Raw genomic sequence first — 68,108 nt, forward strand, 5'->3', positions numbered from 1 at the left:
CAATAATTAGGTTTTTTTTTTAGTTTTTCTATTAGGGTTAGGAAAATAGTTAGAAGGCCTATATATATGGCTTGGCCAGTCACCCATAATACACATTACAATTACATTGAAAAATTCAGATTTGTTTTGAGTGAAAATTCTCTTTGAGTTCTTCAAGAATTTTCTCTTGAGTTTTCTTTAGAAGTAATTTTAACAATCTTTTTGATTGTGAGAGCCATCTTCAGCCTTCTTCTTGCCATTGTTCTTTATTGGAGGGGAGATTAGAGCCGTTTGAAGGGAGTTGTGAAATCTTTATCGTTTTCAAGGCTTCTTAGGACTTATATTTATTTCTTGTTGTCATTCTTTCTTTTTAAATCCTGCTTGCGTCGACTTTTATTTAATTAATTTGTTTGCTGTTCTTGTTGCGATTCAACCTTTCCAAAACTCCAAGATCTGATTCGGCACTTCCTTGGACATAAAGAAACGTTTTTGATTTCACAAAAACCCCTCTTTTCTTGCCGTCCAATCCCTAGAATTAGTTTCAATTGATTTCGTAATCTTTTTGATTTATTTGCTGTTTTGTGTTCTTTGATAGATTCGGCTGATTATAAGTTAATCTTGGGGCTTAATTTCGTGTTCTTGGCTTCCAAGAACATCTATTCATAAGTGTTTTGATTCTTGGCTGTTCTTTATTGATTTGAGGATTTTTAGTTTCCAGATCGAATTCATTCTAATTAAGCTTTGCGGTTTCGTTTCAGATCCAAACGTTTAGAGTTTTCGTAGGACTTTCTCGTGACTTGACAACTCGATCTTGGTCCGCGCGCAACCCCCTATCAGTTTAGTTTATTTTTTGTGTCACGTTATAGTATCGCTACAGTATTTAATTTCACCGCCACTACTGTTTTTACACTAACTGCAAGTAAACGCACCGCCCATCCAAACTCACCCTAAGTGTCATACGTGATTATAAGTTACTTTCTCTAGAGGTTACACATGTCTTAAATACTCTTCAAAGGATTATGGGTGAGAAGTAGGGGTGTTCAATCAGTTAATTAATCCGGACTATCATTAACCAAATTAATCGACTATTTTAAACCCTTAACCGTTAACAGAACCGAACTTTTTGGTTAATTCGGTCGGTTAACCGAATTAACTAAAATTTATATATATATTTTTTATTTTTGGTTAAAATAAGTATAAAACATATAAAAAATTAATCGAATTAACCAACCGATTAATTTATACTTCCAAAAAAGTAACCGAATCGACAGACCCCCGACCAAATAGTTATATATTATAATATTATTTATTAAGTTCGATTAACCAACCGATTTCGAATCGAATTAATCGTTAACCGAACTTCTAAAAAATTATTAATTGACCCCCACCGAATTAATTCAATTAACCGACCGATTAACCAAATTAATTCGGTTTTACCTAAAATTTGTAGGTGATATCATGTAAGTGGCCGAAACTCATAACAGGGGAACACTTGGGGAGATCGCCAGGTTAATAGTGGATGAGCCTACATGTCAGGTGTTTTATATTACTTATATAACAAAATTGTATATTTGTACTCGCAAATATATAATCTTGTCATTTTAACAGTCTATATCTCTATCATTTTTAAAAAATTAAATCAAATTTTTATCATTTTTAAGGGCCAAAATATAATTTTATTATCACTAATTTAAAATTTTATAAATTATTAAAATAACTAAATAATAATTTTTCAATTTTTTCCTTGGATTCGCTGCCTCCCAATATTATGTCTCTGATTTTCATTACCAAACAACAATAGAGTTGGAGTAGTCGTAGGTTATAATTTGCTTTTTTGAACTTTATGCAGACCTTTTGCTTTCTACGCATGTGCCTTTCGCGAGGACAACAAAATTTGCTACCATGATTTACAGATGCTGACTTGAATGTAAAATTTAATGTCGTTGGATCGCATCGGTTGGATTAAAAATCGATAAATATATTAATATAGATAAAAATATTGAAACAGATTTTGAGTGAATTATTCAAAACCGTCAATGAATCAAGAATAAAAACATGTTGAATTAATAAAAATTTGATTTTTTAAAATTTTTCTTTGGTACAATTTATTAGCCCAAGTTCATAAAATTTAACCTAAACTAATGCTGACTTAAATGTAAAATTCAATGCAGGTGGAATCAGATCGGTTAGATTAGAAATTGATGGATGTATTGATCTAGACAAAAGTATTGAAATAGGTTTTGAGTGAATTATTTAAAATCGTCATTGAATAAAAAATAACAACTTGTTGAAATCAGTTAAAAATCGATATTTTTCTATGGTACAATTTATTAACCCGAGTTCATAAAAGTTAACCCTTAAATCCAATATAAAATAAAAAAATGTGAATACATATATATATATATTAAAATTGTTATTTAAAAAATTTTAAACGGTCGAACCGACTATCCAACGTTAGTAAAATAAAGATTTTAAATACATCAAATTGTGTGCTTAGTAATTGTGACTTGAATTCGAACTTAATTCTATCTGATTTGACCATAAAATCAATAACTCGACTTGAAAATTATTTCACCTCAAAATAATCCAAATTTAAAATGATTTGATCCAAAAAAATAATTGACAAACCCAAACCGTCCAAACCGAAACAATATGAACTCAAATTAACTCGAATTTAAATTAATCCGATCCAAATCTACTTAACCCAAAACTAATCTGAGCCACCTAATTGAGATATTGACTGTCATAGTTTAAATTGCACTCAATAATTAATATGGGTTATGCAGCAAATTTGCAGGTACCACCATTTTTCTTTTCTTAGTTGCCCATTTCAACAATAGTACCTTGCAAATATGTCCCATTTAGCATTACAGTTTTTCTCTGTTTATGCACAAAATCCACTACCTGATAAAAAACATATATACAAGATCATCTCTGTGCCTATTCTAATGTAGCCCTAAATAGCACCTAACATTAAACATCTTGTATATTTCATGTGAAAATCACTACTTTTTTCTTTTGGTTTGCAGCTTATCCAGGCAATGAACATCTTCAACAAGCATTGGCTGCTGTCTAAGTCATTTCGGAACTCTAAGATCATCGTTTCTTCCCCGGAAAGACGTTAAAAACGGCTCAAACCATGAGCTCAATTTTTAAAGATGAATCCAGCAACAAAAGATGTCATTGTCAGTAGAATGATGCAAGTAAAAGGAGGTTGCAAACTGACTGATACGGACATCGATGTGCTGACAGTAGGAGGGATATCGGAACCGAAAACACTGGTGGTAGTCGAGCCTGAGCCAGAGGAGCTTGAGTTCAAAACCGAAGGTGGGACGACCGAGCTGCAAAATAGCATTCAACCTCACTTAACTCCAGTTCAAGCATATATAATACAATAGCAAAAGTAAAACATAAATGAACTCTTTGTACCCTGGTACTCCTCCCCCTGTTGATGTTGATGACGGTGTTACCGGTGTTGTTGTTGGAGTCGATTGCGATGCTGAGGCCGAGGATGGGTAAATGCAGGATCCACTGCCTGTTAATTGTAAGATCATTAGATATGCAAAAGGTAAACATAATTCATTCACTCAATAAATAAGGTCATTACTTGGATTAGTGTTCACAATGGCTGCCGTGCCACCAAAGTCACAACTAGTTGGCAACGGATTCTTCTGATAATAGCTATTGAAAGCATACGATGCATGGTTCTGCAATGTGTTTGGATTATAACAGTTAGCGCCTTGTTGGATCTGCGAGCAATCGGCGATGCCGCAAGCGTAATCCAACGCCGTCTGAAGTGAAGTCTCCGAAGTACCGGTCTTGGCTACACACCAACTCTGCCCTGGAACTGCAGGGGCATTTGTACTAACAGGTGGTGGGAGTGGATTTGTTGTCACCGGTGTGCTCGCCGGGACACCACCCGTCGGGGCCGGATAAGTCGTTACCGGATTCGTCACCGGCTGCTGTGCCCCTGCACCCGGGACCGTGATAGGCGCAGGCGTCGTGACTGGATTCGTGACCGGTACAGTAGTCGGGTTGTTAGGATTCGTAGAGGGTACCGTGACCGGCGTGGTAGCCGGGATCGCCGCCGGTGTTTCCACAGGATTCGTAGCAGGCACGTTGATGATATTCGGTGTCGGAAAGGTCGCCGGTGGAGGGATGATAAGATCATGTTGAGCTGTTTTTTTTACACCAATAAGTTCCCTACGAGAATAAACAAAGCCCTTCTTTTCTTCCCCAATAAGCCGTTTTCCCACAAAATCCGCCATTGTTGATACCTCAACATAAAATGCAGCTATCCTAGTTGAAATCTCAACTATCCCAAAAAAGAAAAAAAAACCCAACAAAGAATCAGTTAATCAATGTAAGCATAAGAACATAGATATGATTATAGGACATGGATTCCCTTATAGTGATTCACTTACCAGGAGAGCAGATAAGAAGAAGAAGAAACAAAGGGCATAAAAAGAGGCAATTAGAAGCCCCTTTAGCCATCATATAGATTGAAGAAAGGTATAATATTTCTGGGTTTTAGCAAAGAGAGAGAGCCAAATGTGCGTTTTATAGTGATTCAAGTAAATAGTGGTGGTGTTGAAGAGACAATGTGCACAAATATATTAGGAATATTATGTGTATATATATAGAAGCAGTAGCCAGTTGGATAGATGAAAAATAGCGAGATAAAGGTGAGGAGAGAAAAGGAGTATAAAGCAAAAGAAGGATGATGACTATGTTCCATGTTATGAGAAAAAGAGAAGATATTACTTTGTGATGAAGAATGGGGGCTCCCATTGTAAGATTGGAACCATCATCCATGCTTTTGTGCTTCTTTATTTTTTGGGTTAATTTTTGGTTTTAATCCTTTTATTATGCTTGAATTTAGTAATGAGTCTTTGCATTTTAATTTGATATAATTTAACACCCTACTTTTATAATTAATTAATTAATTAATTAGTTTAAATGATTAGCACTGTTAACTGATATTTTTATATTAATTTTATGATTTTTATCAAATTTTTGTTTTTTTTTTAATTTAGTCACTATTAAACTGGCACTGACAATTAATTGTTTAATTGGTTTGATCATTGACTCGATTCTTATAACATTGCCTTAACTACTTCAATTAACTTCCACATGATGAAAAAAAAGTAAAAGCTCTCGAGAAGAAATGATCCTATTCGACCATTGTATGTTGCTAGCATTAATAAATGAAATAATTGTGAATCTCGAGTAACTGGCCAAGCTGCCAAAATCGCTAAAGTGATGATAAATCCTACTAGTAAAATGGGCCCTATAGAAAGCCTATCTATTTCCAATCTCCAATAAAAATAAAAATAAAAATTATCCATCTATAATCTTCCACTATCCGGATTAATGGATCATTCGTTCCAACACATAAAAAAATTCATGTCGCATGATAAGTTAAAATAAATAATATATTTTTAAAAATCACATTAATATTTTAATTTAAATAGTTAACCGCATTAACTATTAGACTAACAAATAACATTATAAAGATAAAATGATCAAATTACGTCAAAATAAAGTAAAAAATTGAATTCCAAATTTAAGAATAATAAAAGGACCAAAACCACAATTTAACCATCTTTTTACAAAGCCGGTTAGTCTCGGAATATATGTATATAAAAATAAAAGCAGTCTGAATCTCGCGATAGGGTAATGACATATGCACATGCTTTTGCAAAACTGCTCCTTCTTCTATTATCATAAAAAGCCCCTATGTCTGCAAAGTAGCACTGCCCATTATCCTTTGACGAAATTAAAGGTGATTTAAAGCTTACAATATCTATATCTAATATTTGATACATTCTCTTTTGTGTATGCATATCTACACCTATTTCAAAGTTCAAACAATATAGAAAAGATGGTGGTTGGCCAGAAAAAAAGATGGCCATTGCTGTAACTAATGCTGCTTATACGAGTATTCCTTCTTGGTTGGTTCTGAATCGGATCAATTTGGATTTTGTCAAATCGTTTTTTAGGATTTTGAGTATAGTTTGTTTCATTCAAGTTATTTTGAGTTCGGACTATTTTTAAGTTGTAAGTATTTTTCTTGATACAAGAAGGATAAAAATCATAACTAGAGGAGACGAGACTAAGCTATTCTAGAACAATCATCATGTAGTAGTTGAAGAACTTCATCCAACAGTTACATGTGGATATACCTACCCAGAGGCCTTGAGAACGCTATTGATGCCAAACTATCGACTGCCCAGTTACTCTCTCTAAATACATGTGTAACCCGAACTATCCAAAATAGTTGGAATAGATCTTTAACAGCTCGTAGCACAACCGAGCGATGTTGTTCTACTGAAGTTTAAGAATTGATTTATAAAAAATATAAAAAAATTAAAAAAAATGCATTTATAATAATATAGTTTGTTTTGTATAAAAAAATAAATTCTTTTAGCTAATTAAGTTTTAGCTCAATTGGCATCGATATTATTACTAATGTAGGAGAACATGAATTCAAGTGCGTTGAAGCGCATTATCCTACTATTAAAGATGCTCATAGGTAATAAAAATAGGGACTAACTTTTTCTTTTTTCTTTTTTTCTTTGAAAAGAAATTAGAAAGAAAATTTATTATCCAACTTTTATTGACAAATGAAATGAGGGCTAAGTATTAGATTTTGATAAGCATGCAAAGCAAACAACAAAAAGACAAATGTAGTAATTAATGTATATGAATTAATTTTCAAGTTTATATTATTATCATTAGCTGTGTGCCACCGATTAGTGATATTAAGTTGGTAAAAATATCTCTCAGGTCCCTCTCAATTTTACTATTAAATAAATTGGTCCCTCTCAAAAATTAATCCTGTCAATTTTGAAAGTAAATAAATAGGGATAACTTGTCACGACGTTAATTGTACATAATTTCGATTGGTATAATAATAAATTTATTCAATATGTAAATATTAACCACGATTTGTTAAACCAATAGCAAACTAACAAAATGGATACATTTTTATAGCTAAATTTATTACCATACCGATAAAAAAATGTGCATAGTTAACGAAAAATATTAATATTGTAATTAACTGTATTTAATTGTTCACTTTCGAAATTAACAGACCTTTTCAAAGGGATCAAAATGTTTAATATCGAAATTGAGAGGGGTGTTTTTACCTATTAAGTAATGTTAATGTGATTTGCTTTAGTGCTGCAAATGGATGTGAAGTGGTGTCATCTCATTTCTAAGATACAAAACTGAATGAGTGGGAATATGAGACAAGGCATGTGGAATAATCCATTCTTATGTATAAAAGCACTTTATCTGACTCAGAAAATTATAAACAAATTAGGTTGGTAGATATTTATATTTATTTAATTTATAGTATAAAATCTTTTAGAAAAAAGTAAGTAGAATGGTTCTTCAATTCTGGATTGTGATAAGAATAAAATAGAAAAAGAGTTTATTTATGGCCACACATAATTAATATTATATAAATAGCTATACCTTAGTTAATTTGTTGCTGATTTCATTTTATCTTTTTTTTAATATATAATTATGATGATTGTAAAATAGAAATATTTCATTACACTGCATGGTCACAATCTAGCATTTAGCATGAATAATGTTATGAAAGAATTCAGGATACAATGGATAATTTACAATTAAGGGGGAGTTATTTATAGTAGAACTCCCAAAAAACTGATGGTATAGATCGAATTACATCGACGAACGAGATGAGGCCTATTACTACAATTAAGGGATTTACAAGATTTACATAATCAATTCAAATCAAATCATATAAGATATAATTCCCCTCAATCTTCTAAGATTAGTTTCCCTATTTACTAAGGTAGCCTAACTTTCCATATTTGTTTCATTGGGCTATCCAAGCTTCAAATGAACAGACTTCTCTATCAGTTTTTTGAATCGAGTCAGTTCTCGTCGGTCAAAAGATCCCTATCTAATCAATAGACCTTCATGGGATGCATTTTGTGTGATGGTCACGGGCTTTGCACCTTGGCCCGTGACAATAGTCATTAGATAATCATCTAACTTATTACTTCCTTCTTTATTAATACATCACATTCTTTGTTAACTTAAAGGTTAAACAATGTCCCAATATATAAGCTCTGATACCCTCTTAATTAACGTTCATATTGCAAAAACTTGTACTTTCAAAGCATGTTATCTTTCTCAAAAGACACATTTAAACCTAGTCCATTGTCAGGAAAAATCAACAATAAGTATTTTAAACTATCTGTTAGTGAAATAATAATTAGTATGCTAGTAGTAATCAACATTGTTGCTTAGGAGGATTTGGGTTTGATCGCGTTAAAGCGCATTTATCCTCCTATTTAAGGGTTAGAAAGGGTTATGGGTAGGCATTGTATCAAAAACAAGAAGGACAACTAAAGGACCAGTGAAATTGATTTGTGAAAAAAAGAGAGTACCTTTTCGAATTGAGAATTGGATAAATATCAAAATTATATATGAACTTAGGTCTAATGTCCAATTTTGTATATGAATTTTATATATAAATTGTAACACCCCAAACCCATATCCGTTGTCAAAACAAGGTTACAGAGCATTACCAAAATTTACAGAATAAATAAACAGATATTTCATATCATATAGTATTCATATCAGAAACCAGTCGTAATCAAGCATAATGTCCTTTATGTGAGCCCTAGATGCCCAAAATACACATTAGAAATAAGTCGGAACTAAATCGGGTACTCAAAATTTTTTTGGAAAACATTAATTTTTTTCAAAGGTGCAGGGGACACACGCCAGTGTGGCCAGCCCGTGTGACTCACACGATCAAGAGACACGCCCGTGTCTCAGGCCGTATGGGCATTCAAAATAGGGACACACGGCCGTGTCCCAGCCCGTGTCCATACCCATGTAACTCTCTGACTTGGGTCACACGGCCAAGTCACATGCTCGTGTGCTAGGCCGTGTTGAGCATACTGACTTGCACAATTTTAAAGATACAGGGGACACACTGCCGTGTCACTTGGCTATGTGTCACACACGGCTGAGACACACGCCCGTGTCTCCGCCCGTATGGACAAAAATAGACCATTTTCCTAGCCATATTTCTCACCCAATTTGTCATCCACCTAAATCAACATTTTAAGACATCATTTAGCCATGACAAGGCATTTAAATCAAGCAAAAACCAATACTTAAACATGTAATACTATCACATACCAACAATATGCCTTTATGCTCTTTAAATGACAACATAACTCATATCAACCAAATAACCAATTTCAACCCAACCATCAATATACCTATAAGATTACCATCATTCAACCATTTCAAACACACATCAAACATGATAAGACCACTCATATACACATCAAAATATGTCTATCACAAGCCATTCAAATGGCTAGTTCCAACCAAACATTTATATGCCATCAATGGCCAAGTTGACCTATACATGCCATTATAACCAAAACTAATTTAATGTTTATACCGAATGAGCCGTTGGATAGTATGAATCTACTATGACCAGCTTCCAACCAAAACGAGCTTCCAAATTACTATAAAACATGGAAAATAAAACAGAGTAAGCATTTAAGCTTAGCAAGTTCGTATAACATGAAATTTAACTTACCATTTATTCACATTTAAGGTAAGTATTCATAACATATCCAAACCAATTTGGCCAAAAGCCTATACACATATCCTCAACATGTTAGCCATGTGAATCTCATGTAATATTCCATAAACATGAGTGGACATAATCACCAAGCAAGTTCCATATACATGTGTCATCCCATTTCATGTTTCAATATATCATGTAAGACCATTTCCATGTATTTCACATAAACTCCAGTAGCAGTTCATGTCATTCTCATATAATCTCGTAACAGAACTATGTCCGTTGAACCATATAAAATATCGTTGGATACACGAAAAGTACACACAAAGTGTTCAAAACTGTAATCCGTCAATTCATATTCAAGAATGCTCATTCGAGCATGTAAACGGGAAGCTCATGTGAGCTGTATAACGAGAAGCTCAACCGAGTTGTACATCAGGAAGCTCATGCGAGCCATAAATCGGGAAGCTCAAGAGAGCCATTAATCGGGAAGCTCGTGAGAGCTAAATATTAGGATGCTCATAAGAGCTGTGGTGTGTCCGCAACACATGCAGGACCACAACCAATCTGAGAACCCTAATGACATGTTATTTGTATCCATCGAATTTCTAAGGTTCAAACGGAACTCCGTACTTGTCGGATATGTGATCAATAATATACATGGAAATTTATACAAATCACACACATAACAATATTAAATTCAAATAATACAAATATACAATTTAGTTACACGAATTTACCTCGATAAGTGTTCGTAGATATAAAGGCCACTAATCTGATACTTTCTCTTTGTCTCGATCTAACTCCGTATTAGGTCTATCCAGATCTATATGAATGAATTTAAATTAATTTAATATAATTCATATTCATTCAATTCACACACATCTTTTGGCAAAATTTCTATTTTGCCCCTATACTTTTAATTAATTATGATTTTGTCCTTAGGCTCGAAAAATGAAATTCATACAATTTTCAAGCCTAGCCAATTTTCATATATATCAATAGCAGCCCATGAATTTCATAAAATTTAGAATTTTTCCATGAATTTATCATCTTTTCAATTTAGTCCCTAAATCATAATTTCATCAAATTTCTCTTTACGAAAGTTGTTTATCTGGCTACAACCTTTCGTTTTCTACCATAAAACTTCAAAATTCAACTATACTCATCGATGAAAAACCCTAATACTTTAATAGTTTTGCAAATTAATCCCCGAGATAGCTAGATTAAGCTATTACGATCTCGGAAACATAAAAATCATTAAAAACGGGACAAGAATACTCACCTAATTAAGCAAAATAAGCTTGTCTATCTTCAAGCTTCCATGGCTAGGGTTTCCATGTTTTATTTTAGGAAAGATGATGAAAATGATGAAAATTTGTTTTATTCTATTTATTTATCATCATTTTATCATTTACTTTCCAAAATTAACATTAATAATTTACTAAATTCCAATGATGAATAATCATCCTTATCTACTAACTCCTCTAAATGGTTTATTTGTCATGTAAGGACCTCCAATTTTAAATTCCATAGCTATTTGATATAGAGGTGATCATGGGTCAGGTCGGGCCCAACCAAAATTTTAGGCCCATTTTCTAGGCTCGAGCCCAACCCGACCCGAAATATGGGCCTAAAAATTTGTCCAAGCCCGGACCGAGAGAAAATTGCTAAGCCCAAGCCCGACCCGACCCGACCCAACCCATATTAAATATATATTTAATTAAAAATAAAAAATATATATTTGATTAAAAATAAAATATATATTTAATATATAATTCGAGCCGGGCCGGGCTCGGGCCAAAAAAGTTTTACCCGAGGCTCGACCCGTTTTCTAAACGGGCTTTATTTTTTTCCAAACTCATATTTCGGGCCTATATTTTTACCCGAACCCTCCCATTTTTTGGGCGGCCCGACCCATGATCACCTCTAATTTGATATTTTTAGCCACTAGAATTCAACTTTTGCACTTTATGCAATTTGGTCCTTTTTATCAAGCTAGGCATGTAAACGGCAAAATTTCTTAACGAAATTTTTATACGATATTTTAATCATACTGTATACCATAAAAACTATTAAAATAAATTTTCTTTCGACCTCGGATTTGTGGTCCCGAAACCACTGTTCTGATTTCACTAAAATCGGGTTGTTACATGAACTTTGATTTAATACAATAATACACATTCAACATTGATTGTGCTTAATAAATACACACAAAACTTTGATTTTGATTTAATTGTACACATTTAAAGAAACTAGTAATTTACTAAATCACTTGCGTTGCAATTAATTAATTTTATTATTGAATGAAATGTTTTTTTAATTTTATATAATAAATGTAAGTTATCATTGAAACCAATTAAAATATATAATAATAATAATAATAATAATAATAATAATAATAATAATAGTAATAGAAGAATTAATTTCGTAATTAATGTAAAGATAATAATATTAAAATTTATATTTGTACAATGTTTAAAAGATGAAAATGGTGTAGATGAATACTTTCTACTATTTATTAATAAAATATAGCGAAATAGGATAATTTAAGTGACGAGGCATTATGCTTTTTGATTTAGTGCACATGATGAGGTGTACTTTTGCTATGTTCTAACTTATAATTTTATAAAATTCATAGGTCAAATATCTAATTTTTTATTTTAAGGGGTAGGGCCTTGGCTCTGAAAACCCATTTTATCATATGTGCATTCTAAATACATAGAATACACGTATGATGAAGTGTGCTTTTGCCTTATCCGACGCCCCTCCTCACTAAACTCTGATACTTCGCTAAATAATTTAGAAAATGTGTTATTAACTAGTTTTTATTTTAAAGTGTGATGCTCGATTAAAAATCCAACTAAATTAATTATATTTTATTATTTAATAAAACATTTTTAATTCACATAATCAACTTTAATCAAGGTTAAAGATAATTAAAATATATAAAATATCTTAATGATAAAAGAATTCATGTCATAATTAAAGTAATTACATAATATTAAAAGTTATATTTGTAATGGCGGGTGGTCATACAGAAGGTTTCGAGAGATGTCAATGTTACAAGTCATGCCCTAACTGGTGTGATGCAAAATCTCTCGTATGGTACTAATATGTTTAAGGAGGTTCCGACAGAAATCATTGAATAACTTCGGATAGATAGGTAGCTTATTTGTAGCGAATCTAGTTTATCTTTGTGATTGATATTTATATTTCCCTACCAAAAACAAAAAAAAAAAGGTTGTATTTATCCAATGCTTAAAATATAAACATGATACAAATCGATATTTTCTGCTATTTAATCTTATGTTTTTTTATCTCTATAAAATCTATATAAATTCAGTTATATTTTCATATTTAATAAAATGTTTTTTATTTAATTAATGTAAGTAATAATTATTAAATACAATTAAAATATATAAAATATTTCTTAGTATAAGTAATAATTTATTTTGGTGATGTAAATAAATTAATTATATCATGATATGTATTTCTTAGTATGTTAAAATAGACCTTATATGTATATTGAATCTTAACTCGATTGATATCGACATTGTTGCCAACGCAGGAGGACGTGGGTTTGAGTATGCTAAAGCGCATTATCCTTCTATTTAAGGGTTGGGGAGGGGTTATAGGTAGTTATAGGCATTATATAAAAAAAATCTATCGAATAGTAATAAAATTGATTTTTTTTTTGTGTGATGGAAACAAAATCTATAAGATAATACTGAAAGAAATTTTTTTGATAATTCTTTAGATGTTACTTTTAAAATTTTATGGTGTTAAATTTTGATTTTTTTAAATTTGAGCATAATGATTTATTTGACTCTCTTAACTTTACAAAAAAAAAGTCAATTTAGCTTTCCATTTAATTTTTCGTTTCTTTTAACCCTTAAACTTGCGTTGTTTATCAAATCACTCCAAAATAAATAGAAAAATTAATATTTGTTAACTTTATGGTTTGCAAACATTGCTTAGGGAGTGCTTGCCTTGGGTTTGAAGTCTTAAGGGAGGTTGGGCCTTGGTCATTACCCTCTTTCTGGGACTAATCTTTAATAAAATGCCCTAATCCCTTAAGTGAAACCAAAACCAAAACAAGGATCAAGGCTGGCTCATCCCTTAACCCATCTAATAAGTATTGGGTAAACTACATTTAAAGCCAATAGACTATTAGTGTATTTACATTTTGGTTATTCAATTTCAAAAGGTTACAAAATAGTTGTTGAACTATTCAAAAGTTTTCATTTAAGTCATTAGACTATTATAATCGTTGTTGTATGACCTTCTTTATTCACAACTCTTACAACAGTTGAAAGCTCTCATTTCCCTTATCTTTTGCATTTTAGTTTTTTTTTCATGAAACAACTTTGAACATTACGAATTTGCGAACCAAAATCTAAATGACTTTCTTCTCCAATCTCTGACACTGACTGTCAGATAAACTTGGATCTAAGGTATGTTACTCTACTAGTCAATAGGTTCGATTCACTATACTGATCATTGAATTGTCACTAAGAACTCGCTAGCCAAACTTTAAAAAAAAAAAACTCAATGACTTAAATAAAAACTTCCAAATAGTTCAACGACTATTTTGTAACTTTTTGAAGTTGAGTGATCAAAACGTAAACTTTACTAGTAGTTTAGTGACATTGGGCGTAGTTTACCCTAATTAATTATATATGAACTTCATTAGATTAATTGTTAATTAATTAATGGATTAATATACCCTTTGGTACCTAAGTTTGGCTACAATATTCAATTTGATATATGATTAAATAGCATCATGTGGCCCAATGAATATTTGGCATTTGTGCTTTACTAAAAAAAATATAAATACCTAATTGGGTAAAAAAAAACTTAGGTACCAACTTGGGATAAAAAAAAACCTCAAATGTCAAATTGAACATTGAAATCAAACTCAGATACCAAATAGTATATTACAAATAAAGCTTCGACAAGTTTGAGCCTCATTACATGCAAATGTCATCGGTGAGTTTTCCTCTAGATTATTTCGAGTATAAATCCAATAATATATGGGCTATGTTCAAATTTATCCGGTTTAGATCCGAATATATTCTAATTTCAATTGATTGAATTTTATATTAAATTGATCCTAATTCTAATTAATCAGACATGTATCGTTTATAGCACATGTACTTGTAAATTCTTTAAAAAGAAATAAATTAATTTCAATAATTTATCAATTTTTATGGAAAATAAGATGTCAATTCATACAAAATAGAAAATGGCTACAATCATGTCAATGTTATTATTATTATTATTATTATTATTATTATTCAAATCTAAAATTTGTTAAGATAACCTTTTCAAGGATCACAAATTTTCTGGTTCTAATCTGATGTGAAATTGAATAGATCCGATCTCATAGACCCCCATGGGGAAATCCCACCATTTTAGGATGCCAATGAAGTGAGGCAATGTGATTTTATTTTTATTTCCATCTAGATATTTATGCCTCGTCATCTGATTATGTCTAAAATCTAATTTTATTAAATTTTTAGTAGTCGAAATTTGATCTCGAAAAACAATATTACCTAATTTTTAAATCTCAAGTCGTAGTCTATTAATTGGGTGTTCAGTTTCCTTAAGAATAAATCGGGTTCAACTCACAATTGTAAAATAAAGATTTATAATTTTATATTACTTCCATTTTAAATAATTAAATAAAAATTATGAAAATTAAACATCTAATTAAAAATATATAAAATAGTTAAAATATTATAAAAGCATATAAAATTTAATATATATAATAATAGTTATAAAAATAAAAATAAAATATTTTTGATAAAATTTCCTAAACAGTATAGTGAAAGTTTAGTCTAAACATATTTTCATTCGACTTCGTTACCAAATTAAATCGAGTCAAAACTCAATAAATCCAAATTATTTTACTCTCCCTAATCTCTTTTTTCCTTTGAGCCTTAGGCCTTCAACCTCATATCCACTATTCATAATAGTCCCCAGCCAGTAGTACCTACCAACTTTTGTTTGGGCAAGGTACATGCCAACTTTTTAATTACATGACTATGATATTGTTCTAAGTACTAACCGATTTATAAAGATCGGATTATTCGTTAAAATTCGAAAGTTCATTTTTAAGAGTTTAAATAAAAATAATAATTATATTTAAAATTTGGACGAAAGTATTACGCACGTTTAAAATATAAGTTAATATTAGATTGTAATAATTAAAGTTTGAGTTCAACTTAATTTATTTTTTAATTTAGTAATATATTTTTATTTTTCCAAACTATGTAATTTACATCATAAAATAAAAAATAATTTTATAATGTAAATATAAAAAGTGAGCTGGATATTTTAATGTGTAAAAGTTTAATAAAATAAAAATTAGTAATTTACTAAATCTTGAAAAGTAACATTTAAAAGAAAAAAAGTAATATAAGTATATCTAAATAAATTATGCTAATGGCATGTATAAACAGGGTAAAAGTACTATGAAGATCCCTGTACTAGGAGTCAGATTATATTTTGTCTTCTTTACTTAAAAATTAGGTAAATTAATCCCAACAAATTGGTCATTTTCGTTAAAAATTTTATCCATTTTTACTGTTAAAAAATGGTGTAACTAATGGAATAACAAGACACTGGCATGTGACGCACCACATGTATGGTGTATCTTATGTTGACATACAATGACAATTTTTTAACAGTATAAATGGATGAAATTTTTAGGAGGATGATCAATTTACTCTTTAACCTAACGTACATGGATTAATTAATTTGATTTTGAGTAGATCGAGTAAAATGCAATTTAACTCCTGGTATAAGAGTCTCTATGGTACTTTTACCGCTTAAGCTTGATCTGACTCAAACTCAGTCCACAACTCCTCGACACCATATATAATCTATTTGTATCATTTTATTTTATTTTCCATTGCTTCTACATAAACTTGTTCAGTAGTCGAGGTATTTTATTTTATTTTATTTTATCAAAATTTTGTCTAATATTTAAGAGGGCTTGTACAAAAACATTAAGTCTGGAAATTGATTTTAAGTAAAAAAAAATAAATTAAACCATATTTTAAAATATGGATTAACATTGAGCTCCAATATTCAAGGCTCAATCCTATCTCGAGCCGTTTTTAACTTATGTAATATATTGTTTTATATTATTTATATATTTATTGTAATTTATCTCATATAAAATTAAATTTATAATAATATATAATATGTAATATTATAATATAAATATTAAAAATACATTACATTATGTTTAAAATTTTAATAAAAGACAAACATATTAAAATAAAATTAACATAATTTTACATAAAAATAATATAGACAAATTTAAAACGAGCTTAAGTTAACCTTTTAAAATATGATCAAACTAGAGAAAATTAAAAATTCATATTATCGATAAAATCAAACATGAGAAAAGTAAAATAACCTAAACTAAACCCAACCCAATCTTAAAGGCCTTTGCTTCTACACTACTTTATGTATTATTTCATGCCACTGCAATCTTATGCATTATTAGGTGTCACTACAATGCAATAAATTTTATTTCTCTACACAAAAATGAATTGTCAAATTGAAAGAACATGTTCAATCAATTTTAAAAATGAACTCGTTAAAGTATTGCATGGCTACATATACATGAACTATATGTGATCCACACGTGATATTATGTGTCATATATTTGTTTTAGGAGTTTGAAGGCTATATAAGTTACCCCGAATGACTCAAATAAGGGGACTCTTATTTGGAGAAAGGGAGAGCTTCTCTTACCCTTCTCATTTGGTCATAGTTTAGGAATGCTTCTCAAAAGTGTTTTTGGGGAAAAAAAAAACACTTTTAGGAAGCTAAAATTTTAAGCTTCTAAAAAAGTGTTTTTGGGTCAATTTTTTACTTGTGAGAAATAATTTTTCTTTTAAAAAGTAGCTTGTTTAGTAATGTTTTTGTCCCAAGAGTACTTTTTAGAAGCAGTACTAAACACACCCTACATATACATGAACTATATGTGATCCACACGCGATATTATGTGCCCTACACTTATTTTACGGGATTTGAAGGCTATATAAGTCACCTTGAATGACCCAAATAAGGGGACTCTCTCATTTGGAGAAATGGAGAGCTTCTCTTCCCCTTCTTTTAGAAGACCGCATGTGACTCTTGGTCTCTAAGTGAACTGTCATTAACCGCTAAACCTATACTTGTTCATCAACTCTATTAGACAAAAAACCTAGTATGACTATAAGTAAAGAGATACGAAATTCGGTATCCCTTAAGTAAGTTCTCGGATTTGAATTTTTTGAAAGATGAAGGGTTCCCAAGCAAAGCATGAATATAATTTATGAATTATAGGGTGTGGAGGGAGGGGGTCCAAAAAGCAGGTCTGCCCCATAAGAATAAGGCATAGGATCCCTTTGTACACACAAATACAAGGGGAAGGCAGACATAATAGGAATCCCACACCTATTTATATATATATATATATATATATTCTATATTATTGCATTATTGTGATTAACTAAACCCTAAAATTTGCTTCTAATACAAGCCACTTGATTTTTATTTATTTATTTTAAAAATATTATATATTATTATGGATAATGGGTTTGTTAAGAGTTTGTTTGTTTGTCTAATGACACGATTAGGTAAGCAGACAAGCCAACCAGTTGATGGCAGCTTGCCAGATATGTGTTCTTCATTTGCCTTCGTAGCCCCCCTCTCAAGAACTACTGCCCCTTACCACATTAAATACTATTTCAAGTGAACCCAGCAATCAATATTAAAAATTTAAATTTTTTATTTTAGGAGGGTAAAAAGAGAGTAAATTCTGAAAAAATATTGATTTAAAAAATATTTAGGAAAATGTACTGTTTTTTTTCGATATTTTGGTAAGTTATTAATTAAAAATAAAAATTTGAAATTAATGTATTTATTAATTAAAATTAAAAAAGTTCAAACAACGTGAAAAAAATATAAAAGTGCCTAGAAAATGAATCAAACTTGGGATTCAAGAATAAAGTTACTATTATTTAACCATATCACAAGAGGAGCTAATATATTAAAAATAGTTATTAAAAATAAAAACAACCTAAAATAAAAATATAATTGTGAGTAGGAGAGAAAACGAATCCAAGATTTAAAGATAAAACTATCAATATTTAACTATCTGATAAAAAAATAATATGTTAAAAAAGTCAAAAAACACACCCTATAGGACGCCCTTTCAGCTGGGGTGGCTAAAAGCATGCCTGTAGCTCGCATTTTCGTCTTCTCTTTCCATTCCCTAAATATCACAGATATTGGCCCATTTCCCTATTTTTTCTTTAAAATTGGCCTTTTCATCAAATTTGGCCAGGTAAAAAGTGTTAACTTTTTTAATTAACAGTTAAAAAATGGAGTCAAAAGTCGATTAAATTTTAGCCCGATTGGATTGGCATTGTTGTCAATGTAGGAGGGCGTGAGTTCGAGTGAGCTGAACTGCATTTTCCTTCTATTTATGGGTTGAGGGGAGGTTATGAGTAGTTCTAAACATTATACAAAAAAAAAACAGATATGATAATAACGTATACTAAAATTAATATTAAAAAAATAGCAAAAAAAAGGGTTTCGTTTAATCGAGGGTGCAAGGCAATGGTCCCCTATGGCTTTTTTTATTGCCATTAGTGTGTATTGCGTTTACGTGAAAGTTCAAATTGATACGAGATTTGAACTATGAATAATTTGTGCTCCGAAAAGCCTTAAAAGACATTGAAATGAAAGTGAACAACTTTTGGTACATACCTGCATTTTTTTTCCCTTCTCATGTTAGTCCTCAAATTCGTAGTTAAATCGAGTTGGGCTTTTAAATGGTTTACTTTTAAGCATGTTTTGTTTGCCATGCTTTCTTTTTTGGACACATTTGTCATGGTGCTAGAACTCTGTTCACAGATGTTTTTGCTGGTATTGATCCAGATTTGGATTCTCAAGTGGAATTCGGAGAATTCCAAAAACTTGAAGATCCAACTTCAAGAAGATAAGTAGTTCGATACAAGATTGCTTTGTTATTTTTTGCTTCTATTTGTGATTTGCCATATACTGTTGGAAAAATATTGATTTAAATCGCTGGCTTTTCTTAATTATTGTTCTTTATTTATTTTACTCGGGAAATGATTCTAAATAAACAGATACGAAAGCTATAATTATAAACCACGATCAAATTTATGGAAGCATTGATTTATACATTCCACTTAATATCTACTTTAGGGATGCCTAAAATTCCAACTAAAAAATAAATGAGTTTTCATTATTTAGGTAGTGATATATTTATATTTATTTGTGTAGGACAGTTTCATGTACATATAATAGCTAGCAATTAAAAAAAAACTATGTCAACTGAAATTGTCAACATGTTTAATTTGGTAATTTGAGACCACCTGAAAATTTTAAAATATTCTATAAAGTTTAAAAATATAAAATATATATTAAAAATTAAATTTTTTAAGTGTGATATAATTTTAGAATACCACGTTATCACATTTTAAACTAATTAAAGTTTAACAACTAAATTTAAAAAAAAAAGTTTTCAAGTTACATGATTGATGTGGACCAAAAAAAGTTCAAGGGCTAAAATAAAAAATATCAAATTATCTGAATATATCATAAGCATCGATTTCATGGTAACAACTGTGGAAGCCGGGGTGGATCTAGGGGCGGCTGGCAACGATCCCAACTTAAAATGAATTTTTTTTCATCTAAGTCTTTTATAATTTATAAAATTTTAAATTAGTAATGGTAAAGTTATGCTTTGGCCCCCGAAATGATAAAAAATGATTTAATCATCAAAATTATAAACTTTGCTTTTGCCCCTCAAGTCATATTTCTGGATCCGCCACTGTGTAGAAGTATTGTTGTATATAAGACAGAGGCATTGGTAGTACTGGTGCTTGATATGCAACAGTAAATAAGTTAACTACGAGATATGGTGTGAGGTCGGGAAGGTCAATCTCCACCCATAAAAATGGAGCATATTTCATAGTAAACATTTTACCTCTTTTAAAAAATATCTACGATAAAAGGATTAGTCACTATTATTGATGATAAATATTCTAATTTCGCATTCATTAAATATATTTGGTTAGGGGCTAAATGAGAGAAGGTGGCAGCACATGCCGTGCATTTCGGGCATCATGGCGTGTGGACCTTCCTATCTTCTATACTATGCAACATTGTGTTTTGGCTTTTGGCATTATCCCCCCTAAATTTTGAGTTTTGGGGTTAGGATTTCATCTTTCAATTTTTTTTTTAACTTACAATCGTCCGAATAAAATTGATTATTATAAGTTAGGTAAATATACATGAATTTCGTGTTAAAGTTTAATTTAGTATCTAAATTTCATGGGTTCAATTAGATACTTAAACTTGGCTTTATAGTTCATATTGATTTAAATAAGTCATTTATCGTAAGTATTAATTTGGATAAAAGAAGTCAAGTTCAAATACCAATTTGAATCAATAAACTAAGTTTAGGTACCTGATTGAATTAACATAAACTTTAGGTACTAAATTGAACTTTAAAGCTAAGTTCGAGTACCAAAATGCATATTTATCCTTATAATAACTGAATTGAATAAATAACTCAACTAATTAACTAGAATAAATTCAGAGAAGAATTCACATTTGCATAAGTCAAACTCATATTAAATTAGTTTTTTTTAAATAATCTTATTATAAGATCTGATCATATTTGTTTTTTTATACAATGCCTGAAGTTGAACTACCCATAATCCCTCCCAACTCATACATAGAAAGATAATGCGCTTCAACGCATTTGAACCCACGTTTTCCTATATTAATATAATAATATTTATATCAATCGAGTTAAGACTCAATCTACTCGACGTAATCAATCTTTTTAATTTATAGCTACACTCTCCCATAATCTCCTTCATTTGCTTGTTTTATCCTCTACCTGGTATCAACATAATTGGCTTTGCTTATCATCATGTTTTTTTTTTTTCTACAGTTCTAACAAAATTCCAAACAGAAACAAGACATTATGAAAGACAATGTTAAAGTCAAATAATTATTACATTCAATGATAATAGACCTTACACACCATATATATATATATATATATATATATATATATATTACCCACACCATATGTGGATAATAGATGTACTATAATTTTTTTCCATAATGTAATCATTTATGATTTTATCTATTCATAAGTAAATGATGAACCTGTTTCATGTGCTGCTTACCATAAACCCTAAGTACACTAAACTTAAATATTTAGATTTTAATTTAATTACAGTTTTTTTTCAAATTTCTTATATTGATAAATTACATTCAACTTCAAAAGTTTCGTGGTCATTAAATTAAGTCATTAAAATATTATTACATAATTTTCTTTATTTGCATTGTCTCGTATTAATTAAAAGTTTTTTTCAATAGTTTGTATCATCACTCAAAGTTTACTATTCAAACTTTAAAAATATTAATTTAAGAACTTAGTGACTTAAATAAAAAATATTAAGAAGATGAATGAATTAAAGAAAAATTTTTAAATAATTTAATAGTGACTTTGGGTGGAATTTAGCCTTAAAGTTAAAGACTTTTTTTTGCAAAATGCAAGCTTGAAGTTGAATGCTTGTGTTTTACAATAGGGGGTATTAGTGAAGATGTAAAATTTGGTGTTTTTGATATAGAAAACTCATCACCTACCACTGATAATTCAATCCTTCTTCTCTTAATTTATTTTTACTCTTAATTTTATTAAACCCCACACCATTCATTTTCACCTTCACAGCCTTTCTCTCAAAAAACCCACTTCCATGACCAATATCCACTTCATTCAGTTTCAAGCCTTTCATTATCAATTCTGCCTTTGCCTTTACAAGGACCTTCATTTCTGGTGCAAGATAGCTCCATTCCAGCTTAGATTCATATCCACATTTCCCCATAAAACCAATTATCTTCTTTTACTTATTTAAGCTCCTTTATTTTTTTTCTTCTTCTTTTTGTGTTTATCGGACAAGTGGGTGCATTTGAGGGTTTCTTCAATTAGTTCACCTGCTCTTGTTTCTGGGAAATGGCCACATTGGGGGCTTCCTTTTCTAGATCTGAGATTATCTTTTCAAAGATCTGAGCTTTACTGTTGGAAGGTGAAGTTGCCACATTTGTTTAATTCTTAATGTTCTATTTATGTATCAAAATTTTTGCTTTTTTAGCTCGCTGTACATAATTTTTTTTCCTTGTATCTGAATCTTAATTGACTGATCTGTTTATTTACTAAAATCAAGGGTCTGTTTTACATAGCTTGATGCTTTTGCCCCATGGTTGGTTTTCTGCAAATGCTGTACAACAAGTGAAATATGAGATTTGGAATGTAATTTTGAATACTAAGCCTTATTTTTATTGAATTTTGTAAATTATGTAGGTGTTGAATATCTGAAACTAGGGGGGGAAATGGCAAATGATCTCAATGCTGAAATGTCCAAGAAGACAGCCATTTTTGGACTTAAAGTGTGGGAAGTTATTGGGATTGTTGTTGCTTTATTTATCATAATCATCCTTTCTTTGTTGTCATTTTGTTTAACTTCAAGGAAGAAGAAGTCAAGAGCTAGAAATAAGCTTCCCCTTACTCAAATCCCATCTATATCTAAAGAAATCAAGGAAGTTCGAGTCGAACAAGTATCAGCCAACGATTTCGTTCCTCGGGATGGTATTCTTCTCACCATTCATGATAAATCCAGTGACAAAGATTCAGATAGGGTTATGGTTCATCTTGGTATGGGAAAATCAAGGAATGGAGATAATAGTAGTCAGTCAGGTTCATTTCACCATTTAGAAAGAGATGGTGCAGGGTCTCAATCAGGAGAAGAAGGGAGTTCTGGTACCGTGACTGTTTATAGACAGTCTTCTTTGTATCCCGTCACTGCTCCATCTCCTTTAGTTGGCTTGCCTGAATTCTCTCATTTGGGTTGGGGTCACTGGTTTACATTGAGGGATCTTGAACTTGCTACGAACCGGTTTTCAAAGGAAAATGTTCTTGGAGAGGGTGGATATGGCGTTGTTTATCGGGGTCATTTGATCAACGGAACGCCAGTGGCTGTTAAGAAAATACTCAACAACTTGTGAGTATATATATATGTGTGTGTGCAGACTTTAAACATGGTGTTTTTTTCTTGTCCCGAAGTCTTGTTTAGCTAAACGGCCTATCATCTTCTTTGTAGAGGCCAAGCGGAGAAAGAATTTCGAGTCGAAGTGGAAGCCATTGGGCATGTTCGTCACAAGAATTTGGTCCGCCTTTTAGGTTACTGTATTGAAGGAACACACAGGTATAGTCTTCTTTTACTATGTTTTTGCATGGTTAAATTTTTTTGAATAGTTGACTATAAATTGGATCATCATTAGCAGTTATTGCCGTTAACGAAGGACATTGTTTAAAAATACAGGATGTTGGTTTACGAGTATGTCAACAATGGAAACTTAGAACAATGGCTTCACGGAGCTATGCGTCAACATGGATATCTTACCTGGGAAGCTCGCATAAAGGTTCTACTTGGAACAGCTAAGGCGTAAGTCACTATATCTTCATACATTTTCAGGTCCGGTTCTCTTTTGACACATGTTTTCTCATGCAGTCTTGCCTACTTGCATGAGGCCATTGAACCAAAGGTTGTGCACCGAGACATAAAGTCCAGCAATATTCTGATCGACGATGAGTTTAATGCCAAGGTTTCCGATTTTGGTCTGGCGAAGTTGCTAGGTGCTGGGAAAAGTCATGTTACAACCCGAGTTATGGGAACATTTGGGTATTTTATTTTCTCTAGTGCATCTTCATGTTTATATATTTAGGACCTTTAGTCATCTCTTGACAACTTTTTCCTTAAATCACGCAGATACGTGGCTCCTGAATATGCAAATACTGGCCTTTTGAACGAAAAGAGTGATGTCTATAGCTTTGGGGTTGTACTATTGGAAGCCATAACTGGTAGAGATCCCGTGGATTATGGTCGTCCTGCCCATGAGGTACACGAATATGTATTTCTGCAATTGAATCTTCACCCCTTGTGGTTTTGGATGTATTTCTACCTTCCCGAGTTGTAATTGTCGTTCTAAAGCATCCCTATAACACGAATATGTAAAAGTTAACAGCATTCTACACCTATACGATCATAAGACCTTGATGTTTCGTCTTGACAATCATTGTATATCACTGATGGATTTCTTATTTTGTATTCTTTTTTTTAAAGAGGTTTTTATGTTTTATTAAATATAGAATCTTAATGTTTACAGGTTAATCTGGTAGATTGGCTAAAAATGATGGTTGGAAGCAGGAGATCAGAGGAAGTGGTAGATCCAAATATCGAGGTTAGACCGTCGACACGAACTCTAAAACGTGCCCTTCTAACTGCTTTGAGATGTGTTGATCCGGATTCTGAAAAAAGACCCAAGATGGGTCAAGTTGCACGAATGCTCGAGTCTGAGGAGTATCCTATACCAAGAGAGGTTAGTGTTGCATCCATTCCTTAACATGATCAATATGCATACATACATATATATATATATATATAGCTCTGACATTCATGAAGTGCATGGTGGTTTTTTTTTTATCTGCTGTTCTGTTTCGATGAAATCAGGACCGAAGGCACCGTCGGACTCATGGAAACAACTCTGAAATAGACTCACAAAAGGATAATTCCGATACAGATAAGAGTGATTATCCAGCTTCAAGGTCAGAGAGTAAGCGGACACAATCTTGAAGCTCGAGCGCAAAGAGGGTGGCAATGAAAGGTGGGATCCTTAAAAGCTTGTTTTGTGTCGAAAAAGTCATCGGGTTTGTCTCGGTATTAGCAGTTGTTGATAAGTAGGGAATTGTGGTACAGAGTGGGGAAAAGGGGGAAGGACTTTTGCTTTTATCAAATATTATTATTATTATCATCATTTGTTTTGTAATTGAATAGTATTAATTAGTAGATGGTAGGGATGATTTGTTGTGTATGAAATGGGTGTCTTGTGAGACTTTTTAAGTGAGACCAAATATAAGGTTTAGTGATGGGTGTGGTGGGGATTTGTTTCATTGTTTTAGGCGTACGGACTAGGATTAGCACTTTTTGAGATTTGTTTTGCTTTAACCTCAACTGAAATGTTCCCATTTTTCATTGGTTGGAGTTGCTTTGCTTGTATATTAATTTGCTTATTATGAAGAGTACCAAATATGCATACAACAATACTTTGTTATTGCCTTTGCCGTATTTCTTTTGCTCAATAAGCTTCATTGTCCAAGAACAACAAAGAACATGGACAAGTGCATCGAGACAACGACAGGAAGCAATGGGAATGCCCCGAGTTCGATTGCTGACCCCCAGGGTCAGCCAGAACCGATACCGGGTATTCATGTGAATAAAGACCAGGCCGATGTAATGACGATGGTTTGAATCCTAATGTCGCAAGGAGACATGTAATATCAGTTCATTACAGCAACAAAACAGCCTAAGAACTAGACAACACAATGGCAACTTAATCAGACAGCAACAAATTAACGCGGTCTTAGCCAAACACCATCAAAGGAGGCTCCTGTCTGGTGCTGGTTATGTTCTAGAATCATTTACAGTGATTCTGCAGTAGAACCCAAATAGGTCCATTCAATTTCAATACAAATAACAATCGGTCAATCACCCTCTATTTTCCCATTATAATAATGTCATTCACCTTTGTTCAAACAACCCTAAATCTAATATAGTAAGGGACCCATACCATACCATGACAGTACCATAGGCACAAAATGACAAAAAGTGGTGTAGCACAAGCAACATCAACAAAGTGTCTGACTCATTTTGTACCATTACCAACATCCATCTTCAACAAAAGCTCCTGGGAAAGCAATCAGCACTCGGTCATTTCTATAAGAACTATAATATATATAATAAATATCAGTTGCTTGCTACTTTTTGGGTCTTTGCCATGAGTCTCTGCCCACCACCATCTCGCCATACACTGCGAACTGGCAATCTTTCCGGTGGTCCCTTATTTTCGTCTGTTTTTTCTTGAATCTCACACTTTCCACCTTCTTCAAGTTGTGCAGCCGAAGCATCGCCAAGGCGATTTCTAAGGAACTTGGAGACTTTTTTCCGCTGCTTATTTCCCCCTCCTTGAGATGCCAAAATTTTCTTCGAGCCACCAACATCTGGCTCGACCTGAGACTGAGGTGGGACATGTGAGTTAGAGTCTTCACCACCCAAAACCTTTGATTTGCCTTTGGAAGTGTGACTGTGATGCCCATCCTCCAATAATACTTTCACCCCACTATGGATTTTACCTGCCAAAGTATGTTTTGAACCAGTACTGCCATAGTCTTCACACTTCTCCTTTCCTTTCTTTGACCTTTTATCGTTTTTCCATTGACCAGCGTCATCATTGCGAGAATAGCTGTTACTTATGTTAAAACTGTATATCTCCACAAGTTCTCTTTGTTTCTCAACGTTGGGGCATAACCTAGCTAGCTCAAGAACAAGATGTGATAAACCAAACTGGTGCACATAGGCAAGATACTCCTCGGTGCTAATAAAACCCTGCCGATATTCACCGGTTATTCCTTTGAATGCAGAAAATTTGTCCTGATCAAGTTCCAAAGAAACACGGATCTTTTCCACTAGAGCTTTGTTAGCAGATTGAAAATCTTCCACCTTAGGTAAAGATTCCTTAATCCTAGTAGGCTTACTTTTGGAAGAGCCAGATGAGTTATTAGTAGTTGATAGATGCGAAAATTTTGTCACAGGTCTGGACTGGTGCGCACCAGCAGCTGACATGTTAGGTTGAAGACTAACTGCAGGCCAAGTATGAGCAGTATTAGAAATAACATTTGAAGTTCCATTGTGTCGGTGACGTGAGGGAGCAGCCATGCTCCTTCTAGCTGGTCCTTGTAAACCGTTTCTAACTTTTTGTTGATTGCTATTTGATGCTGCTGGAAGGGGAGGAAATGACGAGTCTTCAAGAGGTCCACCCCTAGAGATTCCTAGTGCTCGGCAATTTCTTGAAGATGGCACGGAATCTATTGTAGCTAATGACTCGAAAGGGCCAACGATAGAAGCTACTTCACTCTTTAGAACTGTTTGGTCACTTGTTGAAATAGAATGAAAACTTCCAGCAGTCACGAAACTAGCTTGCATGGTCAACAAAAGTTGACTATCAGATGAATTGGGATGAGAGACATGTCCTCTTACTGGATGATCCTGCTCACAACTCCGCCGGTACCGGAAACTTATCGGTATCTGGATATAATGAAAAGAAAAATTACTAGCAATCTACATCTCCTTATAATATACAGTGGAAGATTACAAGTGACCAAGCAATGAATTGTCTAAAACAAGCATACCAAAATAAATATGTAATAAAATAAGGGACATTGAAGAAACATGATTGTTTTCAATGATCCGAACACACCTGCAATGCAGCATTACGCTTGGAACGAGACATGCGCCCACCGTGTTCAAGAGTATTGTGCCTCTACAGAATTTTGTTTTTCTTAAAAAATGAAAAAAAAGAAAAAAAAAAGATTGTACTTAAAATAAGAGGAAAATGTATGTAAATATAACAACTATGCCGCAGACCTTCAATTCAGATTGAGTCGCAAAAACAACAAACTTTTTGGCACGACAGGCCTCATCCTCGCATAAATGATGCTCCCGACTAAAATGGATCTGTAGCAAAATTTCTGATTCTATGGAGAATCAAAATGAACAATTACAACAAGAACAGGAAAACACGAAATGGATACTGACCTCCATGTCATCATAATTTCTATAGTATTCATATTGTCCGGGATGCCGCCTGCATTGAGCCATGTCAGTTGAATACATGAGAGAACTAGCAATACCTAACATTTGCAATCTCTGAACTATAATTATATCACAATAATAAGGCTTACCTTTGGCATATGTGGCAAGTGAAATGTTCGGTAGACATATGCAAGTAGAGCTCATTCTCGCCATAGAATGGATTTTGACAGAACTCACACATAGGATGTCCCGTAAAACCTCCCCTTTCACTTTCAGTGCCATCAACCACAGAATCACCTGTCTTTATATGCTTATCCAGTTGTTCTCTAGTATATAACTTTTGCTCACACATAAAGACCTGACTCAGATATTAAAGATAATATCAAATACATCATTGTGCCGCCAGCGGTTCTTGCCTCACAGTCTTAGTTAAAACAGGGTGTATATCTAATGAAAATTCCAACAACTGGGTAAAACGAAGCAGCAAAAGAAAAGATCAACAATCACATAAATGGAAGTACTTTAGAGATCAAACTAGATCACTGTCTCCTACTTTGCTCCGACTCTTCATTTTTTTCTTTGGGAATATGTGTCCAACACATATTTGGACATAAGTAAGAGGATGACCTTCCAAAAGTCCTCCAAATGCATGGAAAACTTAGTAAAAATTGAACATATAATGTCTCATACCAGTGTCCGAGCAACATAGGTATTGTCTCATTCCTTAGAATGTATCTAGGAGGGTTATCAATAAGAATGCAAGCCATATTGTTGAATTAGAAGACCACTTGATAACATTTTTCTAGCATAGTTTATAATTTTTATGGCATTCATAACATAATATAACCAACTGTATCTCACCTTCCTACCTTCAAGACACAGACTGCAGTTAAGCAGTCTATGCCGGTTAAACAAGTGACTCTTAAGCTGCTCAATGTTCTTAAACTCTGCTCTCTTCTTTGATCCACCATTTCGCTGTTCATCCTTATTATCGCAAACAGTACAAGATAGCCTGCACATCGCTTTTATCATCTTGTAGTGATCCAGATCATCGAAATATGCTTGTGTCCCTTCATGGTACCAGTAAGAACTAACTTGACCCTCAATTGGATCAACTGGAAAAGCCGAGAAATCATTTATCACCTTCGTATAATCTCCCAAAGCCTGAAAAACTCATTAGATGTAAACTTAACCAGATATTGTTTCCATTATTCAGCATAGACATGGTTCAATATTATCAGATGTCAATCTCGAGAACATAAAAAGAATGACTAACTTTGGTAATAAAGATAGTTTTCAGTTCGGACTTGCAAAGGCAACAACGGTAGTCATCGCAGATGAATCGGAGACGAACGATGCAAGTCGAGCATACTTCTCGATGGCCACACGGCCCATATGCAACCCACTCAAGTGTGTCAGCACATACAGCACAACTATCATCCATTTTTTTTTTTTTTGGCCTCCTCTGAATCTGACCCAACAAAGGAAAAACGAAATCCTGCAAACATAACAAATTTGTGCTAAAGGGGGAACCCATTTCTAATTCATCACCATACACAGAGATCAATTCCTCAAATCTATTTGGCTTTGTAATTTAGTTTGAAATTTCAAATTAATTTACTGCTCTGCACTACGTTTTAAGTATTAGAACAGAAAACAAAGCTGAAACTCGAAACTTGCATGAAACAGCATTCACAATTCACAAACCCTAAAAGTATCAGATCATTTTGGTTGACACTTCGAACAACAAGTATATACATGTATAGGCGAAGTTATACTTATATTCATTGAAGTAAGTACATAAAGCGGGACAATGCAAGTAAATTACAAGTAATTTTAAGGGGGAAAAAGGTCAAAAGGGAAGTACATGCCTGCTTTCTTGAATCTGGATCCTTTGTTTTTGAGTTTATAGCACAAAATAAAAAGTACAAAAGTGACAGGAAACACTAAACCTTTGTTTATATGCACTAATCAAACTCAAAAGACAAAAGGGGGTCAAAGTAATCGGAGTTTTACTATTTAGTCCCTGGATGTAAAAAAGAACCCCCAACAGTTATTTCAACTGATTGAATAAAAAATAATTAGCTCTACAGTTTAATCTCAAAAGTTTATGGGTTGGATTATTCATCCAAATTCGAAAGTTGTACAAAATATGAAAAGGTTTTGATGAAAATGTTAAGCCAAAAACTATATTTGAGTAAAAAAAATCGTTTAAAATATGGGCTGGTCCGAGCTTGAATAATGAATGTTTAATCTCATAAGTTTAACCCTATCAATTATTTCAACTGATTAAATCGAAAATAATTATTTCGAGAGTTTAATCTCATAAGTTAAATAGGAAAATAAGAGAATCCGTTGTGTTTATGAGTTGAGTTATTCATCTAAATTCAAAGGTCAGTATAAAATTTAAGAGGGTTTCGATGAAAATATTAGGCCCAAAAGTGGCTTGGATAAAAAAATAAGTCCGTTTAAAATATTGACTGGGTTCAAGCTTGAATAATTAATGTTTGAGTCCGACCCATTTTTTTAAGTTTGTAATGTTTTGTATTATGTTATTTTTATATATTATGTAATTTATAACACTTAAAAATTAAATTTATAATATTATATGCTATTATTATAATGTAAACATTAAAAAATGTTATGAATATTTATAAATGTTTAATTAAAAATAAAATAATATATTTTTTATTTAAAAATAACAACAACAGCTACACTAGTAGTGCTAGAAACTACTAGAAATGTGTCACATTGATTAACCACTTATAATTGCATCTTATCCTAGCTTTGTCACTAGTAAGCTATGTCGATAATAAACCATTTATAACTCATTCTAACCTTATCATTGTCGAACTGTGCCAACAATAAATCTTGGTCAACCATGATAACATGCATCCTAACCTTACCACTGTCAAACTATGTCGACAATGAAGTCCGATCAACCATGATGACAATGTTAGAAGCCCTCGATGCCTTGCCAAGCTATTAACCATGATGACAATGCTAGAAGTCCCCTAAGACTATTCCACATTCGTTATGTAAAAAACCAATCCCCAAGTGACCTATATATCATTTCGTTTAAATGGCAACTAATATTATTATGGTACTTTTATTTTTTTAATATTTTTATGTAATATTTAAATAAAATAATTAAGAACCATATATTCAATTATCGAGCACATGTTTAATAAGATATATATATATATATTATCACTCTACTTATAATAATTATGTAACATAATCTAATAGTTAATAGTATTGTCACACCCCAAGATGGAGCACGACACAGCAATATTGTCTTAGTACAATACTCAATAATTTAAGTATTATATTAAGATGATATGAAGCCTTCTATAAAAAATAAGTTCTCTCTAAGTAAGGTCTCAAACCCCACAAATTTTTTTAATAAGTAAAAACATCACATCCACATTTGTCATAAAGAAATAAAACATTATTACAAAAGCATGGTAATCTCAAAATTAGTTCGACAGTTTTATCATTTCTGGAGGGTCAAGTGTAATTTTATCATTATTAATTTAAAATTTTATAAATTATAAAGAGGTCTAAAATTTTATTTTAGTGTGGGTCAAGCCCCTACCAATACTAACCCCTGAATTCAACACCGAATAAGAGTCCTATTATTAAAAAAAAGTGGGATCAAAATGTTAAATTAAGCTTCCATGATAAACTTCCCCACTACATATCTAAAAAGTGAAAGAGAATAAAAGAATGAGCGACTAATGCTCGATAAGTATAACCATGACTTGTTAAAAGCATTGTTCTACTATTAACCTATGAAAATGAGGATAGTTGGGAAAGAAAATAAAATAAAACAATAAATTGTAATACCGGTTACGTTACTAATATGCTTGGTTACAATTTTTGTTGAGTATGACTCTTATTTTAGCCAAATTAGAAATAATTTTCTAGTTAAACTCTGTTTATTTGTTTCAATCAAATTCTAATTAGTCTAGATTATTTTATTATTATTTGACCTATGAATTTAGCCTATAAATAGACTCTTTTACAATCTTATAAAACACACCCATAAGACGTTTTGAGAGTTCTTTATTTTTGGATTTTCGAGGTTTAGTTTTTATCTTCATCTTTTGTACTCTTTGTTCTTTTGTCATTATAGTAAAATTATATTTGTCCGTGGTTCTTTATCCTTTTTGAAGGGGGTTTTTCCACGTTAAATTTGTGTGTTTAATTTTTCAATTTCTTCTGCTATTTTTATTTGTTCGTTGCTTAACCGAGTCAATCCCCAACAATTTCGAATTTGTTATTATATGTTTATTCTAGTTTTTGTTGTTTTGGATGTTGAAACAGTTTCTCTTTATCCATGGGCAATGAGTTTCGATGTATTGAGGGTATCCATATCCTAGAAGCTTTCATTTTCGTGCTCATCCTAATTGTTGGTTTAGTTTATGTATGGCGAAAAAGAACATTGGAATGGTTTTAGTTCTTGAATATTCAAATAATGAAAAGAAAGAAAGAAAAAAGTAAAAATAACAATAACATAGAGTATGAACTCTATCGAATTTTCCTTACTTGATCGAACAACCCAAAATTCAGTTAGTTTAACTACATTAAATGGTCTTTCAAATTGATCAAGACACTCCGATTTATGACCATTTCTTTATGGTGTTAGTTGTTGTTTTATTGAATTTGTTTCGGAGATACCCAGTATTACCAATATATTTTTATTAAGAAAATAAATAAAATTCCAACCAAACAGTGAAAATTTGAGCTAACTACTATAACCCGTTAAATGTAATCCTTTAACTAGGTCTAAACAAACTATTATAACCCGTTAATAGAGCCGATGTGAATCAAATATAAGGCATTAAACTCATTTTGGTTTTGGTTCTATGTTGGCCAGAAGATTTTGGTTTAATAACTAATAAGTCCTTCCCCTCTTGAAGTTTTTATATTTTAAGCCCATGATTAAACACTCAATACAAATAAAGCCCAGCCATAATACAATATATAAATTATGGGTTACAAATATCTTTTAACTTAATTGGTTAAGTTTACAATTGGATCAAAATGGAGTGGAAGGGTGGGTTTGATGCTTTACAAGAACAATGTTTCCTAATTTCTCACTTTTCACTTACATATTTTTGACCAGCCTCCTATGTCGATTTAAAAAGTTTTAAAACAATAACAAACTAGAGGCACTTTATTTATGAATAAGTCTAGGTACACCATTAGCTTGTTTTAGTTATATCACACCAAAAACACACACACTTCGCTCATGCAAGATACTGGGAATTGCATTTTCGCATTTTCTCGTTAATTCAAACATTTTTCCAGCTCATCATAAAGCACAATTATGATCAGAAACACCAAAATACCAACAACCAACAAACAAACATGGACCGACGGAAACCATGTTTCGTGTTTATCGCACAGGAACACACACAAAAAAGAGAGGATGAAATACTCTGTAATTTGAGTATTTCGGTCTACAACAACAGTCTTGTCCAGCTTATGACTTGAACAAAGAATACCAAACTGCATTGGCAGAATAACTCGACTTTGGAGAACAAAAATAATACCATACTTATGCTTCGGACATAATGCAATCTATAGCCTGCTTGCATATGCCAGTCATCGTGGCCTCAGGCCCGTAAACCTGTATCAAGACAACAGTAACATAGTCAAGTGGTAATACCAATGTTTCCTTTGCTAATACACCACAACATCAGTAATGCAGCATTTTCAAAGAAGCACACTGTGATTTCATACCTCAAGGGGTACTCCTAGTTCCTCCCCAAGAGCACGCATCCTTGCCAAACCAGTTTGATAGTTTGGACCACCTCTTCGAACATAGATGTGCATTCTTGCTGCTTTTAACTTGGCTTCCTGGAGAGAGGGGGAGGAAAAAGGACCGGAATGTCAAAGGAAAGTCTCAACCATTGAACTAAAGTTTACTTGTTTTCAGCTGAATCGTACCTTTTCTCTCAATGCTCGAATGATTCCGTTGAAAGTAGCAGCTACATCAGTGAAGTTAGCAATGCCACCTCCAATGAGAAGGGCTCTCTTACGACCATCAGGGTTTGCAGTGGCACACTGCAACATCCTAAATCAGTAAAATTTTCCAAAAACTCCAATGGCGAATTTGCTTCTATAAAAATGGCTTAAACCAGTCACCGTTTCTTACATCAATAACGACTCTTGCATATTGCAAGACCTCCTCTTCATTTGGAGCTCCACTATACTCCGCATAGTTTCCCAGTTCTGAAGCATAACCTAAATCTCCTACCTAGTTAAATAAACAGAAATAACTCTAAATCCTTAGAATGGCATCAAATGATATCAAACCTGCGGAAAATAACGATAAGGTCAGTGGAACGTAAAACAAAAAACACAGATCCTTTAGAAGGCCACTTACAGTATCAGCATAAATGACACTAGCACCACCTCCGGCAACCATTGTCCAGATACGCCCTTTTGGATTCAAAACAGTGAATTTCAGAGATGCACTTGTCTGTAATATTAAGCGAAGATTATGATCAACAAATGTCCTTCAACCATGTGAAAAGAAATCTACATTGAAACATGGGCTACAACAAGAACGGCTACCTTTTCATCCAATGAATGAATGAAGCTTTCTGTAGAGCTCAGGACTCTCCCAAAAGGTAGAGGAAACTCTATGTTACCCCACCTGAATGCACAAAATTGTTTTGATGCAAAACAAGTCTATATGAGATATATATTTCGAGGAGATATATAGCTATCAAGCTTGGCCTGGAAAGAAGCTTACTTGTTGAAGTTCTTGAATGCAGCAGTGTCGTCCAGCTCCCCCCTCATATCCAGTGGGTATGGTTCTCCATTCACCAGTGTAAATGGATTCATCTCGAGAAAGCTGAAGTCAAGATCTGCAGCCAACAGAAAACATCAGCATAGATGCTAAGACAAGAGAGTTTTAGAACAATACAATAATGTGTTGAACTAAGGATAATGGACAAAATCAGAGATACTGTAAAAATAGAAGCCTCTATCCCAATAAAAGAGATGATGATATTCAAGATCATAGTGAAAAATACTAGACATTTGGTGATCCTTTTAAATTTTGGCATTTAAGTTTTATAGAAACGGGTGGATTATTGCATTTTCAGTCATGAAATGCAATTTCGCTGTTCGGTGAATAAAACATAGAGCCAACAAATCTGAAACCATCAACCCCACGTACCTTGAAAGACAGAAAAGACACCCATGATGAAGTCACCAATCTTCCCACGGACCTACGTGATGCTTAAATGGTATCAACACTAGCTATATAAATGCAACACAGTATAGCTTAAGAGACTAAGACCAGTAATTCAAATAATACATTGCAAAATATAAGAATATATGAAGGATATGAGAACAAAGGCCAAACAGATTCCATTAAGGAAATACAAACAACCGGGAAAATACTAGTGAAACTCACTTCCAAAGGAAGTGTAGCTATCAACGGTGCACATGTATCCAAGGTCATAGGTTTCTCGGTTGGAAGGAAGATGGTTTTAACCTGCAAAACCAAAGATGAAAATACATGTAATCTTTTAAAGTCACATATCCCTTCAACAAATGGTTAAGGAATTCAATCGAAAGAAACAAAAGGCCAAGGCAAAACAAACCTTATCCCAGTTCTCTTCAATATCAATACCTCCACATTCCGAAAAACTAATGGTAGAACCAAGCCTTTCAGAGACTATTGAAAGGTAATACTCTTGTTCATGGGGTACAAAAGGTTCGACAATGAATGTGGTTATAGGTGCTTTGCAACCGCCCATTTCAACCTAAATAAATAAAGGATTCAGATCAGTATTACCAGGAACGCAGACCAATCCAGTATGAGGAAAAAAAAATTGAAACAGAAATAGCTACTAGTGCGAAATGGAATTCAATATACATAATTCTAAATAAAGTATTAAACTTGTGACTCCGTTTCATTCAATAGTTTTGTGATCTACCGAATTAGATAGCTAGAATTCAATTGTGCAAACCAATTCGAAAATCACCATGGAGATAGCGATTTCTGGTAACAGTGATTGAGGTCATGCATGATTGATAAAAAAATGGCAGCTAAAAACAACGAGAGCAAAACGGTTACCTCAGTGCCGAGGCGAGCTTTGACGAATTCAGCAACTTGAGCAAGATCCAAATTGAGAGCAACCAAGCCACTCTTCCCACGTTTACCAAACAACATATCCGGCTTAACAACCAATCTGGTGGACGAAAGCCATGGTTGTTCGTTCGTTAACTCGGTGAAATCAGTAGATTGAGTCACCTAACAAAGCAAAAAAAAAAAAAAACACATATCATACAATTTCCATTGCTTAGTTGGGTTTTCGTATTATAAATAAATAAATAAAAACCTGAGCAGAGCAGATTTGGAGGTCGATATTAGCGAGGCGTTTGAGGTGTTGTTTGAGAAGTCTCTTGGAATCGTATTCTCTGATCTTCTTGCGAGCCATTTTAAGTCTTTGAGAAGCTTAGATTGAAGAAGATCTACAACCACAACCACAACCACAACCACAACAACAACGCCGAGGCCGAGGCCGAGGCCGAGGCTTTTTATTGATAGAAAGAAAGAGGTAGGTAGAAGAAAATGAAGCGTTAGTTGGGTGAGGAAAGAAGAGTGAAGATTGATGGGTTCAATTGGCAACGGGCGGGGCGGGCGGTTTTTTACCCGCCTTGGCCTGACCCTGATCTAATTTTAATTTATAATTTATAAATATTTGAATCCGCTTTCTTGGTTTTATTTTAGGGTAAATTACAGTATTAGTCACTAAATTATGAGTAAATTTTTATTTTGGTCATTTAACGAAAAAAATATAAGTTGGTCATTGAACTATTCGAAAGTTTTTATTTAAGTCACTAAAATATTCAAAAGTTTTTATTTAAGTCACTAGACTGTTAAGTTTTTTTTTTTTAAGTTTCGCCAGTAAACTCCAAGCAATAATTCGACAACCGGTATAATGGATCAATATCCATCGATGAGTAGAAGAACATACATTAGATTCAAGTTGATTTAACGGCCAGTATCAGAGATAAAAAAAAGTTGTTTGAATTTTGGTTACAGATTCGTAACGTCCAAAGTTGTTTCATTAAAAAAATTGAACGGTAGAAAAGAAGGAGAAAAAGAGGGAGTTTTCAATTGGTGCATGCAGTGCAAACAGAAAAAGCTATATATCATTGATTTTAACAGTCCAGTGATTTAAATGAAAACTTTCGAATAATTCAATGGTCAAATTGTAACTTTTTTAGTTAAGTGACCAAAATAAAAACTTATCCATAATTTAGTTACTTCATGAATCTTGCCTTAGGTTGCCACAAAAGATTCGAGTCCCATTTCATCCAAATCACATGTTGGTTAGTCGCCTACTCCCTAAAGATTCGCTTCCCTTTTCATTTCAACGGTGTTATGCTTGCACTTTCATCTTAGACTCAGGTAAATTTACATATAGTTGTGAACATTGTGACTTTAATCTCCATGCTATATGTGCTAATTCATTAAGGCAACCCTTGAAATGTGAGTTTCACCTGAATAATCTTTATTATTTTGGGAGAAATCATAAATTAGCCTTTGGTTCAAATTGGGTTAGATGTTTCTATTGTCATGAATGTGGTGGAAGTTCTGAAGGGGAGCCCTTTTATAGGTGTCTAAAGTGTCATGTCAAATTTCATTTTTAACTTGTCCATCTTCCTCATGGTTTACCCCACCATTGCCCTTCTCCTTGAATTTGGAAGACTCGAACTTGTATTTCTTCAGATCAAGCTTAACACAAAACTTCGTCTTGGTATGGCTATGGTAAGTTCAGTAATGCCCTATTGACGCAACTTCTGTTTTGCCCATGGCTTCAACCCATATTCGAACCAATAGAATGCTTGATAAATGTCAAAAGTAACATATTCGATTTAAAATGGTTAATTTTATGCTCCTAATTTTTTAAATTCGTGTTTCTATACTTAGGAGAGCATTTGGAAGCAAAAAGAGAGAAAAACAAGTGAAAATAAAAAAAAAATCAGAGCATGTTTTAAGAGCCATACGGGCTAGACACACGGTTGTGTGAGATACACGAGCTGCTACACGGCCATGTGCCAAATCATTTGGAAATCACGAATCGCATTTCAAACCTGCGGGAAAACGTGTTTTTTTGGGTTTTTCAGACATTTTTAAGACCTACATACGAAAAAGATAAGAAGAAATGAGGAAGCCGTCATAGAATATTCAAGAAAACAACTCGAAAAACACCATTGAAGCAGACTCTAAAGCAGATTTCCATCAAGATTGAAGAACTCCTTTTGATTTCTTTGAAGTTTATTATGAGTTTATTTATTTCTTGTGGTTATACTGTCTTTAGGATGTTTTTATTTGCTATCATGAACTAATTTTCTAAATACCTAGGAGAGATGAACCTTATGATAAATTATATCTTTTGATTTTATTTTACGCATAAATCTTAGATTTTGTTCTTAATTATGTGTGCTTAATTCTTGGTTTGATATTTCTAGATTATTAATCCATGTTTAATGTGCTTAAATTAGAGGAGGAATAAACCATGTTTAATGACATAAATCTACAGGATTAGAGTCAAATCTAATAGGGATTCATAGATCAAGTTAATGCGATAATAGGGGTTTTAAATAGAAATAAATTTCAATTAATAAACCTAGAGTCAGTTGCTCTTAGTCTTGAAGAGAGATATTAGCATAATTTAGGGATTTCTACGGATCAATATACCAAGTCAATAAATTGTGTAATTTAGATTAATAATGACAGATGAAATCTATATGGATTCCTGGCTATTGTTTCACTTCTGGGTTGTTTACTTGATTATTTTCTTTATTTGTTCTTTGTTGTGTTATTTAGTTAATTTAATTAGAGAAAAAGAATCAAGTATTTATTACGTAAAAATAGAATTTAAATAATAGGATTCATCATAGGTTTCATCTCCCCTAGGTATTTAGGGGATTAGTTCATAATCCTGAATTAAAACATCTCAAAGTCAGAAAATCCATAAGACATAAAGAAATTCAATAAAACTTCAAAAGAAATTAAAAGGAGATCTTTAATCTTGATGGAGATCCGCTTCCGAGTTGGCTCTGATGGTGTTCTTCGAGTGTTTTCTTCGATCTTCTCTGATGGCCTTATTATGTCTTCTTCTAATGGGTATTTATAGACTTTAGAATGCTCAGAAACCCTAAAAATTGGGTTTTTCCGCATATTTGGGAAGTAGGGTACAAAATCGGCACAGGCTAGCACATAGGCGTGTGTCCAACCCGTGTGGAAATGCCCAGCCCGTGTGGATCCTGAAAACAGCTCTTTTTGTCTGACTTTGGCTCGTTTTTCTCTCCTTTCGCTTCAAAATGCTCTCCTAAGTATAGAAACATTAATTTAAAGGATTAAGAGCCTTAAATTCACTAATTTGTATAATTAATCATCCAAAAATGCATTAAGAATGAGATTAAAATATGTTACTTTCATAGCTTATCAAATATCCCCACACTTAAGTGTTTGCTTGTCCTCAAGCAAAATCCTCAACTCTCATTAAAATTAATCTTTCTCAACTTATAATTCCCATTAATAATGTCTCAAAATAATTCACAAATAATCATGCATTGTTAATTCAACTAAAAGGGCACTAAAGTTCCAAACAATCTAAGTCAAAAAATTTTAAAGCACGAAAACATATATATTTCCCCTTAAGAATCGACATCCTCACTAAAGATTCACTCAAATCACTAAAAGTGTTTAAGGTTCAAGAATAAGCACTCAAAAATCAAATAAGAAAAGTCATTACTATAGGCTTGCATGAAAATCAAATCTCCACCACTATAAAATGATATGATACACAAATCAAAAGGTCTTTAAGAGGATGTAACGGGGCTTAGGTTAAGGGTGTGGAGAAAGACCGAAAAAGTTGGTTAAAATCGATATCGAATTGATAAATTACCAAATTAGAAAAATAAACAAATATTGAATTAAAAACAAGTGCATAAATCAAGAACTATTTAAGAATAAGAAAACGAGCTTCTTCCAAGAAAATGAATTTAACTGTTCAAACTCAATCATAGAACTAGATAATAATCAATATTTTTTTTCTTTTCTCTTCTTTTTTTTAGAACAATAAGAAATAATTCAACAAATCAAATAAAACAGCATAGTTAGACAATTAACCAAATCAAAGCTCGACAAAAAGGAAGTAATAAAACGGGAAAAAGTCTCAACGAAAAGATGAGTTATGGTTTAACATTAATGGGTAAATTAAGAAATGGTGTGTTAAGTTTAACGGGGCTCACTAAGGGTTAATTAAAAAGGTAAACTTTTTATGAGATAAGTGGGTTAAAACCTAAGTGCCTTTATCATCTCAGTATATCAAATCAAAGGTGTGGTCTTGACATGTATAATCGAAACAAATTCTAGAATAACAAATCAAATTGACACACTCATAACCAATAATAAAATGAGTAAGAAAAATGTACGGTCTAAGAACTCAAAATCTCACAAAAAATCATAGTTTTTTATGTCAAACTTGTAAATTTAAAACTTCAAGATAATACATTGATTCAAGGAAACAACCTACAATTTTAATTCTAAAATAAACTTATCATGCTTGATTCTCTCATGTCTTAAAGTTTAAATCAACCAATGCACAAATATTTACAAATTAATCCAAAACAATATCCATAAAAATCCCAAATCGATAAAAATTCACTCTAATGGAAGTATGAGAAAATTATTTAAACACAAGACATAACTCAGGGGTTTTTAATAATTAAATAAATAACCTCCCTACACTTAAGATGCTCATTGTCCTCAATGTATAAACAGATATAATCACAATATAAACAGAATATCATAAGAGAGAGAGAAAACTGAAACTACCCTGAATATTGGATGAAATCGCGAGAATAATAAAAAGCGAAAGTGTAGGCAAATCTAAATGTAGTGCATGATTCCGAGTAAACCAATAGGATTCATTGAATAAATTAATAAATTTCTCTTAAAAAATAAAATAAAAAATAATACAACACATGTTTATGTAGAAAACTAATATAAAAGTATTGGTGATGCTTATACGATTAAATATTATTGAAACATCCCCCGACGGCTACTTTTGATAGATAACCATTTGCATCCATTCTGCCTTTGACATTAGCCTGCAAAGCCTTCAAATATCTCAGGAAACAAAGCCTTTATTAGATCAAAAACAGGAAATTCGGTGATTGAAAATACCAGCCAATAAAGTCGTATAAGTTTGAATTAGCCTCAGTCATGTGCCACACTTCTCCGAATAATAACTTGTCGAGCACAATTCGAACGTATTTACTGAATTCATTTGCAGAAACCTGAAAAATCACATTCATTACTTAAAAGTATTTTATTTCTTGATGTTTTTAATGATTCCAATCAGGGATTTAAATTGCGGTCGCGGTCTCATTGCGTTTATCGCGGTTGCGGACATAACGGATGCTATTGCGGTCATTGTAGGTATCGCGGTCGTGAATTTTACACTACTTATTGTGTATTGCGGGTATAGCGGGTTTCGGCAGCAGCAGTTTTGGACGGTGCCGCTACCGCTGTATAACGGCCGCTATTTCAGTAACGGACCGCTATTTAAATCCCTGATTCCAATACCTTACTTCGATGTCAATGTTGAAGAGAACAATAGTCATAAAGTATAGTAAAACTTCATTCGGGAGATATTTAAATAATTAAAGCGCCTCGAACAAAAATAATTCTAAGATTCAAACTAAATCTAAATGTTCGGGGAAGAAGTTAATTGTCATTTTTTTAACAACTTCGATTTAGTTAAAATATTATTACAATAAAATGTTTAACTTTTATATAAAAATATATTAATCATGTTCTATTAATTAAAAATAATCTTTAATAAATAAAATTAAATTTGTAAATTTATTAAAGATATTACTTAAATCTCATTTATTATTAATATATTATAGTTTTTAATTTAAAATTTTTAATAAATTTAAATAATAAAAAATCCAAATGGTGTTTTAAGTGTATAACAATTATTTTATAACATCTAAAATTTTAATAGACAATTAGAATTGATATCGAAAGAGATGACTGTTTGATAAATTTTGTGGAATTCAATCAAATTAAAAATTAGTAAAATGATAAAAAGTAGAAAGTATTATAATTTAATTATTAAAATAAATAAAGTTGAACCTAAGAGTATTTTTGGATAGACGTTTATTTTCAATGCGACGAGTTTAGTTTTTTTTTATTTTATTTCACGCTACAGTATCGTTACAGTATTTAATATCACTATCATTTTTATTTTTACACTAATCTCAGGTAAACGCACTGCCTAACCAAAAGAACCTTAAAATTTGAATAATAATAATAATAATAATAATAATAATAATAATAATATCAGCATAGATAAAAGGGTAAACTACCAAAATAATCACTTTTGTTTATCTCGGGTTACATTTTAGTTACTTATGTTTGAAATATTACGTTTTAGTCACTTATATTATTGTGTTGTAATATTTGAGTCATTGAGTCGTTAATTATCGTTAATGGTATAACGGTAAGCTGACATGGCACATTAAATCATCATTTCAAACAAAAATTTTAGGTTAATTTATACAATCAGTCCCCATATTTTTCGTTTTGAACAATTTAATTTTTTCTTTTATGTTCTTTTAACTTTCATTTTTTTCCATTCTCTCCTGCTTCTCTCTCTATTTTTCTCCATTCTCTATTTCTTTTAACGTATTTTTTCTATGTTTTTCATTTGTTAAAACTAATCATTATACTTTTATTTTTTTGAACAATTTAAATTTTCGAGTGAGGCGAGCTTGTTGACTAGTTCTAACAAATGGAAAACATAGAAAAACTACGTTAAAAGAAACGAAGAATGGAGGAAAACAGAGGGAGAAACAGAAGAGAATGAAAAATAAAGAAAAAAAATAAAGTTAAAATAACATAAAGAGAAAAAAATTAAATTGCTCAAAATGAAAAAAATATAGGGACCAATTGTAGAATTTAACATAAAATTTTCATTTGAAATGATGATTTAACGTGCCACGTCAACTTACCATTACGTTGTTACTGGCAATTAACAGCTCAGTGACTAATAGTTACAATACAATAACGTAACATTTCAAAAAAAATGAGTAAAATATAATATGAATAGAGGTGAACATGAGTTAGGCTACTCGGCCCTGGCCGACGGCCCACCCAAAAAATGGGAGGGTTCGGGTAAAAATATAGGCCCAAAATATGGGTTTGGACAAAAAAAGAGGCCCATTTAGAAAACGGGTCGGGCCTTGGGTAAAACTTGTTTAGACCGGGCCCAGCCCTGCCCGAATTATATATTAAATATATATTTTTTTATTTTTAATCAAATATATATTTTTTTATTTTTTAATCAAATATATATATTTAACATGAGTCGGACTCGGGCTTAACAATTTTCTTTTAGGCCGAGCTTGGACAAATTTTTAAGCCCATATTTTGAGCTAGGCCAGGCCTGAGCCTAGAAAATGGACATAAACTTTTGTTTGAGCCCGGCCCATAATCACATTTAAATATGAATCAACTATTTTAATAGATTACCTAATAAATAAATAAAAGGGTAGGAAAGGTAGGTCTGGGGATTGAAAATTTTTGAATACAAAGAAGGAAAGAATGGAAGCACGTGATGTGTGCAGGTGGGATGTGATTATCAGTGGAAGCGAATCAGATGAGATTTTGTGATGTCACTGTAACAAATAAAATAATATCAGTTACATTCTTTTTTTTTTTTTTGAAGTTTAGCTGATAATAATACAGGAATTTTATTCATACAATATATATTCAATCAATTATAACGCTGAATCAAATTAATATAAAACACAATAGATAAATAATTGACAAAATCCATTCGTCATTATAAATAAAATGTATTATAAATTATAAATTATGTCCTATATCATTTGAGAAATAAATTCTTCCGATCAACTTTAAAGTTTTTTTTTCTTTTTCAAACCATTTACTTTTGTTCAATGACGATACTAACTTTCGAGTTGATTACCGCTGTCTTTTTCCCCCTCCTATCAACTTTCTCTTTCTTTTTTTTTTCTCTTTCACTCCATGTGCTTATCATTGCTAAAACTCCACAAACTGTGATGGATAGATGGTGGTGCTTTTTATTTTTTAAACTCTTCCGATCACCAGTAATTTCTCTTGAAGAGTGGGTGACTCTTTGTTGGTTTCTTAATCTTTTTTTTTAAGAATATTTCAAAATAATAAATTATTTCACAAGTCAGTTTGGACTAGAGATGCTCATGGACCGGGCCAGGCCCAAAAAAAACTCAACCCACTTTCTAGGCTCGAGCCTGACCCAGCCCGAAATATGGGCCTGAGATTTTGTCCAGGCCCGGCTCGAGGAAAAAATACAAAGCTTGGGCCCGGACCGGCCCGTTTTAAAAATAGTATATTTATAACAGTATATTACAAATTTTATAACAGTATATTAAAACAGTATATTACAATAATAATTAAGGTGTAGTATTTATAAGTTATAACAATATATTACAAATTTTATAATAGTATATTAAAACAGTATATTATATTAAAAATTAAGGTGTAGTATTTATAACGATATATTAAAACAATATATTAAAACATTATATTAAAATAGTATATTTATAACAATATACTAAAACAGTATATTAAAATAATATATTTATAACAAGATATTAAAATGAATATTACAAATTTTATAACATATTAAAATAGTATATTACATTAAAATTAATGTTTTAATAAAAAATAACAATATTAATTATTTAGTTAATAACATTATAAAAATATAAGCACCAATTTATGTTAAAAAATAAAGTATAGAAACTAAAATTTAATCATTTTGGTAAAATGATATAAAGATTAAAGTTTAGTTGTAACTTGTAAGCATAATAGAGGATAAAATGATATTCACCATTTTCATATAAAATAAATACATATGACATAATAGTATAATACCGAACTCATATATTGCACGAGATAATAAACTAGTTATTTAACTATGCTAGCCTTGTGATACAATATCAAACTTGTCACATGTCTTTAAGTAATACTAAAAAAACACACAAAATTCAAATGAAAAGTCGCTAAGGTTGATTGTTTTGAAGGAAAAGGGTGTGAGATAGTGATAGCAACCTGCCTGGGCCTGCTGTTTTTTCTGCCTCACTAAATAGCTTGTTTCTGCAATAAAACAAAGCAAACACACACAAAAAAAAAAGATTAAATAAAGAAACTAAGCTTGTGATCTCAACCCTGCAAATTACATGCTCTATAAAACATAAATCAATTTTCAACCCTACAAATTACATGCTCTATAAAACATAAACACAAATAAATGTTGTGTGGGTCTGAATCTGTTATTGGAGCATTTATTACATTCAACTTGGAAGTCAAGGTCAAGAGAAACTGCTGTTTTTCTCATACTTGACAAAATCAAACTGTATTATAATTTCATACTTGATTTCATTACAAGAAATTATACATGTACATATATACATATTCGAAACTAACATATACATATATCAATTCATTACTAAATTTCAAAACTAGATCTTATACATGTATATATATATAATCGAACCTCATATATTTATATAATGACATATCTTAATTGATACAAAAGCATATACATATATATATTTGCATGCTTATTCGAACTACTTAAACAAGTATAATATACATATTATAAATCCAATCCAAAGGTTTATACATGTATATACCTATGTATTTATTCGAACCTTATGTACACATATATATACATACCTTTGATTAAACCAATAATTTATACATGTATATACATGTGTGAATTGAATCTTGTATATATATATATATAACATTTATACTTCAACTAAATTCAATAACATTTATATATATACTACTAAATGCAAAGGCCTATATAAGTATATACTTATATGTTCGAACATTAAAATACATATAAATCATTCACACTTTTAATTTATTCAACCAATATATTTTAAATTATAATTCATCAAATTACAATACATATACATACGATGGGCAAGATCATATATCCTTGAATTAGTTAGTGGAAAATGATTGGCAAGATCATAGATACTTGTCCACTAATTATATACCAGTGAAGGTTTTATTAAATTTTAAGGACCTTGATTAATCTCCCATTTAATCCTTCAAATCTAGTTGCTTCACAATTTAGTTCATTCCCTTTAATTACTAACTTTTAATCAATTACTAATTTCCTTAATAATTCCCTTAATGATCCTACTCATTATTCTCGGCTTTGTCCCGTGAACTTATCGAGGCTAAGAGCAAGTGCCACAGATGATTCGAGAACAACCTACTTTTTTAGTTTTTTCAGATTCCATAAACCCTAAATCCAATTCTATTGATTTTCTTCCTTTTTCGGTTTTAATAAAAGAACAAATTTGCAACAAAAGAACAATCATCATTCAAGAAAAGAAAATCACATTAATCCGTAAAAGAACTAAAAAAAAAATAGAACAATATGTAAAGTGTAAACACAATCAAAATCCCCCCAAGATTCAGTGTCTCAAAATCAAAATCAGAAAACCGTTAACAGAAAAAATCAAAATCACAATCAAAATTAAAAAGCAAAAATGGGAGAAGACGTTGAAAAATTAGAAAACCGTTAACAGGAAATAGGGTTAACAACAAACTTACCTTTGAAATTCAAAGGTAGAAGACGTTAAAGGCTAGAGCGGAGGTGGAGTCGTGGGGGATCGGACACCGGAGGTGGAATGGTGGATCGGTGGAGGTGGGTTTTCGATTTGGGGGAAAAAAAGGCAGGAGGGAAGGGGTTAGGGATTTACAGATACACCGGGTCGGGAAATGGGAAATGGGAAATGGGAAGGGGAATTAGGAAATGTAAATGTAATAATAAAATTTAAAAATAAAAATATATATATTAATTAGATTCGGGCCGGGGCCGGGCCCGGGACAAAAAAATTTTGCCCGAGTCCTAGCCCGTTTTCTAAACGGGCCTCGTTTTTTGCCTGAGCTCATATTTCGGGCCTATATTTTTACCCGAACCCTCCCAAAATTTAGGCGGGCCGTCCGGCCGAGCCGGGCCGCCCAACCCATTAGCACCTTTAGTTTGGACCCATATTGTATTGAGTTTTATTTGTTTTTCATTGCTTAGTAAATTTTCACTTTTAGAAATTTTTAGCTGCTCTTATAGCATGTTATTTAGGGTGGATTTGGATGGGCGATTGGGTGCGGTGCGGTGCGTTTAGCTTACTTTTTGTCTCACGCTACAATATTTAATCTCACCGCCACCGCTGTTTTTACACTAACCGTAGGTAAACGCACCACCCATCCAAACTCACCCTTAGTCTTCTTATGCATGTAGTATTGTTTTTGCAAGTGAAGGATGTTTTTGTTGTCGTCCTCTATAATTTGGTAGATGCTCAGTTCTTTTACTGATTTTGCCTGCCTACCATTTTGGACCATTTGGGATTGATTTCCTTATCGCAATAGTTGTTTACAATCACGCTAGATATGTTGTGCTCGAATTGTAACAAAACCAGTCATCGGTGAAGGGGTCAATTCAATGTAAAATGTCAACTTTGTTATGAAGCATTTAATTTTTATTGATAAATAAAAACTCGTTAAAGTAGAAATTTTAAGGTTCAAAAGGAATCTTTAGTATTTATTGTATCATTTTATTTATTTAATTATCCTTTCTATTTAATTAGGTCCGGACTTTTTAGTTTGTGTTTTCCTAAAAGAGAACTCCTTTTATTAATATCAACCTTTCTATTTAATTAGGTCGTCAATAGGAATTTTTTAGTTTGTGTTTTCCTAAAAGGGAACTCCTTTTATTAATGTCAAATTTTCTATTAATGTTGAAGTTGAAGCTTTTGTTGTGTTGATGGGTGTTTGTTATTTTTTTTTAGTAAATTAAACAATGAATTACATAGAGTAGATCATAGACAAATTATCAAAAGTGTTGTCATCCTTCGAGATCTCTTTAATCTCCAAAAGGGGATCCTCAAACATGTGCAAAGTTTCACCACTCAATAAACCCATTTTTGCCAAAGCATCAGCTGCTCGATTGGTCTCTCTAGGAACATAAATCAAGGACCACTTATCTTCAAAGGTTAGGATTTGTTGAATTCTCCTTATTAGAGAGTTTTTTGGACCACCAAGCTTGCTGTCACATATATAAATGACATTTTCAAGATTATTTGACTGGACAGTGACCTTGTCATAACCTTGTTTCTGAAGGAGAAGAAGACTGTAACATCCCGATTTTGACCCTAATCGGACAAAGTGATTTTGGGACCACAAATCCGAGTCAAAAAAATAATTTAAAATTATTTTTGGTATTTGCAGTATGTGAATTTCCATGTGTGAAAATTTTGTATGAAAATTTGATCGTTTGAGTGCTCAATTTGATAAAATGACTTAATCGCGTAAAATACAAATTTAGGGGTCAAATATAAAAGGACTCAATTGTTGTTGTCTTTTAAATATGGGGGTCTCAAATGGAAATTAGGCCATTTAAATGATAGTGGGTGGCTATGGACAACTTTATCCTTATGTTATATGAAATATAAATTATTTAATAAAGGTTAATAAGGTAAATAAATAAAATACTAATATATGTTAATTAAAAACAAAGTAAAAATTCAATTGTTTTCATCCATGTTTAGCCGAAACTAGAGAAAAGAAAGAAGAGAAAAACACAAGCATAGATTCGGCCATATTCAAGCTTGATTTAAGGTTTGTTTTAGCTCGGTTTTCGATAATTTTTACGTTTTTGAGATCGTTGCTTTGAATACTTCAAAACCCATGTCTTAATTTTGTGAATTGTTGATGATTTTGAAATGTGCCATTATGAATGCTTGAGCTTTGTGATAGTTGACGATGAAAAATGAAAGATATGAGAAAGATTAACATGTTTTGTCTTTGAATTTTTGGTGAAATTGAGTAATTTGGGCTAAATTGTGAAAATAAATTTTTGAATGACTAAAATGTGAAATAAATGAAATGTGTGGGCTTGTATGAACACTAGGAATATTCGGCCCTAGTATGGTGTAATTAAATTTTGTGAATTTTGTGTTTTGTGCAAAAAGGACTAAATTGCAAAAAGTGTAAAATGTTAGGGGCAAAATGGTAATTGTCCATTTATGTACCTTTTGGATTTAATTGAATGATTTGATGAATAAAAAGGCTAAATTTGAATATGTTTAGATCAAGAAACGAAGAAAACGGAATTGGATCGGGGGAAAACGAAGATAGTCGAGTAGTCGAACGTGTCCGTCGATATCCGAGGTAAGTCAATTAGCAAGTAAATGTTTTCTAAACTGAATATATATACATATATTTATCATATATATGATTAGTTAGAACTTAAAGTGTGTAAATTGAATGAAACCTTGTAATTTTCCTATATGATAGCCAAATATAGGAATTTAATTTAGATAGGTTGATGTTAATGATTGAAGTTATATGAATCTTAGCCAAATATACATAGACATATAATTCAATGTAAGGTTAAATTTCTTTAGGTTGAATTTAAGGTTATGAGTTATAAATGTTAAATTAGGAAGTATAATATAAGTTCTTGAGTTAAAATTTATTTTATGGATTACATATGTTTAAAGGCATGAGGTTCGAATGTAAATATGTATACATATAATCAAGTTTTGAGTTGGGAATTAATGTATGAATTTTATAATTATAGGAGATTCGAACATATATGTATGCATATAATCAAGTTATTGAGTTGGAAATTAATGTATGTTTCTTATATTCATAGAGAGGTTCGAATATAGAGATTATAAAATCCTTTGAACTGAATTTAATGTTCTTGAGTTATATTTAGGTGGTTTGGATGTATGTTTACTATGAAAAATCGTATATAATTCAATGTTATGAATATACAGATATTGAGTAAGACTTATGTAATTATAAAGATTTTTAAGAAGGATTATCTTTGTTTCTGAAATTCTCAGGTTTTGTGCCTAGTAGGCTTAATGCCGGTGAAATATTTCGAACTATACGTCTAGCAGGCTTAATGCCGGTGTTCTGCATCAGGCTTCAAGCCTAGCAGGCTATGTGCCGGTGAATTTGTTCAAAATATGTGTTTAGAAAGTTCTTGTCGATAAAATATTAGATGCAGTTGGACATGTGAATGAATTTTATCTGCAGGTGTGTATTAGTTAAATGAATGAATGGAAATAAGGTAAGTTGTCTATTCGAAATGAAATATCATAAGTGTTTGTAATATTATAAGTTATCAAGTTTAATTAGGGATATAAATTGGCTTATATATATATTTATATATGAATGAATTAAGGTATGTTTAGATTAGTAGAAAGGTATATGGAAATTTAAAAGTATATCCAAGAGATGTATATTATCTTTGTAAATAAGTTAATTACTCTTTTATTTTATTAGTTAAATTTTATCTATGCTATTGACTTACTAAGCTCTTAAATGCTTACTGTATGTGTTTGCGTCTATTTAATTTGTCTTATAGATTTTGAGGTGGTTACGAGCTCGGGATCGTCAGTATAGCTTATCACACTATCGGATAATTACGGTATTTTAAGTTGAAATTTTCTTTGAGACTATGGCATGTATAGACTAGGTTGAAATTGTTTGTTTTGAGAGTAAATATGTATTAAAGCCATGCGAATGTGTTTGTTTTAATAAGCTTTGGTTTGAATGATAAGTTAAGCACATTTTGGTTTTGGTTTGGCATAATAAGGAATATGTAAGGTCAATGAATTGAATGTTGTGAGTATGGTTTATTCGAACTAGATATGAGCTTAATAATTATATATCATGTTAATAGGTGGAAGTGTGCATTGTTTTAGAGTTGAATAATTTGGTTGTGAATGCTAATGAAGAATTTTATATGAAAGTATGCATTTTTATAAAGTGATGAAATGAAAACTTTTGTAAATGTTATATGTATAGACAATTACTTATGAGTATATACATATATATGTTTACAAGATATGCTAAATCGATATAAACATTTATATTTTTTTAAGTACAGAGATGCAAATTTGATATAATGTGATTTATATTTGTGCTTGTAATATTAAATGAGTTCGGGATATTTTGTACATTTATGTAGTGATGACTAAGGTTTATATACATATGCATTATCATAATGTTATTTGTAGGGTTAAAATTTGTATTATTTTGTATTCAACAAGTATAGAATATGACTTATTGTTTATATGCAAGATATTTAAATAAGTGATGAATATGTATTTCCTTAAATCACTTTGTGAATTATGATTTTGTATTTATTTGTATTCAATTGTGCTATGTTTCGGTAATGCCTCGCAACCCTAATCTGGCGACGGATACGAGTTAGGGGTGTTACAAAGACCATCTAGTATACCCCACAACTCAGCAACCGCTATTGAACATTTCCCCAAAAAACGATTGTTACCTAAGATCCATTTCCTTTTGCCATCGCGTATCACTCCACCTATAGTAGAGAAACTAGACATAGAGTGAACAACGCCATCAGTATTAAGGTAAACACACATACCTGAATTCTGACGAACTGAAGTCTGCTTTGGGCGAGAATCCAACGCTTCATTATGGATAAAAAACTAATAAATTATATCAAATTGTATCAGCCCATTCATAAAATGAATTAATAAATTCTCCTCTTAACCTTAAAGATTTGGCCATTCAATTCCTAAAGTGAAATCATGGGTTATTCCTTACTTGATTCTTTTGACAATTAAACCTTCAATCTTTTGACAATTTTGAATTTTATTTAATTTACTCGCTTTCCATAAAATTCTATAAAAGTGTTTGCCTTATTTGCATGGTTTATGTGTAGATACTCAACGTTTTCCCATCACATAACACAATTACCTTCATTATTTCCCATTCTCTATCTTTCACTTTCTTTAACCTTAAATTTCTACATTTTCTTTCTTCTTTCACATGGATATCACCATACTTCCCTGCAATCATACATCTTGATTAAAACCATCTTTTGAAATCGTGCATTGGAACTTTTATTTTTATTTTACTTAGTTAAATTTTAGTTTTTAATTACTTCCTCAAAATCAAAATATTTTTAATCACCAAAGTGTTCGGTTTTCATTTCATAAATATTTTCTTTGCACAGTCCCTGTGGGTATGATAACTCAACATTTACTTGTCACTTTATTACTTGTTACGATTGTATACACTTGCACATTTTCATTGTTCTAATATGCCTCTAAAATAGTATCAAAATTAACAATAAAACAAGAGATATACAATATTCAAACAATAATAGTAAAATAATAACAATATAATAACGAAATGACAACAAAACAACAACAAGAAAGGAAAGTATAGGTTGATTCGGGCCCAAACAAAAATCCTATCTGAGGCTCAACTCGTTAGAAAATGAGCCTTATTTTTTTTGTCCAAACCCATTTATCGGGCCCATACTTTTGCCTACCCCTCCTACTTTCAAATAGACCTTTGAACTTAGACAAATGACTCGACTCATGATCAATTTTAGGTACAATAAATCCATTTGCAAACAACTCTTCTAGACCAGTGGACACTTGCCACCTTTTATCCCTTGAACACCTCAAAAATTTAGTGCCATTACATTACTCATTTGCATATTTAATGGACTGAACACTACAATTTAGTTGGTTGATGAAAATCTAATGGTAGTTCTTCAATGTCAAATAGTTTTATTAGGTCTAGTGCTAGCTCTATTTGGTCATTAGTTAAAGGTTTATGATTAATGAACATGGCAATCACTAGTTGAAAAACTATGGGTTCTTTAAACTTTAAAGTAGACATTTTTATTATTTTAAGCTAGTCATTTCTATCCTTAGGGTGGGTTTAGATGGACGATTGGGTGCGGTGCTTTTTGTCTCACGCTACAATATCACTATAGTATCTAAGCTCACCGCTACCGCTGTTTTACACTAACCGCAGGTAAACGTACCGCCCATCCAAACTCACCCTTAATCATAGAAGCTAAATATTACCATTGGACTCAATGGCAGAACTTAAGCTCATGATTCCCTTAAAATGTTAAAATTTTAATTTAAGCATTTTATAATTTATTAAAATTTAGATTATTAATAATAAAATTATACTTTACCCTCTCCCAAAATGATAAAAAAATTTGATTTAACCCTTTAAAATTTAATAATGAAATTACATTTTATTATCACAAAACTATACAATTTAATTTTAACCCTCAAAATTTTCTTACTCCACCACTCATTGTACTCAATGGCAGAACTTAGTAGAGATTAAGTGCTTATGGTCCCTTTAAAATGGTAAAATTTCAATTTAAGTTTTTTATAATTTATAAAATTTTAAATTACTAATGATAAAATTACACTTTACCTCCCTCCCAAAATGATAAAAATAATTTAACCCTTTAAAAATTATAAAAATATTAAAATTACATTTTACTATCGTAAAATTATACAATTTAATTCTAACAAAAAATTCTAACTTCACCACTAATTGGACTTGGATCAAATTTCTACCTCAATTTTAATCTCTTATTCATGTAAATTGCAAAATAAATATACAATGTATTTAATTTTTTCCCTGTTAACTAGAGATTTTGAAACCTATTTATAGAATAACCCCAAACGATTAATTAAATATGTTATCATTTTGTCAAAAAATAAAAATAAAGTTATCATGTAATCGATGAAATCACCAATAAATAATAAAAGATTTGTATTTAAATTTTAGTTTTCTTCAATATCGAGTTATCTATCTTAAAAAAAAATGGTATTATCTTACTTTCTTTTATATCAAGATAGTATTACGATTCATAATCTTTGTTTTTCTTATACAATGTTTAAAATTATTATAACCTCCTTAACTCTTAAATAAGAGAATAACACGTTTCAATGTACTTAAACCTATATTCTCTTACACTGATGATGATATTAATACTAACTAAGTTAAGATTCAATCGAGAAAAGCAGTACCGTTTTTAAAAAGAATTAATACATTAATACATATATAAATATTAATACAGTAAGTCTCCTCCCCGCCACATTTGAGGGTTGAGAATCTATTTCCCGCCCACTTCCTCTCATAAGTGAAACAGCTGAGACAAAAACGACGACGTAATAAATCCAATCGCAAACGACGCCGTTTGGCTTGGATGGTTTTCCCTCACGTTATTAACTCCCGCCTCTTGGACCTTACTTCTTAAAATGTTAAATTCCAGTTTAACCCCAGCAGTCCCAAAACCCATTAAAAATATTGTTTCTAATATTACCCCTATGTGAATAGATCAGATGAGGTTAATTTTCGTATTATTTTGAATTCGAATATTTTAAATTTAAAATATTTAGATAATTTTAGTTTTAACTGTTAATTTTTTGGTATCAAATTATTATATAATTAAATATTTAAAATCATTTAAAATTTGGATTATTTTGGTTACATGTTCAAATAAATTCATAATTAAAGGATTTTTTTGTTATATGTTCAGATCAATTCATAATTAAATCATTTTAAGATTTTAATTATTTTATATTTAAATTATTTTAACTCTTTACCATAAAATTAAATTAAATTCGAGTAAATTAAATAAAAATTTTGGATTTTAATCAAAATAACTGGGGCGGTCAATTGTCCATTTTCGTCAAACAACAAAAAGAATCTCCACGTCATCAATGGCAATTCAGTAACTTCGTCACATTATAATGATGGCATCTGTCGTAAATATCCCAAACCTCAGGCCATATATGTTAGTCGGTCGACATATATAAAGCCTATCTCTAGACGTCTCTTTATTCTAAAATCTAAAATATATAAACACCGCTGCTCTCTCTTCATTTCCTTTCCCCGCCATTTATATTTTTCCTTTTGCATTTCCCGTTCTTAAGAAAATTTTCAATTTTTTTCTTAAATCTTCGATTTTTTAAAAAAATCGAAGAAAAAATCCCCAAATTTCCTCTCATTTCTTCGATGCCCAGATTAGTTCCTCTTCTCTTTCGCTAAATAATTTGTTATCTGAGCCTTTAATTTTGGGCTCTGTTTATTATTGCTTCTCTATTCGAAACCCTAACCCTAGTTTCGCGTCCTCAAAGTAAGTGTGCAGCCGTCGCAGACGCAATAAGCCTGATTCGACTTCAAATCCAGGGGGTTTTAGGCTGAAATTTATAGGAGATTCTCGGCAGAGTTGGGAATGTGAGTTTTCTTATTGTTTTCCTTATGTTTTTAGCATCTTTTAAGTATTTGGTATCATTTGAAACCCTAATTTGCCTTTGAATTTGAGTTTTATTTGATGAAAAATTGAAGTGTTGGACAGGTTCCACTGGTGTTTTCGAGATGTAATACTAGGTTATTATATGTTTTCTAGTATTAATATGTAAAATTTGAACTTATTCGAACTTAAAGTTCCTGGGTTTCAATTTGAGTTTGTTGAGCGCTTATACGAGGACAGTGACATGTTGTGTTGTATTTGTTTCTTTGATTTTTGTTGTTTCTCAAGTGTTTTAAGGTTCCTAAAAAGCTAACCTAATCCTCAGTTCAAGGTTTTCTGAAATTACTGTTGAAGTATTAATTAGAAAATTCCCATCTTTTTAAATTTTATTCATTGACATTCTTTATATATTGGTCATTAATTGATCCTACTTCTATGCAGAATAGCTCCTAAATGGCTGATCATCGAGGTGCAAATGGCCAGGCTCCTAATGGGACAGCTCCTGGAACAGGAAGTGTTTACTCTATTAATCTGGACAATTTCAGCAAACGTCTGAAGGCTTTGTATTCACACTGGAATGAACACAAACCCGAGCTCTGGGGCTCTTCTGATGTCTTTGCAGTAGCTACACCACCAACTTCAGAAGATCTGCGATATCTGAAATCATCGGCTTTGAACGTTTGGTTGCTGGGTTATGAGTTTCCTGAGACTATAATTGTCTTCACAAAGAAGCAGATTCATTTCTTGTGTAGCCAGAAGAAAGTTTCTCTTCTTGAAGTTGTGAAGAAATCCGCCAAGGAGGCTGTGGGCGCTGATGTTGTGATGCATGTGAAGGCAAAGAGTGATGATGGGATTGCGTCGATGGACTCTATATTTCGGTCCATCAGGGTACAATACAAGGGAAATGAAAATGATGCTCCTAATTTTGGTTACATAGCTCGAGAGGCTTCTGAAGGAAAGCTTTTAGAGACATGGGCTGAACAACTAAAAAGTGCTGGTTTTCAGCTTACTGATGTAACCAATGGGTTATCTGACCTGTTTGCTGTGAAGGACAAAGAGGAGGTTATGAATGTCAAGAAAGCTGCTTATTTAAGTTACAATGTGATGAACAATATTGTAATTCCAAGGCTTGAGAGTGTAATTGATGAGGAGAAGAAAATTACTCATGCCACCTTGATGGATGAAACGGAGAAAGCCATAGTGAATCCACAGCTTGCCAAAGTAAAGCTTAAGCCAGAGAATGTTGATATTTGTTACCCTCCCATATTTCAAAGTGGGGGTGAGTTTGATCTCAGACCTAGTGCTGCAAGCAATGAAGAGAACCTGTACTATGATTCTGCCAGTGTTATCTTATGTGCGGTTGGAGCTCGCTATAACAGTTATTGCTCAAATATTGCCAGGACTTTCTTGATTGATGCCACTCCACTTCAGAGCAAGGCATATGGGGTTCTTCTTAAGGCCCATGAAGCTGCAATTGGTATGTTGAAGCCTGGGAGAAAATGTAGTGCTGCGTATCAAGCTGCACTTTCAATTGTTGAGAAGGAGGCTCCTGACTGGATTCCCAATCTAACAAAATCTGCTGGTACAGGAATCGGTCTTGAGTTTCGTGAGTCAGGCCTTAATCTCAATGGGAAGAATGACCGTCTGGTCAAAGCAGGGATGGTTTTCAATGTGTCAGTCGGTTTTCAGAACTTGCAGTGTGAGAGTAAGAAACCAAAGAGCAGTGTTTTTTCTCTCTTACTTGCTGATACAGTTATTGTTGGTGAACAAAATACGGAAGTGGTGACTGGCAAATGTTCCAAGGCTGTTAAGGATGTAGCTTACTCATTCAATGAGGATGAGGAAGAAGAAGAAAAGTCTGTGAAGACTGAAGCTAATGGCTTCGAGCCCTTCATGTCTAAGACGGTGCTTAGGTCAGATAATCATGAGATCTCAAAGGAGGAGTTAAGGAGGCAGCACCAAGCAGAACTTGCTCGTCAAAAGAATGAAGAAACAGCTAGGCGGCTTGCTGGTGGTCCTGGGAATGGAGACAACCGTTCAGTTGCCAAGTCTTCAACTGATTTGATTGCCTATAAGAATGTGAACGACCTGCCCCCTCCTAGAGATTTTATGATTCAAATTGACCAAAAGAATGAGGCTGTGCTCTTGCCAATTTATGGCAGTATGGTGCCTTTCCATGTGGCTACTATAAGGACGGTTTCCAGCCAGCAGGATACCAACAGAAATTGCTTTATCCGGATTATATTTAATGTTCCAGGGACTCCTTTCAGTCCTCATGATTTGAACTCTTCAAAGAATCAAGGAGCAATATATCTGAAAGAAGTCTCATTCCGCTCCAAGGATCCAAGGCACATAAGTGAAGTGGTACAGCAGATTAAAACTCTTCGTCGGCAAGTCGTGGCCAGGGAATCTGAGAAAGCTGAGAGGGCAACCTTGGTTACTCAGGAAAAACTTCAACTTGCAGGGAACAGGTTCAAGCCTATACGGTTGTCTGACCTTTGGATACGCCCTGTTTTTGGTGGTCGTGGGAGAAAGATTCCAGGAACACTGGAAGCTCATGTTAATGGTTTTCGGTATTCTACCACTAGAGCTGATGAGCGCGTTGACATCATGTATGGAAACATAAAGCATGCATTCTTCCAGCCTGCAGAGAAAGAGATGATCACTCTTGTTCACTTTCATCTGCACAACCATATAATGGTGGGGAACAAAAAAACCAAGGACGTCCAGTTTTATGTTGAGGTTATGGATGTAGTCCAGACATTGGGAGGGGGAAAGAGGTCTGCTTATGACCCTGATGAGATTGAAGAAGAGCAAAGGGAGAGGGATAGGAAGAATAAGATCAACATGGATTTTCAGAGTTTTGTGAACCGGGTAAATGATCTATGGGGGCAGCCTCAGTTCAATGGTCTTGACCTTGAGTTTGATCAACCGCTTAGAGAACTTGGCTTCCATGGGGTCCCCTACAAAGCATCAGCTTTTATTGTGCCAACGTCAAGCTGTTTAGTTGAGTTGGTAGAGACTCCTTTCCTTGTGGTCACCTTGAGCGAGATTGAGATCGTGAATCTGGAGAGGGTTGGCCTTGGGCAGAAAAATTTTGACATGACCATTGTGTTCAAGGACTTCAAGAAAGATGTACTAAGGATTGATTCCATCCCTTCAACCTCACTTGATGGCATCAAGGAATGGCTTGATACAACAGACATCAAGTATTACGAGAGCAGGCTGAATCTGAACTGGCGGCAGATTCTGAAGACAATCACTGATGATCCACAGAGCTTCATAGAGAATGGGGGCTGGGAATTTTTGAACTTGGAAGCTAGTGATTCAGATTCTGAGCAGTCAGAGGAATCAGATCAGGGTTATGAGCCATCTGATGTGGAGCCTGAATCTGAGTCGGAGGATGATGATTCCGATAGTGAGTCTCTGGTTGAGTCTGAGGATGAAGAGGAGGAAGAATCTGAGGAAGACTCCGAAGAAGAGAAAGGAAAGACATGGGAGGAGCTGGAGAGGGAAGCAAGCAATGCAGACAGGGAGAAAGGGAACGAATCGGACAGTGAAGAGGAGAGGAGGAGAAGAAAAATGAAGGCTTTTGGGAAATCTCGAGCTCCTCCGAGTAGTTCTATTCCCAAACGTTCCAAGCTACGGTAGTTGCTATATTATTTCTATAAAATTTTCAGTTTATTTTTAATGATTAGACATGATTTAGTAGCAGCAGCTGGTATTTTAGAAGAATGTAGTTTTCTAACAGATAGCTTGGTACTGTCGTCGTATTTGTAGTTTTTATACTACTAGGATCTTGTTCCTATGTATTAAGCAGTTAAGCAATCAGTTGGGATTGTCTGGAAGGAAAAATGTTGGCTGTAAATTGGTGGGCATCATTAAAAGGGGGAGTAAAAACGTTTTTATAGTTTCGTGTTTTGTGTTCCACTATTTATGGAACTACATTTTGACCATTTGGAATGCATTGTTTTTGGTTTTATGATATGCGTAGTTACCACTGCTTTAACAGTTTATTTGGATGTTGAAAATGAACCATCTTATGTTACTAAATGTGGTATAGCAATCAGTTTATTTGTAGCTTTCAGGTGCCCAAGTCTCTCATCAGCGATGAACCCAAAGATGTGTATCATAAAAGCCAGCATGTGGAAGGTATGAATAAAGGCAAGCTTTAGTTAAATATCTTCTTGGAACTCAGTTCAGTTCACTTCTTCATTTTTGGTCTCTTGACTTTTTAGTGTCCGGAAGTCAAAACGTTCTCACTAACCCTAGAGCCGTGTTGAATTTCATTATTCTTGCTTAAAGGACATCAAGCTCGACTCAATGGTAACTAAGTTTTGTTCTATTCCTTTCCATTAATTTTGGGGTGTGCTGAGTTTTTTCACTTATGGAAATGTTATATTAAATATATGCCTAGTGGAAACATGCAACTTTCTTTCATCATTACTATGAAGGGTTATGAGGTTTGCTCATGCATGACAAATCATCATCATGATCATCATAATGACAGTTGCCTAATTATTATTATTATTGTCTAGTTAATAACTTGATGAAATTAACAATAATGCAATTTATTGCAACTATTTTCAGTTTGTCTAATTGTGTAGGGTGGCATGTGATATTTGTTCTTCGGGGTATTCATAGCCAAACCAATCATATATATAGGTGTGTGATCATGTATGTGATAATTGCATAAATGATGCAATTAAAGGTGGGTTTGCAAAAAAAAAAAAAAAAGAGGCCCAAAAGGTTCCTCTCTGGCTAGGCCTTTTAGCAAGCTGTTGATTAACAAATCAATATTCAACCATTTTTTTTAATCTTTCTTTTTTTGTTTCTATAACTATAATAATAACAATAATAATCACAAAAATCATTAAAAAAAGAGACAAAAAACAAAATGAAAACCTCTTTCCTGTTTCTACAGTCTGCTTCTGTCACACTGACAGCCCAAAACAATAACAATACGTTTAGTTCGCTGTAATGTAATAGAGGTAGTTCGCTGTAATGGAATAGAGGCGTAATAGGTAATTCTTTTGTTTGGTTGAATGTAATGGAATAGAGGTGTAATGGTATTCTTGTGTTTGGTTGAATGGAATAGAGATGTAATAGCATAAGGAAAAAAATTAAAATGATTAGAATACCTTTAGCAGAATTTTTTGAAAGTAGATGATTATTGTTATTGTTATTAAATTTTAATAAGATTATTAATATAAATAATAAATAATTTAATCATATTTTAACATAATTGTTATAAAATATAATTTAATAAAATTGTTAATAAATATTCTTATATAAATTTACTAATAAAATCATAATATATAATACTAAAATATAATTTAAAATAATTATTATTAAATATAATTTAATAATAATAAATAATTAAATAAAATTCTTATTCTTATATGAATTTACTAAAATCATAATATATAATACTATAAAATATAATTTAAATAATTATTATTAAATATAATTTATAATATACATTATTATTATTAAACTGTAATACATATTTAATGTGCTAAAATATCATTTGTGGAACAAATAATTTAATTATTCTACAATAAAAAATATTAGCAAGAATAAATAACTTTAGAATTGTATTTTGCATAAACATAATAACAATGAATATTAACAAAAGGTTAAATGAGATTCATGAAATTCTATGTCACAATCCATATGTTATACGCTTTTGCCACATCAAAAGTTAGAACATTGTATATGACATACCATCCCAAATATTACAAATGTAAAAAGTTACGAAAATGTCATCAACAAAACCATAAATTTTAATGGTCAAGAAGAAATCTTGACCCATTCCAACCGTACATCGAAGGTAAACTAAAGAAAACTACCATTTGAGTTGGATGATCCGAATTTTAGTCAATGCTTGAAACTGTTCATCCACAGTTAAACCTTCTATTTCACATAAGGTTGGATATAAATTTGCCGCTTTTTCTTGGATGCCCTGGTGAACTACCACATCGGAGGCAATACTCCTACTAATTTGTTCACCAATGGCCCGCATGTTTTCAGCCAATAAAGTGGCAGCATCATTAACTGAAGAAGAAAAATGACCAGTTGCATCAGAATTCTTTTTTTTCCTTTTTGAAGATGAGGAACCCCCTTGGTTTTTGTCTGTTTGCGGCTCCGTGGCAAAAACATCCATGTCATCCAAAGAGACATTAGCATCGCAATCATAGTATTCATTTCTGTCTTCATTAATATCTGCAGAAGGTACATCCTCAGCATTTATTTCTTCAAGAACGTCAGCGGCTGTTTGAGCGTCTTTCCCAGTCGCTCGATCTTTTGCGATATGGCGAGAAGTTGGTCGTAGTAAGGAAACTACGATGTCTGAACTGACCGGCTTCTTTATGACTCTATAAAAACGAGGAAATCATATTAGTTATAAGTTTGGTAAGAATAAGATAATCAAGAGTTGAACTCATTCTTACCTTTAAATAAGAGTCCCAAACCGCATCTTCAGCAACAACGACCTGCATATGCTCGTCCCAACCAAAACCGCTATTGTTTTGGCCATAAGCATGTCATACACTATTGACCAATCTCTTTTCAGTAACCTAATCCTTGACTCGATATTAGGTCTTGCCTTCAACATCGCATTGGGTAAAGCCTTCTCTAACATTTTTTCTAACTCGTTTAAGTAACCGGCTTTGAACCCCGTATCAACGTTAAATGTCCCAACATTGTGCAAGTCCACCATGCAGGAAACCAGTGCTGCATCTTCTTCTGGAACCCATTTCCTTTTGGTTCCTCGAGATGATTGGGAAGGAACATTTGATTCCGAAACACCTGACATAATTATCTTAAGAAAAAAAACAAATTAAAATTAAGTTTAATATCATGAATCAAAAGGTGAACACTTTATAAAATTAAAATTGAGTTCAATATCATGAATAAAAAACTCAACACTGTATAAAATTATAACACATGATGAATGAAAAGAAATCAAATTATATTTCAACAAGTTTAGTACAATACAAAAAACTCAAAAACACCACCAATGTTTCACAAACTAGATACATAAAATAACATAAACAAATGAACTCAAACTAATTTTCTCCCTAAACCTAATTAGTTTCTAGATGCTTGCCATTCATCGAACATTTGGTTGGCTAGTTCCATCCTCCAAGTAGCCCAAGCATCCGATGGATGAATATTGATGATATTCGGTTCATCATCTACCACATTACTAGGTAATCCTTCTCCGACCTCTGCTTCAATAGGATCAATACTCATATGGGTTCGAATAAAATTATGGAGCAAACAACATGCAATAATTATCCTATTGTGCACCCTTACATGATAGAATGATGGACTCCTAAGTATTCCCCATCTCATTTTTAATAACCCAAAGCATCTTTCAATAACATTACGTGCTGAGGCATGTTTCATATTAAAAAATTCTTGCGGAGTACTTGGCTGATAACCCTGACGCCAGTCATTCAAATGATAACGTTGTCCTCTAAAAAGTGCAAGAAATCCCTCACAATTTGTGTATCCAGCATCAACTAGATAATAACAACCTATAAAAAATATTTTTTAATTATTAATTCCCAAAAAAAATTGATTTTAATGAATAATTCAAAGTCCTCTAACTATCCACTTTACCATGAGGAACTTTTAGTCCATGCCTCCTACTAATGGCATCTCGAAGAACTCGTCCATCAACAATGAACCTTCCCAACCAGGAAGAACATAAACAAATTGCATTTCAGGTGTACAAACACCTAGCATATTTGTTGCTATGTCACCTTTTCGCGTTCGATATCTAGGTTTATCAACTGCTGGAACCCTAATCTTGATGTGGGTTCCATCAAGAACACCTAAGCAATTCTATATCACATGTTATAAAACCTTAAGTTAGGACACTAAATTTAAATCTAAATCAACTAAATTATGTACAAGCTATATATAAAACTTATTCCAATACCTTAAACCATTTCCACCTTGTGTCTGAAGAATCTGCTGTAATAGGCTCTGACTTTTTAAATAACACATCTTTTAAGCGTATGACAGCATTTAAAACACTATGAAATGATCTGCTAACAGTTTCACCGGACCTATTGAAGTGATGCTTGATAACTCAATTTTTAAGGTGATGGGAAATGATATGTAAAAACATTGCAACTTGCTCATCAACAAGCATGTGCCTTGACGACTTCAATCCCCCTAACGTTTGTAACATCTCACATAGTTTGAAAAAGACAAATCTATTCATCCTAACTTGTTCAATACATGTCTCGTCACTAGCATGTACAAGCCTTTTCACATAATCCCGTTGTGCATAAAAATCTAAAATATAGGACCTAATCCTTGGTCTATAAGTATGAAGGCTATCGATGGCACCCAATGTAAGTATAAACCAACTGACAATGTTACAAATTTCCAACCATATTGTCACTGCAATTCCAATTCTTTTACGCCTCACAGTTTGTGCAATTAAAGGCAGACGAGCCATTACTGCAAGATATTAATGTGTTCCATATTGTCAAATTTATTTAAAAGGGTCACATTTCTCCAATCATAATTTCAATAACAGTACAGTAAAATTAAATAATTTAATTGCCAAAGAACTTACAATGATTGCGTGAAAAGAATACGCTCAACTGTGAGTGGAGGAAGCAGTCAAACAATCCAAAAAAGAAGAGGATGCAATAACACACTATAAAAAAAAAGGAACAATACAAATTTAGAATCATTACAAAGAACAAAATAGAAATTAAAACTATCTTTGCAACAAGAAATTCATTTCTTTATCAATCATCTAAAATTAATACTATTTGATAATCGATACCACATACAATTATACTTGTAATAAATAAGAAGGTAGAAACATTGTGATATGGATCATAACAAAAAAACATATTAATTATGAATAAATTTACCAATATTTATTAAGAATAAAGTTTATTATTCATAAATTATCAACTTCACTGGCAATTACATTTTACTGTACTTAAACTAACATATTAATATAATCTGTCGATAGATTTCAGGATTTTAGAGATGTGATTTGATGAATTGGTGAAATATTGTATTCCCAGTACAAGGGTAATACAGTTATCATAGACTGGGTGAGTATTGAGATCAAGAGATCTGTTGCAGTAGTCATCTCGGCTTTCCAGTCCTACAAGTCTATGAAGCCTACATAAATTTTGATATTTTAATTTCATTTTGATGTATTTCAATCATTATCGATTATTTTGATGTATTTCAATCATTATCGATTTATATAGTCCAATTTAAACTAGTTACTAATGATTTAAAACCGAAATTTAAAAAATGCAGAGACGAAACAAAATTCATGCTTCCAACCGAAAACTGGATTTTGAAGGAATAATTCATGCTTTTATTCACACCAGTACCTTAAACTGGATTTTCTGTACTATTAACATGTTTTACTGTTTCCCGAGAAATGTATTTTTCATTTCAATAAGTTTTATTTCCATGATTTTATTTTATCTCAGTCCAGCCATGCATTTGTACACACACACACACACACACAGACATCCGTATTAATAAACAAATTGACATATATCCGTATTCAAAATTTTCAATACCAATAAAAATCAACTTATTACATCACCACTTGCAAAATATAACTATAAAAACATTACTATGGAGTAAGCCATAAAAAACAAATCAATTCTTTGGAATTGCAACTATAAAAACCTCTTGAATTGCAACTATAAAATACCTCTTGAATTGCAACTAGAGCTTCAGCTTGCCAACGATTTATGTCTGGAGCAAATCGGTAGCTAACAGTCCAATACCTACAAAAGTTCACATAAAACATCAATTTACTGGAACCTCACTTGTAAGAAATTTAACAGGGGTGCTAATATACAAAAGAATTCACACTTCTAAGCATTTTAAGCAAAGTAACAGCAAAGGAATCACAGTCAATCAAACAGTCAATCAACCAATCAACCTAGTGACAGACAGCCGCATTTTAAACAAAAGAACGAGCAAAAGAAAAGAAAGAACAAATAACAAGGGCAGAAGTGCCTACAGAGATTTTTGCTCAGTCAAATAACAAGAAAGAACAAATAACATTTTTGCTCAGTCAAAGTGCCTACACAGATTTATCAAACACAATACATGTCTGTGTAATCTAAATTATCTAATGACAAACACAAAAACAACTATCTAATATCAAGTCACGATTAATTTTCTCAATTTATGGATGAAATCTTGCGCCCATGCAAAGAAAGGAAGAGCAGAAGAATAAACTAGAATTAAAGCTGGATGACAGAACATGATGATCTGATGTTTCATATTGACAACATCAAAACAGAACACATACAAATTTAAATAAGAAAATTTAACTTAAGAAATCACATTAGACTGCAAGCTATGTCAAACAACATGCAGATATTTGACCTAAGAAATCACATTAAACTGCAGATCAGAATCTTCTAAATAAGACAAACTTCACCCTCATCTAAATAAGACAAACTTCAACAGAACAATAGACTGCATATCAGATTCAAAACAATCTTCCATCTAAATTCAAAACAGTCATAGGCTATTTTGAACAGGTTTCAGCAGGATCAAAGACAGTTCTTGCCATTGGACTTGGTTTGGTTCTTTTTTATTCTTTTTCCTGCTAGAACTGTTGTAGTTGCTTATCTGTTATAGTATATGTTATATGCCATGATGAATCCATTGCTTGGTAGCTGAAGATGGTATGAAATTTAATTGCATACACTCCTAATTTATCGATGTTGCAATTCACTTTCACCGAACAAAGAAATAAGTGATAACAAGTAGAATTTATGTAAACAACAACTAAAAGAAGAAAAGTTTTATTTTTTTTATTTATTATACATTTATTTTTCTGATTGTACAGGACCAAATGTGGTAGTTGATTCAGTGAAAGGGAAGTTGAACTTGCTCTAATGTTGTTGAAGCAAAAGAAAAAAACAAAAACCTTCTTATGGTGCCTCCACAGTCAATAGTAACGAGTCTAATCGCTTCACAACAATGATGTTTCGGAGGAGGAGCAACCTTTTGGTTGCCTTGTAGAACCGGTTAGACTCAGAAAAAGGAATAGAACAAATCAGAGCCGTTGGTAGATGAGGATTATCTCTAACCATTCATTAGTAGGACGAGAAATGAAATACCATCCGAATTTGTTGCTACAATGATTGAGGAACCATAATGCCTACTATCGATCTCGACTATTATGTACTCTAACCATTGATGGGTTGCTTTTTTCCTTGATTAAGTTATGATCTAGTGCTATTCAACGGAAATTCAGAAGGAAATAATGCTATTTATCATTGTCTTAGCAGTCTTTTGCCTTTGTTACCATCTAAAAATAAAGGGGATTATGAATGCATCTATGGATTGTTCACTGTAGTCCTCCAAACACCTCTAAACTTGGCATCTATTCCCCAAAGAATATCATAAAATTTAAATGAGTATTGACTATACTGACAAAGAATCGGAACATTATTGACGGAACACATAAAAAGGATTAGGGAAGGCAATGTTTACCTTGATTGAATTGGAAAGGTTTTCTTTGGGGTTTATTTGCATTTGAAGAACACAAATCTGCAGTGTGTTGACAGAACAAACAAATCAGTTCTAAAAATAAACAACATTCAGCCGGTGGGAATAACCGGTGGGAATAAACAAATAAAATGATAAAAAAGAAAATCGTGAGGAAGAAAATAAAATTCCGAGATGAAAAAATGAGAAGAACCACTTGCCGAAACAGTTGGCCCAGAGATCTGAGACGGTGGAGTGAAACGGGAGCGGCGATTTCAGGAGGGAGGGAGAGGAGAGGTGCAGTCGATTTCGCGAGGTAAAATAGTCTGCTTTGAATGCGTCCGTAATAGGGTAATCGTGGTTTTTGGAAGGGAATACGAATCGGCCTGGAAGCAGAGAATATACCGTATACGTCCGTAACCGTATACAATATTATTTTTAATTATATAAATATTAATTAAGTATTTTATTTTATTTTAAAATGTTACACCAATAAATTTAATTGTATTAATAATTAAAATAAATTTTGAAATCTGAAAAATTGAAGGATTGAATTCATGAAAATATAATTATAAGGACTAAATTCTAAATATGAGAAGAGTAAAAGGATTATGGTATATTTTAACTTTAAAATCATAATATTTTGGTTAAATCTAGTATGATTTTCTAGATTTTATGTAAAAATATTCTAAAATAATATTTATTGCTTTATAATTTAAATAAATTTACAATTATTGAGATTGGGTACTAACTTGATTAAAATTTTAAATAGTAATGTAGATATATTAATGATAAATAGTTTAATTTAACTAGAAGTATCGAGTTTGAATCATATAAATAAAAAAATAGCCCTGAAAAACAACTTGATTCAAATATTTTATTTCCGATGCCATTAAACTATCAAGAAGTTTATATTTTGATCATCAATCTTAAAAGGTTATAAAGTAGTTATTGAATTATTCAAAAATTCTCTGTCATTGAGTTGTTAAAATCGTTAATGTATAGCATTAATTGTTTTCGCATTGTTACATCAATTGAAAGCTT

General features: G+C 32.2%; 5 protein-coding genes across 7 annotated transcripts; 2 read left to right on the forward strand and 3 right to left on the reverse strand.

The window, feature by feature from the left end:
• Nucleotides 1-2,632: 2,632 nt before the first annotated feature.
• Nucleotides 2,633-4,706, reverse strand: LOC105761148 (uncharacterized). Its single transcript, XM_012578865.2, has 4 exons — nucleotides 4,404-4,706; nucleotides 3,587-4,294; nucleotides 3,409-3,514; nucleotides 2,633-3,320 (listed from the first exon to the last, which is right to left on the reverse strand). The coding sequence occupies exons 1-4, from the start codon at nucleotides 4,474-4,476 to the stop codon at nucleotides 3,125-3,127; spliced, it is 1,083 nt and encodes a 360-aa protein (XP_012434319.1). The 5' UTR covers nucleotides 4,477-4,706; the 3' UTR covers nucleotides 2,633-3,124.
• A 17,539-nt stretch (nucleotides 4,707-22,245) lies between these two features.
• LOC105761146 (probable receptor-like protein kinase At5g18500) lies at nucleotides 22,246-25,785 on the forward strand. The gene is made up of 8 exons (XM_012578864.2): nucleotides 22,246-22,713; nucleotides 22,989-23,685; nucleotides 23,785-23,889; nucleotides 24,007-24,129; nucleotides 24,196-24,366; nucleotides 24,454-24,583; nucleotides 24,851-25,063; nucleotides 25,195-25,785. Exons 2-8 carry the CDS (start codon nucleotides 23,018-23,020, stop codon nucleotides 25,315-25,317), a joined length of 1,533 nt encoding a protein of 510 aa, XP_012434318.1. The 5' UTR covers nucleotides 22,246-22,713; nucleotides 22,989-23,017; the 3' UTR covers nucleotides 25,318-25,785.
• A 190-nt stretch (nucleotides 25,786-25,975) lies between these two features.
• Nucleotides 25,976-30,349, reverse strand: LOC105761145 (E3 ubiquitin-protein ligase hel2). Of its 2 annotated transcripts, XM_012578859.2 has the most exons (8): nucleotides 30,204-30,349; nucleotides 29,609-29,830; nucleotides 29,194-29,496; nucleotides 28,482-28,690; nucleotides 28,336-28,384; nucleotides 28,165-28,254; nucleotides 27,998-28,060; nucleotides 25,976-27,825 (listed from the first exon to the last, which is right to left on the reverse strand). In XM_012578859.2, the coding sequence occupies exons 2-8, from the start codon at nucleotides 29,774-29,776 to the stop codon at nucleotides 26,488-26,490; spliced, it is 2,220 nt and encodes a 739-aa protein (XP_012434313.1). In that variant the 5' UTR covers nucleotides 29,777-29,830; nucleotides 30,204-30,349; the 3' UTR covers nucleotides 25,976-26,487. The 2 variants fall into 2 exon arrangements, with proteins under 2 accessions (XP_012434313.1, XP_012434312.1); XM_012578858.2 differs by having other exon boundaries at nucleotides 29,609-30,254.
• A 3,248-nt stretch (nucleotides 30,350-33,597) lies between these two features.
• LOC105761144 (ATP-citrate synthase alpha chain protein 2) lies at nucleotides 33,598-36,946 on the reverse strand. The gene is made up of 12 exons (XM_012578857.2): nucleotides 36,702-36,946; nucleotides 36,437-36,613; nucleotides 35,961-36,122; nucleotides 35,771-35,851; nucleotides 35,531-35,582; nucleotides 35,102-35,216; nucleotides 34,921-35,002; nucleotides 34,730-34,825; nucleotides 34,499-34,600; nucleotides 34,291-34,407; nucleotides 34,084-34,200; nucleotides 33,598-33,970 (listed from the first exon to the last, which is right to left on the reverse strand). The coding sequence occupies exons 1-12, from the start codon at nucleotides 36,798-36,800 to the stop codon at nucleotides 33,899-33,901; spliced, it is 1,272 nt and encodes a 423-aa protein (XP_012434311.1). The 5' UTR covers nucleotides 36,801-36,946; the 3' UTR covers nucleotides 33,598-33,898.
• Nucleotides 36,947-55,151: 18,205 nt separating this feature from the next.
• On the forward strand, nucleotides 55,152-59,532 carry LOC105761139 (FACT complex subunit SPT16). Of its 2 annotated transcripts, none has more exons than XM_012578850.2 (2): nucleotides 55,152-55,531; nucleotides 55,989-59,532. In XM_012578850.2, exon 2 carries the CDS (start codon nucleotides 56,001-56,003, stop codon nucleotides 59,196-59,198), a length of 3,198 nt encoding a protein of 1,065 aa, XP_012434304.1. In that variant the 5' UTR covers nucleotides 55,152-55,531; nucleotides 55,989-56,000; the 3' UTR covers nucleotides 59,199-59,532. The 2 variants fall into 2 exon arrangements, with proteins under 2 accessions (XP_012434304.1, XP_012434305.1); XM_012578851.2 differs by having other exon boundaries at nucleotides 55,994-59,532.
• Nucleotides 59,533-68,108: the final 8,576 nt, after the last annotated feature.

This window comes from Gossypium raimondii, chromosome 11 (assembly GCF_025698545.1).
Source record: "Gossypium raimondii isolate GPD5lz chromosome 11, ASM2569854v1, whole genome shotgun sequence".
Lineage (NCBI taxonomy): Eukaryota > Viridiplantae > Streptophyta > Magnoliopsida > Malvales > Malvaceae > Gossypium > Gossypium raimondii.

Coding starts and splice junctions, on each gene's coding strand:
- LOC105761148 (XM_012578865.2), bottom strand. CDS start 4,476: ATGATGGCTAAAGGGGCTTCTAATTGCCTCTTTTTATGCCCTTTGTTT. Junction 3,515..3,586: donor CATTGTGAACACTAATCCAA/GTAATGACCTTA, acceptor TACAATTAACAG/GCAGTGGATCCTGCATTTAC. Junction 3,321..3,408: donor ACAGGGGGAGGAGTACCAGG/GTACAAAGAGTT, acceptor GCTATTTTGCAG/CTCGGTCGTCCCACCTTCGG.
- LOC105761139 (XM_012578850.2), top strand. CDS start 56,001: ATGGCTGATCATCGAGGTGCAAATGGCCAGGCTCCTAATGGGACAGCT.
- LOC105761144 (XM_012578857.2), bottom strand. CDS start 36,800: ATGGCTCGCAAGAAGATCAGAGAATACGATTCCAAGAGACTTCTCAAA. Junction 35,583..35,770: donor TAGCTACACTTCCTTTGGAA/GTGAGTTTCACT, acceptor AGCATCACGTAG/GTCCGTGGGAAGATTGGTGA. Junction 34,408..34,498: donor ATGCAAGAGTCGTTATTGAT/GTAAGAAACGGT, acceptor AGGATGTTGCAG/TGTGCCACTGCAAACCCTGA.
- LOC105761145 (XM_012578858.2), bottom strand. CDS start 29,869: ATGGGTTCCCCCTTTAGCACAAATTTGTTATGTTTGCAGGATTTCGTT. Junction 28,385..28,481: donor ACTTGCCACATATGCCAAAG/GTAAGCCTTATT, acceptor GGCTCAATGCAG/GCGGCATCCCGGACAATATG. Junction 28,255..28,335: donor GAAATTATGATGACATGGAG/GTCAGTATCCAT, acceptor ATTTTGCTACAG/ATCCATTTTAGTCGGGAGCA.
- LOC105761146 (XM_012578864.2), top strand. CDS start 23,018: ATGGCAAATGATCTCAATGCTGAAATGTCCAAGAAGACAGCCATTTTT. Junction 23,890..24,006: donor TGTATTGAAGGAACACACAG/GTATAGTCTTCT, acceptor TTAAAAATACAG/GATGTTGGTTTACGAGTATG. Junction 24,367..24,453: donor CGAGTTATGGGAACATTTGG/GTATTTTATTTT, acceptor TAAATCACGCAG/ATACGTGGCTCCTGAATATG.